Genomic DNA, 72,089 nt, shown 5'->3' with positions numbered 1-72,089 from the left:
AAGTCTTCACCTCATTCTAATTGGTCCTCATCTCTTCTCCTTGGTCTTAGATCATTCATATCTTCATCCACCACCATGATCATGTATTCTAATACACCAAATCATCTTCATCTTGCATTCCTACATCTTAATACACTATCTGTCAACCTTCTGTGACTTTCCACCAAGCCTTACCTTAGTTTGACCTTAGTTTGACCAAGTTTGAAATTTTATTGACCATGTTTTACTCATTTCACCCATGTTATGATCTCTTTCCATGGTTTTGGTCATTCTGAGTCCAGTCAGGCTGATTTTGGCCCCTGGAAGCTTCTAGGGTGTAGTCTGCACTTTCAGAGCACAGTTGGGCTTCTCAAGTGCACCTAGGGCACACTTGGTACTATCATAGCATACTTGGCATTACCAAGTGCACCCTAGGTGCACTTGGGTGCATTTTGGGTGCACTTGGGGTAGTTAGATGCTCAAAACTGCTCTTAGAGCCCCTATTTTGCACTCTGGAGCCCATAACTTTTTTGTTTCAACTTCGATTTGCAATCCATTAGTTGCATTGGATTTGTATCTTTGTTGTGAAAAAATTGAAATATCATTTTCATTATTTGGTCACTATCTTGAGTGGTAATCTATGAAACTACTGTCGGGCCCTCGACTGACCCTCGTTCTACAATTTGGACCACATAACTTTTGCATTTGACCTCTGATTTGTAATCTATCAGTTTCTATGGCTTTTTCTTGTTGTTGTTGATGAAATTGACCTATCATATATCCATGTTGGTAAATTTATTAAGGGGGTACCAATATATACCACCATTACTAGGGCATGCTTTTATGAGTTTTTCATTCAAATTCTTTGACACCACACTCTAAATCACATTGCATCAAAGAGGGGCAAAATGTACATGCTCAAAAATGGTTCACATCTACAGTTTCGTCACCTTCATGTACTAACTCATCCCATTTTCTCATTCCACTAATTTTGATCTCTTGGCCAACTTGATTATATCTCAACAATGTCTGTCATCATTCGTATACTCTTTCACATCAATTGCAGAGCATTTCAGAACCATTTCAACATCATCAAAAATCATATCAAATCAACTCAAAATTATGTCGAATCAACTTGAAATCATATCACATCAACCCAGAATCACCCCAAATCTACCCAAAATCAACCATAACCAACCTAAAACATGTCAGATACCTTAAATCAATCATCATTTGTCCAATCCTAGGCATTTTTGCAGCTTTTAGTGCTTTGGAAACCTATCAATCTGACCTTAGTACTGTCATGGCTCTTAGTGCTAGGTAAAACCATCATTCTTGTTATTTGATCATTGACATTGTCAAGTCTGTTAGTGGTAGATCATAACATCATCAAACCATTTTAGTAACATTGATAGCATATGTCGATGTTATTATGATCAGCCATATCAATCAATCTCGATCTTGTAGTATTTATGATATCAATTAAATGTTACATGTCCTCAATTCATGTGATGTATCTTTGGCATGTTATCAATTTTAATCAATCAATCAATTTGAGCATATATTTGGTCTACCCATCATCATTGTAGTCAATCTACATATTCGTTACATTTTCAACAAAGGATACTATCACACTTATTTAATCAAATTAGCCAATCATCTACTAATTTTCTCCATAGAATCAAATAACCCATAATTTAATCCTATGCCATTCCAACCATTTTTCATCTTACATTACTAATTATTCTTCTTAACTAATATCCTCAATTAATTAATTAAATTAATTAATTGATTCATCATTTACAAACCATGGAAATTCACAATTTTCTAAGTCCTATTTTCCATCACTAATTCCACCTTTACTAATTTCTATTTGTACGGAATAATGAATTTTTAATTCGAATATTTCACACAATCTTGACATCATCATGCCAGATGGGAATGACACATCATGGATTCTCCATTTACACTAGGCTAAGATATGTCATAATCCATATATTCTTATTCCCTTACACATGTCTATATTTTCCTTCTATTGTCATAGATTCTTGGTTTTAAGTGGGTTTGAGGTGTAATATGACACATCATAGATCCTCTTCCATTTTAGTCATGTTTGACTTCCAAGTGTCATACAATCCTACATTTGGCATCTTGTGTCATATGCATCATGGATTCTCAAGGAATCTCTTGCCAAGATGCATATCCAAGGTGACAAGTCCAATGCTCTCATCTTGTGTGTTGATTATAAATTGAGCATTCTTCCTCTCATTTTTGGTTCTTCAAGTCCCTTGGTATTTGGTCTCTCAAGCTTAAAATTAGTTCTTCTAGTATTCTCATATCATCATCATTATCATAGAATTTTGCTTCCTAATTGTGTGCACTATAGGAAATTGGAGCTATTGGAAATCTGATTGAAATGATCATTGATGAAGAAGGTTTATTGTCAAAGAGAGAGATTGTTGTTAAAAGAATATTTTCAATCATTGTTTTGTCATTAATGTCAAACTTGCTATTTGTAGGAATTACAATTGCTTACAAGATCCAAGCACTATCACTTAGTTGATTGATGAAGAGGATTTGATCAACAAGATGTAATAAGAGCACCTAAGAGAAAGGTTGAGTTATGATATTGTAATGAAGTACAAGGATAAGCTAAGACAATGGTTAAATGATGTATTGGTAACATACTTGAAGATATAGAGATTGGACACACTAAGAAACACTAGAAGTATAAGTTAGAACAAGGTTGACTGCAAAGCTTAAACTAAGTTCATCAGTGGGTGCCGAGCAAGCTAGTTGAAACCTAGAAAATTCTTAGTTGGAGCTGAGAAAATGGAAAATCTAGTGTGTGTTGAGTAAACTTTAGGTGTCGAGTAAAGTTCAAATGTCGAGTGATATAGAAGGTACAGAGCATCAAAAAATCTTAGTCAGTGTCGAGTGAACTTTAGGTACCGAGCATCAATAAAAATGTAGTTGATGCCGAGCAACACAATATGTGTTGAGCATTAGAGTTTCAATAGTGCCGAGCTGCTGCATTATTTTAAAAGTTGAAGATTTTCCAAATCTGAGCTGAAAAAGTTGTTACCTTGAATTTTGTGAACTAGTTGGAGGATAAGGATGATGAGCTGGTGGCACAAAATTTTATGTAAACCATTTTTGAGCAAATTCTAGAGGATTCTTCATGATGTTTCTAGAAGAAACATAATATGGGTTAGATTCAATGAATCCTACATAATCCATATGAATTGAAATTATAGGAGCGGAGAATCGAATAGGAAAAGGAATTCCAAACTTCTATTTAAGAAGTCACAGACCAAGAAGCAAGAGCTATTGGTGTGCCAAATTGTGAAGTGGTTAGAAGGGTGTCAAGGAGAAGACATCTAGGAGAAGGAAAAATAGAGCGTAAAGACTCTGCTTTGACAAGTGGTCAGAAAGAGATGATTGCATTAATACAGTGAGCATGGAGACTCAAGGAGACTAAGCTTAAAAGGAGGGAAAGCAGTTAGAGTTACAGAGACTAAAAGCCAAGCAATGGTATGTGTTGAGAAGTGATATGAGATCTGCAAGTTGAGTTGTATTTTGTAATCAGGTCAAAACCCCTTATTGTTACTCTCTAGCAATTGTATCAGTTAGGGTAGAAGGAAAATCCTATGGACTTAGGTTGGTCTAATAGCTATTTTAAAATCCTTTAACAGGGTGGCATTCCAAGTGAATGTTCTAAAGTCCTCTAACCAGGCCCACTTCTAATAGGGTGGTTAAATCCTTTAACTAGGTCACATTTACTAGTGTGTTGTAAGCCTTTAATAGGGTAGGCCTTTCACAAGGAATCACTTCAGAAGAGTGAGAATTAAGTAGCATGTTACTGGTGGTTTTTCCCAAATTGGGTTTCCATATAAATCACTATGTTATGTGTTGATCTTTTCATGTGTTATGCTTGCATGTTGATTTACAATAACTTGTTGAATAGGATAGTTAAAGCTTGGATGAATGAATGGTTGAATGGGCTCACTATACTTCGGTAAAAAGTTTGAATAGGAAATTTGGACCTTGAATAACTGATTCAATTACCCTCTTAGTTATTCTAAAGAATTTCTAATAATTGGTATTAGAGACATCTATTGATTTAGTTTCAAGGTACTAGAAGCAGGAAGATCAAGATGTCCAAGAGAGAAGTTCCCAAGCTCAACAAAGACAACTTTGTTGCATGGCAGAGTCTGATGAAACTACACCTTGGATCAATAAGTGATTATGAAAAAACCTTAATTGGAATAGAACATGTAGACCTAGCTAGACCTCTTATTGTAGATGATTTTAACAAAAGGAAGGAGCACAATCAGGCAATGCTGGAGATTGCCTCTGCACTCAGTTATGCTGAATTTGATGATATCAAAGAATGTGATACTACATTCAAGATTTGGAAAGCCCTAATAGATATCTATGGAGGAGATCAAAATGTTTAGAGATCAAAGAGAGAAAGCTTTAGAGAAAAGTTTGATGACATGAAAATGGAGGAAGGTGAAAATGCTGCTCAATATGCTACTAGAATGAAAGAGGTGGTAAGTGCAATAAGAAGTTTGAGTGGTCAATTGGAAGAAGAGATTGTTAATAGAAAATACTTAAGGTCCCTACTTCCCATCTATGCTATTAGAGTTCCAGCCATCCAAGAGCTAAGGTGTGTACAAGGAAACACGCTAACCTTTGAAGGAATTGTAAGAAGACTAACTGCATTTGAACTGTCAAACTTTGACAAATATAGACCTGAGAACCTTGAATCTACTTTTAAGGCCAAGCTGACATTGAAGGACACTGAGGAGATGACATCAAACAAGAAGAGAAGAAAAGGAAAACATGCATCCAATGATAGCAACACATATGAAGAAGATGTGGAACAGTTAGAAGCACTACCGGCTAGGAGATTCCATAGAGGCAAAGGTAAATTCAAAGGTAAGCTGCCTATTATTTGTTTTAATTGCAATGAAGTAGGTCATATTGCTACAAGATGTACACAAAAGAAGAGTTACAAAGAAGGAAATAAGTACAAGAACAAAAGAGAAGGTGATAGCAGATATTAGAAGGACAAAGGCAAAAGATGCTACATTGTTGAAGAAAATTCTTATGAGAATGATGATGAAGTAGTCTATGTGGCCATGAAGGACGAATTAGATAAAGATGTAGATGAAGCAACATTGGTAACCTATGTGAACAAGAATGGCAAGTGGATCATAGATAGTGGATGCTCACATCACATGATAGGAGACAAAAGTAAGTTCATTACCCTTACTCAGTATGATGGAAATAGTGTTAGATTTGGTAATGATGCTCCATGTCAAATCAAAGGAAAAGGCTCTATTAAAATTATAGAGAAAATTTCATGTGATAATGCATACTATGTTAAAGGACTGAACTATAATCTATTGAGTGTATCACAGTTAGACAATGTAGGTTGCAAAGTAGAATTTGAAAATAAATCTGCCAAGATCTATGACACTGATGAAAATCTGATAGGTAAAGGTGAACAAACAAGAACTAATGTTTTTTACCTAGATATGGAAGATGCAACTTGTCTTCTTGTTAGACTTGATGATGTTTGGTTGTGGCATAAAATATTGTGTCATGTTAACTTTGACAATCTGATTAGTATCAGCAAAAAGAAGAAAGTCAGGGGATTGCCAAAACTAAGGAAGCCTAAAAACAAAATGTGCAAACAATGTCAACTAGGGAAGATGACTAAACCTAGTTTCAAAAGCAAAACATACGCTTCCAAAGAAGTACTAGAGTTAGTCCATATAGACTTATGTGGTCCAATAGAAGTGCAAAGTTACCTAGGAGACAAATACATAATGCTATTTGTAGATGACTATTCAAGGATGATGACTGCTATGTTTTTTAAGAAAAAATATGATACATTTCAAATGTTTAAGTAGTACTTGGCCAGAGTTGAGAAGGAAACAAGAAAGATTCTAAAATTCCTAAGATTAGACAGAGGAGGTTAGTTTACATCAAAAGACTTTGAAATATTTTGCAATGACAAAGGTATCAAAAGGTAAAGATCAGCACCAAGAACTCCACCACAGAATGGCATTGCTAAAAGAAGAAATAGATCAATAATAGACTATACAAGAACCTTGATGATGGAGAAAAATGTTGCTTTAAAATACTAGAGAGAAGTTGTAAGTACTATTTTTTACACCCTAAATAGGGTCCAAGTCAAGAAAGGTACAAATGCAACACCTTTTGAACTATGGTATGGTCACTCACCTAATGTATAACATTTCAAAGTATTTTGTTGTAAATGTTATATTCTTAAAGATACTAGAAATGGCAAGTTTCATACAAAAAGTGATGAAGGCATATTCTTTGGATACTCCACTAGAAGCAAAACATATAAGTGTTTGAATACTGACACTAATAAGATTGTGGAGAGTGCAAATATAAATTTTAATGAGTATGTAGAGATCCAAGTTGATGATTCTAAGCAATTAGAAGATTATAGATCCTTTGTATACTTCTATGAAGAATGACTATTGAAGACAATGCTACCAATCAAGTTGTGAATCAACAACAAATTTCAGTATCAGCTGAGTCACAGCCAGTGAATGCCAAGCTACTACACTTTGACTCTAAAAATTGTATACATGAAAGATATGATGAAGTACTAGATGGAGAAGAGCAAAATGACTCTGAAGCTGAAGGATCAAACATGGAAAGAAGAGCAGAACCAAGATTAGCCAAGTATGTGAGAAGACATCAACCTACAGATCAAATCATTGGTGACAAGGATGCAAGACCAATGACAAGGAATGGACTAAGGAATGAATCATGTTTACTGAGTAAGGTTGAGCCAAAAATAATGAAGGATGCACTAAAGGCTATGAAAGAGGAGATATATTAGATTCTTAGACTAGCTGATAATAATGTAATTGGTACCAAATGGGTGTTTAGGAACAAACTTGATGAGAATGGTGAGATAAATAGAAATAAAGCCAAATTAGTTTGCAAAGGCTATGCACAAGAAGAAGGACTGGATTATGGGGAAACATTTGCCCCTGTTGCAAGAATGGAAGGAGTAAGAACATTACTTGCATATGCTACTTACAAAGGTTTCAAAGTCTACCAGATGGATGTGAAGTCTACTTTTTTGAATGGTATATTGGAAGAGGAAGTCTAAATAGAACAACTAGAGGCATTTTTTGATGACAACAAAAAGGATATGGTTTACAAACTACATAAGGCACTTTATGGTTTAAAGCAAGCACCTAGAGCATGGTATGAGAGACTGCACAAATATCTTGTGAAGATAGGATTTGAGAGAACAGATGATAACAATAGCTTGTATATCACGACTAAAAAAAGTAAAGACATTTTGATATCTAAAATCTTTTTTGATGATATAATATTTGGAGGAAAAGATGTTCTATGCAAAGATTTTTCTAATCAAATGAAGCATGAGTTTGAAATGTCAATATTTGGAGAAATTAATTTCTTTGTTGGATGGCAAGTACATCAATTGAAGCATGGCATATTTGTGACCCAATCAAAATACATCAAGGAGATACTCAAGACATTTGGATTGGAATACTCAAAACTAGTTAGAACACCAATGGTGATAGGACACAAGTTATCAAAGAATGATGAGTCAACTAAAGTGAATCAGACGTTGTATAGATCAATGATTAGAAAGTTACAATGTGTTGTAGATAGTAGACCAGATATTACATTAGCTATTGGAATAGTGACAAGATTTTTTGCAAATCCAAGAGAAAATCACTTGATGACAGTAAAGAGAATACTAAGGTATCTAAAAGGAACTGATGACTTTAGTTTGTACTACAACAGAAGTGAAAAGTTTGAACTAAGAGCCTCCATTGATGTAGATTGGGGAGGTAACATTGATGATAGAAAAAGCACCAGTGGAGGAGCACTTTTCTTGGAAAAAAGATTGATTACATGGACCAACAAAAAGCAAAGTTGTAACTCACAGTCCACATCAAAAGCTAAATATGTTGCAACTACTATCAATTGCACCAATATTGTATGATTCAAAAATTTGTTGCAAGGTATGAAAGAAGAGGTAAATGAGCCTGTGATACTCTATTGGGATAATACAAATGCTATCAACATATCAAAGAATCCTATAGTGCATGCTAAAACCAAGCATATTGCAATTAAGTATCACTACATAAGAGAATTGGTGGAAGACAAACAAGTGCAAATGGAATATGTTAGCTCAAAGGAATAGATTTCTGACATCTTCACAAAAGCACTACCTAAAGATGCTTTTGAGTATCTTAGAGGTAAGTTAGGGGTGATACCCCTAGCCAAAGCTACTTAACATAAAGCAAGATTTCCCTACATCAGAAGAATTGATTATTGAAATTTTACACACTAATGCAGAGGATACCTACTTTAGGATTATTCCTGAAGTAATTAAAGTGATGAAGTTCCAAATTAGTCACAAGCAAGGTGATAAAGGGAGAAATTAAATGAACCTGCAAATGCTACACTTTCATGATAAAATGCTAAAGTGTTAATATGTCTTTGGCATTGTTGTCAAAGAGGGAGAAGTAATAAGAAACTGATCAACAGACTTATCAACAACATTTGATCAATAGTATGAGGGAGAAGTTGACAAAAGTTGATTAGAACAGAGAATAGTAGAAGATGAGCAATGCATACAGAGGGAAAGAAGAAAAGAAAAAGGATATAGCAGCTAAGAGGGAGATGTGAAAACTGATGGTAACACAATTACTTTTTCGAATTTGACTTATTGTTCTAACCTAGTTAGCATGTTGATAAAAAGGATAAATAGTTTAGTCTGATGGTTGATCAGTTTGGTTTGCCATCAATGCCGAAGAGGGAGATTGTTGGAAATCTAATTGAAATGATCATTAATGAAGAAGGTTTACTATCAAAGAGGGAGATTTTTGTTAAAAGAATGTTTTCAATCACTATTTTTTCATTGATGTCAAACATACTATTTGTAGGAATGAAAATTTCTTACAAGATCCAAGTACTATCACTTAGTTGATTGATGAAGAGGATTTGATCAACAAGATGTAACAAGAGCACCTAAGAGAAAGGTTGAGTTATGATATTGTAATGAAGTGCAAGGATAAGCTAAGACAATGGTTAAATAATGTATTGGTAACATACTTGAAGATATAGAGGTTGGCCACACTAAGAAACACTAGAAGTATAAGTTAGAACAAGGTTGATTGCAAAGCTTAAACTAAGTTCATCAGTGGGTGCCAAGCAAGCTAGTTGAAGCTAAGAAAATTCTTAGTTCGAGCCGAGAAAATGGAAAATCTAGTGTGTCTTGAGTAAACTTTAGGTGCCAAGTGAAGTTCAAGTTTCGAGTGATATAGAAATTGCCGAGCATCAGAAAATCTTAGTTGGTGCCAAGTGAACTTCAGGTGCCAAGCATTGGTAAAAATGTAGTTGATACCGAGTAACATAATATGTGTCGAGCATCATAATTTCAATAGTGTTGAGCTGCTGCATTATTTTAAAAGTCAAAGATTTTCCAAATCTGAGCCAACAAAGTTGTTACCTTGAATTTCATGAATCAGTTGGAGGATAAGGATGATGAGCTGGTGGCACAGAATTTTATGTAAACCATTTTTTAGAAAATTCCAAAGGATTCTTAATGATGTTTCTAGAAGAAACATAATATGGGTTAGATTCAATGAATCCTACATAATCCATATGAATTGAAGTTATAGGAGGGAAGAATCAAGTGGGAAAAGGAATTCCAAACTTCTATTTAAGAAGTCACAGACCAAGAAGCACGAGCTGTTGGTGTGCCAAATTGCGAAGTGGTTAGAAGGGTGTCAAGGAGAAGACATCTAGGAGAAGGAAAAACAAAGCATAGAGACTCTACTTCTACAAGTGGTTAGAAAGAGATGATTGCACTAATACAGTGAAAATGGAGACTCAAGGAGACCAAGCTTGAAAGGAGGGTAAGTAGTTAGAGTTGTAGAGTTTGAAAGCCAGGCAATGGTATGAACTGAGAAGTGATCTAAGATCTACAAGTTGAGTTGTATTTTGTAATCAGGTCAAAACCCCTTATTGTTACTCTCTAGCAATTGTATCAGTTAGGGTAGAAGGAAAATCCTATGGACTTAGTTTGGTCTAACAACTATTTGTAAATCATTTAATAGGGTGGCATTCCAAGTGAATGTTCTAAAGTCCTCTAACTAGGCTCACTTCTAACAGTGTGGTTAAATCCTTTAACCATGTCACATTTAACAGTGTGTTGTAAGCCTTTAAAAGGGTAGGCCTTTCACAAGGCATCACTTTAGAAGAGTGAGAATTGAGTAGCATGTTACTAGTGGTTTTTCCCAAATTGGGTTTCCACATAAATCACTATGTTATGTGATGATCTTTTCATGTGTTATGCTTGCATGTTGGTTTACAATAACTTGTTGAATAGGATAGTTAAAGCTTGGATGAATGAATGGTTGAATGGGCTCACTACACTTAGGTAAAAATTTTGAATAGGACATTTGGACCTTGAATAACTGATTCACCCCCCCACCCTCTCAGTTATTCTAAAGCATTTCTAATAGGAGCTACATCATTTGGAGAAGAAAGAAGGACATCAGAGCTACAAATGAAAGATGGGGTTTTAAACCTTGTGTTTCTTTCTTTGTTTATTTGGCTTTCATGGTATACTAGAGGGTATGAATGTATATTTATTGAGTTTGTGATTTTCTCATAGTATGTTAGATATTAGCCTATTTTTTGGTCCTACAAGATGATGAAGGATATTGTTGAAATATGCTCGAATGATAATCAAGTTGGCCAAAAGATCAAAATTAGTGAAGTGAGAAAATGGGATGTACTACTATGAAAATATGATTAAACAATAGACATGAACCATTTTTTAGCGTCTACATTTTTCTTGTCTTTGATACAATGTGATTTAGAGCATTGTGTCAAAGAATACTAATGAAAAAGCCATAAAAGCATGCCTGAGTAGGGGTGGTATATATGGTTACCCCCTCAATAAATTTAAAAATTAATGAAAATGATAGGTAAATTGTTTGACAAGGATGATACAAATCCATAGCAACTGATGGATCAAAAATTATAGCTCAAACACAAAAGTTATGGGGTGCAGAGTGCAAAACGAGGGTAATTTGGGGCCCTAGGGGCTGTTCCAAGCATCCAATTGCCCCAAGTGTGCCCAAAATGCACTCAAATGCATATAGGATACACTTGGAATGACCAAGGGCACCCTAGGACATCCAAGTGCACCCTAGGGTTACCAAGTGTGCCCTGGGTGTTGTTAGGAAGCCTAATTGCACCCCATGATGCTCCAAGGGTAGAAATCAATTTGGTTGGACTCAGAATGGCCTAAAACTTTGTGTGCATGCCCAAAACCATAGAAAGAGGTAAAAAATTGGTCGAATTAGTAAAAAATGGTAAAATTTTTCCAAATTTGGTCAAACCTAGGTCAAACTTGGTAGAAAGTTGACAGGTAGTTAGGCAGAGGGTAAAAAATAATGCAAATGAGCTCAAAATGACCCAAAATTTGGTGTGTATGTTCAAAACCATAGAAATAGGTTTAAAAAAAGGTCAATCTAGTAAAAAATTATCAAATTTGGTCAAAATTTGTCAAATCTAGGTCATATTTGGTCAACCCTAAGTCAAATTAAGGCCAGACTTGGTAGAAAGCCATAGAAGGTTAATAGACAATGTATGACTATCCAAGAATGTAGGAATGTAGGATGAAGACGTTTTTGGTGTATGAGAGTACATAACCATGGTAGTGGTGAATGAGATAGATGTTATAAGATAGAGGTGATGAGATGTTGAGGACTAGATAATATGAGGTGATGACTTTTTGCTTTCATAAAGTGTACTATATATCAAAGGAGCTTTATTTTGATATGGGCGATGGGATGCAATGCATCATGGCCATTGAGGGCTAGAGCAAAAATGTAAGCCTTTTGTGTAAACAAGCATGGTGTAGATAGAAAATGACCTAGTCCTTCCTAAGATATATACATGCCCCAAACTCTCAAAGGTACATTTAACAAACAAAAAAAAAGGAAACCATGAACCATCCTGACCACTCCCATAGATTAGTTTATATCATCAAGTGGCATAAAACCATAATCAAAGAATAAAAAATAAAAATAAAATCACTCACTAAACAACATGAGCCAACAATTATTGTCATCCATTATTACTTTATTTTTAGTGTCTTTGGGTCTTTAGAGAGTGTTTGATAGATTGATTATGTGGTAGGTTTGATGGTTGTTCAGCTGGCAGGATCATAGTGACAAGTAGAATTGATTGTTGATTCACATTTCTCAGATAGTAGGTCAAGGTGTGATTTTCATTGAAGCATAGTGCTTTGAGTTTCAGTCTACAAAAGTGCAAGTGTTTAAGAAAAATAGGTGATTATCAACAATAATTATTTATAAGGTTTATTGCAAAATTTCAGTGGGTTATATGATTTTTAAGTTTTTTGAGGATATATGATGTTTTTGTGTTACTCATTTTTTAGGACATTTTATGATTTTTATCAAACTTTTTAGGACATTTTGTGATTTTTAGTGATTTGTTTAGGATATTTTATGATTTTTATGGATTTGTTCAGTATATTTTATGATTTTTTGGTCTTTTTAAAGGATATTTTATGATTTTTAGGTCTTTTTTCAAGATCATATTTGAATTTTTAGGATTTTTTCATAATCGTATTTGAATTTTTAGGGGTTTTTCAGGGTCATAAAGGATTCATAACTATTAGCTCCAATCTGATATGCAGTAAGTCCAATGGATAATGTGTGCTTAGGGACTTTCCCTCAATTCAATTTCAAACTCGTGCACTATATAGGTAATATTGCTCAATCATTAAAGTCATTTCTAATAAACTTCATGTAGTTAATTTCTAATAATGTGGATAAAATAGAAGCTTTAATCTTAGCTATTTCATCTTCTCTTGCATCATATATCAAATATTTATCATCAAGGGGGATTATATGGTCAGTTATCATGCACTTTTTTATACAATAAATTATTCTTAGAAGCTTTAATATTATTTGGATGAGGTTCCTTTTCATGTCCATAAATTATCTCAATACAATTTTAAACTTTGTTATCATGAAACTAATAATATTGCTAGTTTTATAGAAAATAATACCAATGACAATGATCTCCCTTTGGAAGATGTTGAGGTGGACTCATTACATTATTTTCTGTCACTCTTCCATTTTCTCCATAATGACCAACTAGCATGTTCATCTTTATATTCCTAACTTAAATGACTACAAAATGCACCTTGATATAGTCTTGTGGACTCTTGACAACTTCAAATGATTGGAAATCTTTTCCATTTTCCATATTGACACAAGATTAGTCTCCTGAAGGTTATTAGGCCTTTTCATAAGATAAACTAATCACACTCTTGAAAAATGGATTGGCAAAGGAAAGTAATTGCATGTTGAAGAATTATTATACTTTTGGATTCATCAAAGACGAATGGGAAAGTAATTGCACTAAATAATTAAAGAATGGGAAATTCTTATATGTTTGGTAAGTTGGTTGTTGTTCTATATTTTTATTTTTTTAAATGATTTCAATTCACAAGTAAATTTAAGATATATTATTTGATTTTAAATAGTGAATATTATAGTATATTGAATTTAAAGAATTTGAGATATATTATTTGATATAGAGACAGATAGAAGTATATATGAAGAGATGTAGATAAAAGGTTTAGCATTTAGTCCATAACTTAGTTAGTCTAAGGGTTAAGAATTTAGGATATAAAGGTTTAGGATAAGGGTTAGACTTGACATAATTAAAATTTAAAACTTAATGTCAAGGTTTAATATTTTGTAAATTAGGTGCATGTAATCATGTAAAATGGATGTAATCATGAACTCAAGTCACACTAAATAAACCCTAGATGATGTTAGAAAGCTATAAAGTGTAATGAGATTATGATCTTGTAATACATGGATTAGCTCTCAAATGCCCATAATTCACTCAGAAGCACTTGCAAATCACCTAGAATTATTTGCATAACCTTATTACAAAAAATGTAGATATCTCAAAAGCTTGAGTTGATGGCACATTTATAGAAATATCTGGGAGTTCAATGGTTTTGATTCATTCTCCATGAGTGGTGGAGGTTGAATCCTTGATTGATCAATACATGATTAAGCTTTATTGGTGGGAATTAATTTCATTTTCTATTAGTGATGATATGGATAATTGATCATTTTAATTAATTCATTTAATTAATAGTTCTAGCCATAGGATTTAAAAACTTGATTTGATTAATTATGTTAGGATTAATTAATGAATCAATGCCCCTTTTTTAAAATTGATTTTTTATATTAAATTATTGATGTTTTATCATGGGCCTCTGGAGTAGGAAGCCAAAGGAGAGCCCACATAAGAAGATGTCATTAGGGGACTCTAGAGAATATTGAGAGTAGCACAGTACCAGGTGATAGTCTAGACATTGGTGGTCATTTGAGCTAGCATGGTAATTGATCATGATAGGCAGATTGCAAAGCTAACTTCTCAACTGAGGATTACACAGGGTGAGGCCACTTATCATAACTCTAGAGAGGCTTACTATTATGATGAATACTCAACAACTATTCTAGCAGAAAGACAAGTTATTCACTTCTCTATATATTCTTAGGCATCCAAGGGTGTATAGTCCCTCCTACTCGCACTGATGTTCCACCTCCACCTCTTGATGGTGAGGGAGGGTTATTTAATTAGATGCCTGATTCCTTCTTCTCTTCTAATTTTTTTATGATGTATCATTGTCTTTGTATCATTTTGAGACCTTGATATTGATAATGCTTCGATATCACTCATTTTTATATATATTGATTATATCACCCCCATACATTGATAGTATATGCGATGATTACAAATATTATTTGATCTCATTAAATGTGTCATGATCAATTTTTCTAGTTTATACATGAGATGCTCCTATATGGTGTTTTTATTTTCTTATAATATCATGTTATATATAAATTTACCTAAGTACCCTTCTTGATTATCTATGATGGATGTAGTAAATGACATGTCTCTATATGATTCTTTTGATATGATATGCATGGATAATATAATGAAATTTTTAAATTCTTCCTATGCAATAAATGATGTAATTAGATATGTAAATGTTTTTAGATTCATATGACATGTAGCTGTAGATATGATGCTCCTCTAGGATAATAGTTTATCATTTAAGGTTATGATTATGGTTTGACATTTATAATTAGTACTTGGTTCTTAGGATAGTTATTCAATTATTTATATATTAGGGTGTAGGTTTTAGCAAATTAAGATTATGGTTAGGATGACAATAAGGGTTATGATTAGAGTTTTGGTTAAAATTGGGATTATAGTTAATCCTAAATTACGCCCAACCAATGGATCCAAAGAAATAATCTAAAATTTTACTAAGCAAGCAATAACATGTATAATAATTTACATAAAAAACATAAGAGATTACATTCCTTAACGAGCACATTTACATTTCATTTTTAAATAATTATAAGCACTAGAAGTAAAATAAATAACACATCCACATGAAAGAATAACTACTTGAGTTCAATCCATTTAAATAATATACATTTGTTCTAAATACCACTTGGCAAATTAATTCGGAATGCACAATCATCCACTGTACATGTCATAGGGTATGAAAGGCTAAAAGAATATACATTTATAAAATAGTTTACATCATCCATTTTCGATCCATGAAACAAAGTACAATACAATAAGTAAAATCATTAAATACTAAGTTTTGTGTTTGGATCCCTTGGCAGAGTGTAACGTAATTAAATACTTAGTTATATGTTTAGGGTTTTATTGTACATAACTATATGGTTAGGTCGCAGTTATAGTTAGTTTAAATACTTTCTTTGTTATATGGTTTACAAACTAATATAGATAATTAATCACTGGTTATTTGAAATCAGTATTTATTTTTAATTACATGTTTAAACAACGAATTTACATCTAATCTAATCATTCAACATTGTAATAAATACATAAATTAAATACATTTCAAAACATCTAAAATAATAATTTTTAAATGAACATCTACGAAACTATTATTTAAATTAACAAATAAGATAATACTCATTAAAAATATAAATATAAAATTTTATGTATATTAAAACTGAAAAAAATAATAATAAATTGATGTACATATAAAATTTAAAACTGAAAATAATTAAGTAAAATAGTACAAAACAAATTAAAATACCTAGTATATCCAAAAATAGCAGCAGGGGGCAATCGGTAGAGGTAAAAAATGGGCTCTTGTATTGCTCTCAAATTAGGCTTCCATTTTCTAGATGTGAAAATGACCCCCAAAATGCATGAAAATGGGTATTTGTAAGTTTTAAAAATCGGGTACCCGATATTTTAAGAAATCAAGTACTCAATTTGTAAAGGTATTGGGCACCCGATTTTAAAGCGCTTTGGGCACCCGATTTTCTTTTCAATAATCGAGTACCTGATATTTGAATCACGACTGGGGTGCCCGAATCGTGATTTTAGAAATAGGTACCCAATTTTTTGAAAAATCGGTTACCCGTTTCTAAGAAGTACAATTCTACGGATTTGACTTCCGCAAAATTGCGACCCAACTTCTTGCGGGTACCCAAAATATAAATAAGAAAGTGGATAGACTCATTGAATGTGTTCAATCTCATCGTAACCCTAAAATATACAGTGGTGTTTAAGCAGCAAAAGATCTGAATTACCTATTTAAGGAGGTACAAGGGCCCAACTTTCTAATGCTAAAAGAGGTTGTTCAAGGTTGGAGCAATTGTTGATGTTGTTGATTGGTGAATCTAAGCATAAGGCTGAGGAGAGTTAAGAAGAGGTGAAGATTGATTGCTTGAAGGGTTGTCAAGAAAATCAGAGACTGAGATGACAATGGAGGCTAGATAGTGAATCAACTTATAAGTCAAGTTGAGATCTGTATATGCAAAGTGATTTGTACTTAACAGATCAAAACCTATTGTTACTTTCTAACCATTGTAAATAGTATTTGAAATCCTTTAATCAAGATTGACCTAGCAGTCATATGTAAATCCTTTAATCAAGGTGGTATTTTAATGGAATGTTCTAAAGTCCTCTAACTAGGTCACTTTTAATAGGGTGATTAAATATTTTAACAAGGTCACATTTAATAGTGTGTTTTATAACCTTTAATAGGGTTGGTTCCTAATAGAGCTCGCTTTTAAAGAGTGAAAGATTGGTGACATGTTATTGGTGGTTTTCCCCAAATTGGGTTTTCACGTTAAATTCTAGTGTCAAACTTGTGTGGATGTTATTTATGGTGTTTTACTGATTAATGTTTACATTCTACAAGTCTGTCATATTTAGGACAGTGGACTACTAGTTTATGTTTACTAAAAGTTGACTATATAGACCGAGCAATGAAATGTTAAAATCTAAAGTCATTTAAGTGTTTGTTTGTCCAATTCGTACATCTAGACCTTGGATAATTGATTCACTACCCCCGTTTCAATTATTCTAAACATTATAACAATTGGTATCAAAGCATTGGTGCTTGTAAAGAAAAGTTTGAAGGTACTCAAAGCTAAAGATCAAGATGTACAAGAAGGAGGTGCCAAAGTTGAACAAATAGAATTTCTCTACATGACAAATATTGATGAGGCTACATCTAGCAGGAATTGGAGAAGGTGCAATATATTTTGTGGACAATGCATATGTGGAGATAACAATAGTTCCTCTAACCACTCAACAACTAAAAGAGAAGAAATAACACAATCATGCAATGTTGGACATTGCTTTAGTCCCAAGCTATGTTGAGTTTGATGACATAAAAGATTGCAAGAATGTAAAGGAAATGTGGGATAAATTGAAAACCATATATGGAGGAGATGATAATACCATGAGAGATAAATCAAAAAGCTTGATGAAATGAGGATGACATAAGGTGAGAATATAGCTCAATACTATGCAAGAATCAAAGAGTTTGTCAATGCTACTTGAGGTGCCAATGGAAAGATTGAGGATGATACATTAATAAGCAAGGCATTGAGAACTCTACTTCTTATTTATACTATTAGGGTTTTTGCAATACAAGAATTGAGATTTACTCCGGGTAATACCCTAACTCTAGAAGGTGTGATTGGTAGGCTTACTAATTTTGAGATGTCCAATTTTGACAATTACACTTATGTTACTGTTGAATCTACTTTTAAATCACAACTAGTTCTTCGTAATAAAGGAAAAGGTAAACATGTGAAAAAGTGATAGTGACAATTTTGATGATGAACTTGATGAACTTGAGGCACTGATGACTAGAAGACTTGGAAAAGGCAAAGGCAAATATATAGGTAAACTTCCTATAATATGTTTTTCATGTAACAAAGTTGTTCATATTGCTGCAAGATGTCCTGACAGAGAAGACAAGGATGAGAGAAAGGAAAGCAAGTACAAAGGGAGAAGAGATAATCGAGACAACAAGAGAAATAAGGACTACAAAGATGAAGGTAATAAATCTTATTATATTACCGAAGAAGAATTTGATACAGAATATGAAAGTAATGATGAAGAAGTTGTTTATGTTGCTATGAAAGAAGGTTCTGACAAAGATGAGAAAACAACATTAATCTCTTATGTGAATAAAAGTGATAGGTGGATAATCATTATTAGTTATTCTAATCACATGACTGATGATAGAAGTAAATTTGAGAATATTGGACCATAAAAGTGCAGCTGCGTTAAATCTGGCAATGATGTACCATGTCTTATGAAAGGTAAAGGATCAATACAACTAACTAATAAGATCAAATGTGATAATGTGTACTGGGTTGAAGGACTTAAATATAATCTATTAAGTGTTTCACAATTGAACAAATCAGGTTACAGAGTTGAATTCCATCACGGAAAGGCCAAGATATTTGATGTTGATGGAAAATTGATTGGAAGTGGTGATCAAACAAGAGGTAATTTGTTCTATCTAGACTTATCAGATGAGACATGTTTGTTTGCACAATATGAAGATATTTGGTTATGGCACGAAAGGTTATGTCATGTAAATTTTGATAACTTGGTTAGCATTAGTAAGATGAAAGGAGTGAGAGGTTTGCCAAAACTGAAGAAACATGATAATGTTATGTTTAAACAATGTCAATTAGGAAAAATGACAAAGTCAAGTTTCAAGAGCAAGGCATATTCATCTAATGATATTTTGGAATTCGTTCATACTGACTTATGTGGGCCTATTGGTGTTCAAAGCTATTATGGAGACAAATATTTTATTCTATTTGTTGATGACTATTCTAGAATGATGATTATGATGTTTCTTAAAGAAAAATATGATGCTTTTTAGTTATTGAAGTGGTATTTGGCCAGAGTTGAAAAGGAGACAAGAAATAGTTTGAAGTGCTTGAGATATGATAGAGGTGGTGAATTCATTTCCAATGAGTTCAATGTATTCCACAATGACAAAGGAATCAAGAAGCAGATGTCAACATCTATGACCCCTCCTCAAAATGGAATAGTTGAAAGGAGATACAGATTAGTCATGGATTGTGCTAGAACACTGATGATGGAGAATAATCTATCACAATAATATTGGACAGAAGCTGCAAGAATAACTATTTATACCTTGAGCAGAGTACAAGTCAAGAAAGGTATAAATGTTACACCTTTTGAATTATGGTATGGGTATGGTCCTAGTGTAAAATATTTCAAAGTTTTTGGAAGCAAAATGTTACATGCTAAAAGATAATAGAAATGGAAAACTTGATGTTGAAAGTGATGAAGGCATATTCCTAGCCTTTCCACTAAAAGCAAAGCTTATAAGTGTTTGAACTCTAACACTAACAAAGTTGTGGAAAGTGCAAATGTGAAAATTGATGAGTTTCAGAGAAGAATGAAGTTGAAGGCAAGACAAAACCTGAAGACTATAGTTTATTCATAGATGTGAATGATAGTGCTCTTAGTACCCCACCTGAATTGATGAATAAAGCTACAAATCTATAACAAACTGGGAATGTTGAGTTGCAACAACCAGTTGTTGAGCAATAGATTGTGGGTGTCGAGCAACAATTGAGCGATGTTGAGTCGCAAATGGAGGAAGTCAAACATCGAGAAGACAATGTTGAGCATGTAGAAGATGAACCAAAACTTGAACCAAACAGAGATAATGAGCTTGAAATCATTTTTCAAGATGAATTTGTTGAAGAAAAAATAAGAAAAGAGCATGTACTAGCAAAATACATGAGAAGACATCATGCACCTAAGAATTTTTTTGGAGATAAAGAATGTGGTGTTATGACAAGTAAAATACTCAGAAGTGACACATGCTTACTTTGTGAGTTTGAGCCCATATATGTGAAAGATGCCTTAGAGAATGAGGATTGGATACAAGCAATAAATGAAGAAATTGAATAGATTGAAAAGAAAAAAACATGGACACTGGTACTTAGACTAAAAGATAAAAATATTATTGGAACAAAGTGGGTATTGAAGAATGAGCTGAAATAAAATGGTGAAGTTACAAGGAACAAGGCTAGACTATTATGCAAAGGTTATGTACAAGAAGAAGGAATTGACTATGGGGGGACATTTTCCCCTATTGCAAGACTTGAAGGAGTTAGAACACTACTTGCATATTCTGCTTATAAAGAATTTAAGGTATATCAAATGTATGTCAAATTTGCATTTCTGAATGGGATACTAAAAGAAGTATACATAAAGCAACCTAAAGGTTATTGTTGACCCTAGCAAGAAAAATATGGTGCAAAAGCTGCACAAGGCTTTATATGGTTTGAAACAAGCCCCTAGAGCATGGTATGAAAGATTACATAACTATTTGGTGAAGATTGGATTTGCAAGAACTAATGATAATAGTAATATGTACTTGAAGATTGGCAAAAATAACAAGGTATCACTATCTAAATTTTTTGTTGATGATATCATATTTGGAGGCAAGGAAGCACTATGCAAATCTTTTGTTGATGAATGAAGAAGGAGTTTGAAAGGTCAATGTTTGGTGAGATCAAATTCTTTGTTGGATTACAAGTATATTAAATGAAGTAAGGTATCTTCATTACTCAATTCAAATATATCAAGAAGATACTGAATTTTTTTGGAATGGGAGATTCAAGACCAGTTAATACAACTATGGTCATAGGCCACAAGTGATCTAAGTATGATGATTCTATTGATTAGAACCAAACATTATACAAATCAATGATTGGGAAACTCAAATATGTTGTTCATAACAGACTTGATATTGCATTAGCAGCGGGGGATAGTTAAAATATTTTCAGCAAGTCCTAAGGAGAATCACATGATGGCAATGGAAATGATACTAAGGTATTTGAAAGGAATAGAAGACTATGGATTGTATTAGAAGAAGAATGACAGGTTTGACCTAAAGGTATTTACTAATTCTAATTGGGCAGGAAATGTTGATGACAGAAAAAGTACAAGCGGAGGTGCATTCTTTCTAGGAAAGAGACTAATTTATTAGACAAGCAAGAAGTAGAATTGTATTTCCCAATCAATAGCTGAAGTTGAAAATGTGGCGACATTAGTAAATTGTTCAAATATCATATGGATTAAGCAATTATTGAAAGGTATGAAGGAAGACATCATAGATTCAATGTTTATCTATTGTGATAACACTAGTGCTATTAACACATCAAAGAATCGTGTAATGCACACAAAAACAAAACATATTTCTATCAAGTGTCATTACTTGAGAGAGCTAGCTCAAGACAAAGAAGTGAGATTGGAGTATGTGAACACTAAAGAGCAAATAGACGATATATTCACTAAAGCTTTACCTAAAGATGTTTATGAATATCTTAGAGGTAGAGTAGAGGTGATTCCCCTAGACAAAGCTACTTAAGCAAAGATGGTGCTTTGTATCAAATGTACTAATCAAATTATCTTACACATTGATGCAAACAGTCCTACTTTAGGAGTTTTCGAAGGTAGTGGTAAAGAAAGAAGGACAAAATGTTGTATTCGTCATATAAAGATGATAAAAGATGAATTCAGAACTGGCATTTAGGTATCTATATGAAAATATGCATGAGTTGAATTTCTTTGGTATTGTTGTCAAAGAGGGAGAGATTATCTAGAGGGAGATAATGAAAGTTAGTTACCCATGCAAGAGGGATATATTGTTGTCAAAAGAGGGAGATATTACTTAAAGGATAAATTGGTGTTGTTAGCAATACATAATAATATGATTGATTTTATGATCTAATATGATAGAGGGAGCTTATGTGTTGCATCTCAGAGTTGTGTGGATGACAATCAAAACGAAACTAAAAAAAGAGATTGATGGACACATAGATGTCAATTAGAATGAAACTAAGGATATAAATGAAGATATGATATTGTATAAAGAGGGAGTTGCTCGAGATAGAACTTGTTTTGGATTGCATGGTAACTAGAGGTTTTTTCATCCATGCCAAAGAGGGAGATTATTGGAAACTACAATTGAAGCAACTATTATGTTGTCACTGATGTCAAACCTTATCAGTGAGACATTTTACTATTTTATCTAAGTGTCATATCTATTTGATTGATGAAGTTGATTTGAGAAGTTGTTCATAACAAAAGTATCTAGAGGATCGGTTATGAAGAGAAAATTACAAATAGAGACTTGATTAGTTGGACTTTGTCAAGATAAAGTGATTGTTTAAATCATGTTGCAAGTGGAGAAGACAGTTACATTGAAGCCTCAAAGAAGAGATCAAAGACAAACCATAAGCATAGGCTTGACTAAGCAACAAAGTAGAAGATTAAGGAATTTGAAGTAAATGCCAAGTGATACTAGTGTCAACCGAGCCACAGTAAGTGCCGAGTAGAATTAGTGTTGACTGAGTGACACTATATTTGCTGAGTAAAAAATTTAGTAGCGACTAAGTAACCCAGTAACGACTGAGTGTCAAATCATAGTGTTGTCTAAGGAGCAACATTTTGACAGTTAATGAGAAATCGTAATTTCCAGCCAACTAAGCTAATTTCTTAGAATATGGAAAGCGTGTTGAAGATAAGGATTGATGAGTTGGATAATTTAATGCCAATAAAGGGTTAGGTAAATGACCTAAGAAATGGATTCAAAGAGAAGTTTCTAGAAAAGAAGAAGATAAACAAGAAGGCAGACATATTAATTGAATGCGATGAATTTGATCATAAACCTAAAATCTTCGGTGGTGTTTAAGTATAAAAATATTTGAATTACCTATTTAAGGAGGTACAAGGTCCAAATTTCTAATGTTGAAAGAGGTTGTTGAAGGTTGGAGCAATTGTTGATGTTGTTGACTGGAAAATCTAAGCAGAAGGCTGAGAAGAGTTAAGAAGGGGTGAAGAGTGATTGCTTGAAGGGTTGCCAAGCGAATCAGAGACTGAGATGACAATGGAGGCCAAACAATGAATCAACTTATGAGCTAAACTGAGATATGTATATGCAAAGTGAGTTGTACTTGACATATCAAAACTTGTTGTTACTTTCTAACTATCGTACATAGTATTTGAAATCCTTTAATCAAGGTTGACCTAACAGTCATATGTAAATCCTTTAATCAAGGTGGCATTCTAATGGAATGTTCTAAAGTCCTCTAACAAGGCCACTTTTAACAACATGATTAAATCCTTTAACAAGGTCACATTTAACATTGTGTTTTGTAACCTTTAACAGGGTTGGCTCCTAAAAGAGCTCACTTTAGAAGAGTGAAAGATTGGTGACATGTTACTAGTAGTTTTTCCCAAATTGGGTTTCCACATTAAATCTCAGTGTCAAACTTATGTGGATGCTATTTATAGTGTTTTACTAATTAATGTTTACATTTTGCAAGTTTGTTATACTTAGGATAGTGGACTACTAGTTTATGTTTACTAAAAGTTGACTATAGAGACTGAGCGATGAAATGTTAAGATCTAAAGTTGTTCAAGTGTTTGTTTGTTCAATTGGTACATCTCGACCTTGGATAATTGATTCAACCCCCCCTCAGTTATTCTAAACATTCTAACATATTACAAGGTTAGGCATCTTTGAAAGGTTGAACATATTTGGTATTTGGTACTTTGGAAGGTATTGATGAAATTGTCTCTAGGTCTCCATTTTGAATCTCCCCTTGCTCCAACCCACCAATACCAATAGGAGAAGAAGGACACTCTAGTGTTGTGTTAAAGTCCTCGCCTTCTAAAGCACCTTTTGGGTTTGAGCCTTCCTGGATAAGGGGAGGGAAGAGCACTTGCTCTTCACGCTCTGCCTCACCAGATTTCCCCACCTACATAGCAATGTTCTCAATATTTTTCTTTTCTACCCACTTTTTTGTGATTCTCCTCTTTTGGTTTTTGAATTTTATCCTTGTTCCAAGGACATTTTTCCCCCAATGGCCTATTTTCTTATAGATAAAGTAGATAAAAGACATTGATTCATATTCAATCCTTCGAATTGTCTTACCCAATTTAGAAACAATCTCCACTAAAGTGGGGAGACCAGTATACTACCACACACACACACACAAAGAAGAGCATAAATAAATCTCATCTTAGTAGTCATCATAGTATCTATAGAGAGGAGCTAACCAAAAGAACTTGCAATACCCTTGAGCACATCTTTGTTCTAGAATTCTAGAGGTAGTCCTAGGAGTTGAATCCATATTGGGCACCCCATAAATATGGAATCATTCATCTCCAAGTTGGGGGTCCCCCTCTTCAGCACCAAGGTTGATTTTCCAATAGCCCAAGGTCCTCCACACATGATTTTCTCCACGTCCTCCTTTTCAAGAAAGCAAAAGAGAAGTAGCCCTTTGACATTGCAACTACTTCGACACTCCCTTTGATCTTTCTTTGTTTCTTAGCGTAGCTCCTAATCGCGTCAATGTTTGGTCCAAGTCCATAATTTTTCCAACCAAAGAGAGAGCCATATAACCAATAGAGTGGTCCACATTTTATCAGGGATCAAAATGTCATATCTTCCATTTTACAGGTCTAAAAAATTCTTTATCGGGTAAAATAAGATTTCCCAATAAGTTTCATCCTAAATAGTGTTGTCCAAGGACAATGATCAACACCATCTTTGATACTCCCAATGGGCTTAATACTATGTGAAAGCCCACAAGATCGGCCAGAGGGCACTTGATTCTCCACACTCTGGCCAGATTCACTATATGATTCTACATGCACAAGAGTCCCTTGATCCACATTTTGACCATCATTTCCCTATGATATCTCGAGACCTAAAGGGGCTAGATCCTCAATCAAACCTGGGACCCCAACATTCACAACACTCTAATATTTTTTCCTTAGCATCTAAATCTCCACACTACTATTTCCTTGACGGGGAACCCCCACTAGTGTAGGGACCAACAAATCTGCCATTGCCTAGATTCTCGCGCTCTACTACTACACCGCTCATTTGAAAATAGTTGTATTTTGTATTATACATGTGTTATATGACATCATAAATACACACTTGACAAAAAAATATTAAACTAGGTATAAAATATGATAATGTATATACTTTTAGCGCACTATCCCTCTCTATCTCTTTATATTGTTCTCTATCTATATATTTTCATCTCCCAAGTCTCTATATATTAAGACTTTTCTCCCTCTTTCCCTCTTCTTTAAATCTCGCTCTTCCTATATCTCTCTCTTCCTTTGTTCCCTCCTCTCCCTATCTCTCTCTTTCTCTCCCTCCACCATTTCTCTCCTTGCTTATATCTCCTTTCTCTATCTCCTCTCATCTATCCCTCCTTCACACCGTCCCCTCTCCCTCTCTGCAAATTGCAAACAAATCATGAACATGCTAGTTATGGAGTCTAATTTAATTTTTTTTTAGAGTCATGTTTCAATCTCTTAAGTTGATATATAGTTGATTCAAAGATATCACTTCCCCATTAATGCTTTTATTGCACCAAAAATATCACTGCTAAATGATCTTCCAATTTACCTCTTCTATTATACAAATGAATCAAATAATATGCTAAAATTTTCTCTAATTAACCTTCTACAACACTTGGGTGTAAACATTGCACACCAACCACAATTGTATGTAAAATTGCATGATAATTTGCCATTAGCCTAAAGTATTATCCAAACACAAATGGAAATTAATCCTCAAGAGTGTCTAAAGACCAATACAAAGATAAAGAAATGGGTGCTAGCGAAATTCAGAACTACCATGTGGACTAATATGATAGGTAGGAAAAAAGCCTATTACATTAAGGAATTTAATCACACATGGGAACATGGAGACAAAGAATATCTAGGATCGACAATTAAGGTAAGGCCAAAATTTTGATTGCTTAGTTAAGGACCAACTTTCATCATTTACGATGTGAAATTAGTAGATGGAAGGTGCCTAAAGAAGGGTGAGGGGTAAGAATTTGTACCTTTTGCAGCAAGGGAGTGGTCGAAACAGATTGACACTTTGTCAAGGAGTATGTTGCTTACGAAGATATTCACAACAAGTACAAGGACAACTTACATGTGAGCAACATGAATGAACTTTTTGATGAGGCAATGTTACACAAGACAACTAACTTTCTAATACAAATTCACAACAAAAGGATCAACTCGTAGAATGTTTAGCAAGCTGGATTTTTGGTCCCTTACAGTGACGATCTCGTAGACATCATCTAAACCTTTCATTCATTCATTCATCTAAACCTTTCATTCATTCATTCATCTATTTAATGGTGAATGGTGAAGTTCATTCCTTCCTAAGAAATATGATAGCATCCACATGGCATTTTCCTTGAATTCCACGAGGGTTCGTTTGGCAACGAGAATACAAGTGGAATAGGCATATGCATATTCTTAAAATTTTGAATTCTCTGTTTGGATGCACCAAATTGGAATTGGAATAGGAATAAAATTGCAATACGTATTCCAATTTTGGCCCAAAAATGAGGATTTGTTAATCCACCAAAATAGATGGAATAGGAATACGTATTCCTATTCCAATTTTTTTTAATTTTAGAAAACATAAATTTTTAAGTCCGTGTATTCCGCATCAAATTCTGGGTGAACCAAACAAGAACAGGAATACGTAACCCCATTTTCTATTCAAGAATAAATATTCCAGAATAGATATTCCTATTCCCGTTTTTTTATTCCCGCAGCCAAATGGGCCCTTGAGGAGGGCCAATGAACCATGTTTTCTAGTCTACAGACACGCGTCCTTTGTCAAACTCAGAAGCGCACATAGTGGAGCTATATAACTTGTGGGTCCGGTCAAGTCGTTTGTTGTAGGGTTTAGAATGGTATTCGTTGTATCATAATGGTTCTAGTTTATTGATTCATTTCAAAATCCGATTCGTTGAAGAACCTAAACATTCGTTGTCTCGGAGAAGAAGATTTGTTTCTGAGGTGCGCCCTTCAGATCTGGGTGTTCCTAATTTGTTGAATTCATGTGTATTTATTTCAGTTGGGTGATCTGAGTAACTTTAGTGGTATTGATTACAGACAGTCATGACAAAAGTTTATGTGGGCGGTTTGGATTCCCGTACTACTGAAGAGGAGCTGGAAGATGAGTTTCGTGCCTTCGGAGTTCTTCGAAGGTGGGCAGTAGTTTTCTTTCTGACCTCGTTTTTGTTCAATCAATTGTTTTTTATTTTATTGGCTTGGTTTAGTTTGTGGGGTTCCGGTTTCCAGAATTCCTGTAATGATAGGGAGGTTGAAGAACTGAAACATTGAAAATGTTTTACTGTAATGATGAATTTGACCAGGCGCATTTGGATTTGGCCAAGGTGAAGGGGCAATAATTGAGTTTGTTTGTTCGTACAATAGCTGTCTTTTATTTTTGAGTTTGTTTGTTTGTACAATAGCTGTCGTTTATTTTAGCATATGAATCCTCACACCCTTTTAGTTGTTGGGATAGTTTAGATTTACATATCTGTGTTTTTTTGGATTTGCATTTTGAGCTTTGCTACCTGCATAAGTGTGCTGCTTTTTTGAAGTGAGCGAATGAGGCTTGTTTTCTGGTTCCGAGCATTTACTGTTTTCTACGATTACATCCACAAGTCTATCAATTTCTGCTTCAGTTCTGCATATTTATGGTTGTAACTCAACCCAAGTGCATTTCCAAGTCATATGCGCCAGTTTTTTGATTTGCTCGCTCAAAGTTGTGTAAACAAGCAGACTTAGTTTTCAAAATGTTGCCACTCTTTAATATTTCCTATGCACAGTGTTATGTCTGGTGAGAGTGCACCCGCTTCCTTAAAAATAGAGCGGGTGCCGCTGAGATTATTTAGGAATATTTATAGGGAAACAGTCCCATGAATATTATATTGAATCCTATTTAAAAAAAATTAGCTCCTAAAATAAATGAATCTAGTTGTCTCATAAATTTTAAAAATAAAGAGATTATTTTATTTTTATGGGAAGTTGAAGAGCTTGTTGACAATTGGCAAAAGCCTTCCCTAAGCTAGTGGGGCTATTTCCAACCCCACCCCATTTTCACCCCCTTAAATTGAGAAGGCTAAAAAGTCGGGGCTCCTATTTTATTGGAAAAGATTCCAAATAAACCTTTAGCCACCCTTAAAAAGTTGTCATGGGGTCACCAGCTCCACAAAAATAGAGCCCAAGCCCCTCCCATGGGATCCTTGCCTTAGGTGGCTATTGTTTCTTACTTGTTCACGTTTGAGAAATATTAAAATATTGAGTTTGAAAGTGATCTATTTCACACTTCTTACATTATTACCAATAGGATGGTTTTGGTTGAGGCTATAAATCTTATAACCCTTCATTGCTGTTAAGATATGTGTGATCAACGGTTTATCTATGAGCATTGATTCCTCGTGATCCAAAAAAATTGTTGAAATGATAAATATAACTATTGAAGGTATATTTTGTTGTGAGGTTCTCACACCATCGCCCCAAAAATTTTGGGGACCCCCCTTTTCTTTAATCGGCTTTGCAAATTTTTGAGTTGTCAAAAAAAATTTGATTTGATTTTTGAAAACTTTGAGTCTTGGACACCTTCAGGCCAGAAGGGAGGGGCCTAGGTTTTACTTTCACCCGGTTTCAACTTGATTGTCCAGAATGACCAATTTCATCCTTAGGCTAAACAAATTTCAGAGAGCAACACTTGGCAGGATGAAATTTTAAATTTTGTACTTAGACGATTTTTTTTGAAAATTGGGATGTAATTGTGTAAATTTGGATAATTTTTCAAAAAATGAAATTTTGTTGGATTTAAGTTTTTTTGGGAAATCTTGAATTTTTTGCGTTGAGAAAATTAATTTTGTAATGATGAAATCAAATTGCAAAATCGATTTTAGACTCTAGAGAAATGATTTTATTTGTGTTAAAAAATTAAAATGGCTTAGCAAAATCGATTTGAATTGAATTGCAAAAGTTGGCATTAAATGGATTAAATTTGCCCTGGAATTTTTAAGTCTTTAATGAAATTAGTAATTTAATATTGAAAAAATGGCTTTTGGCTAGCCAAAATCTGATTTTAAAGATATCAATTACTAAATCATCATTAAATGGAAACGGTTAGCATCTCCAAGGCATTATTTACTTTCTTTTTGCAATTTTGGTCTAATTGGCAATTTAAAAAAGTAAATTTCATCTTGGCAAAGTTAATTTCGGGCTAAGCATTCAATTGGGGGCCAGTTTTGTGTTTTAATTAATTAATTTTTTTGGCCGGCCAGTTATGGAGAGCAAGAGAGTTGGGAATAAGAGGAAACTCTTTCCCCTTTTTTCCTCAATTCTCATTCTTCTTCTTCATGGCGTTGGTGATTTTTGGCAAAGGGTAGTCTTCTGTTGTCTTTGGCAATTTTATCTTGGAGCAACTCTTACATTCCTTGGCGTTTTTTGTCCTTAAGGCAGATTTCTTTGTTGTTAGGGCAGAACTCTCCATGTTTGGCGATTTTTTAGAAGGCAGATCTGCACTTTCTCTTGGCGATTTTTCTTGCTTAAGGCAGATTTCTCTACTTGGCGATTTTGCAAGCATCTAGGGTTTTGGCACCTCATTATGGACTGTTATGGGCAGTATTTACTTCATTTTCAGATCTGATCCTTGGCATCATTTCTAATATTCAAAGGCAGCAAGATCCATCATATTTGGGCGCCTTCATTTTGGGCGATTTTTCTTGGAGGAGGAAACACATGATAAAGGCCTGATTTTGGGCAAATGGTGGACAACTTCAAGAGATTAAAATTCTGATTTTTTCGGCTAGGGCATTAAGATTTGCAAGGGATTTGAAATTCTCAAGTTTGATCCTAAATTCCAAAAGAAGACCTGGCCATTGGTAAAGGTAACTTCAAATCATTTAGAGTTGAAAGGGCTCCTTAAGCGGATTTCTCTCTTTTGTTCTTGTCTAAATTTGTTTCTCTTGGTTCTTCTTGCATTCATCATCCACCACTTTATCATCCCATCATAGGTTGAAGATTGGAGATTAATAAGGGTAGAATCCATGATAGGACATTTGAAGAAGCAAAAATAAGCTAGACCACCCTAGGTTGAAGTTGGGAGATATAAGTGTAGTCCATCCTAAGGTAATAGTGAGGTAGAAATAAGTGTTAGTCCCACCATAGGTTGAAGATTGAAGATTGATAAGTGTAGTGATAGGACTTGGCGAGGCAGAAATAAGTGTAGAATCTATTGATAGAAAGAAGATTGGAAATCGATAAGGGTAGTCCATCACTTAGAACGAAGGGGCAGAAATAAGTGTTTAGGATGGTAGATGTTAGTGCAAGCAAGAACCCTAAGGGAACAAATACTAAGAAAGACAAAGAGGATATGATGCCCAAAACAACTTTCTTCTCGAAAATGAGGCGAATAACCGATACCAACATCGGTATAGTAAATATGATACTGGTAAAGGACAGACTAGAGGAAGGACAATCCCCCTTGGCAAAGGAGATATACAGGAGTGGAATTGTACACGCAATAGCCTTTCCTCCTACCATGCCTTGTCCAGAGTTGTTTATGGACTGCACATCCAGGTTTGATTTGATCAGTAAATCCATCATCTTTGATGAAGGGAAGAGGGTGTTGGCCAACATTGGCGGATAAACGATCGAAGAAGCATTTAACATTTCCTAGTACAAGAGCATGACAGTGGTGATGATGGATCAGGTAGCCAAATCATTTCAGGATAATCAAGAAGCTTATTTCACACATCTAAAACAGGATTGGCTACATGAGGGAAAGAAAGGAGTCACCAGATCATCGAGGCTTACAGTGGCAGACCTCAAATCAGAATATGGAGATCTCATTGTGCTTCTCAATCGGATCATGGGCCTAGCTCAAGGTATGCTATTCGAAAATTGGATGTACTTCTTTATTGATGAAATTGAAAAAGGAAAAAAAAGATTTGATTGGGCTAGGATCATAAGCGAGAACCTAGAGTTGCAACTTAGAACCGTACAAAACCAAAAGCAATTCTACATGGGATCCTATCTGTTTTACCTAATTGCTAGATTGTATAAGAGTCCGAGACTTAAGGCCTTAGGAGAAGTTGGCAGTGGGCCAGGGCAATATTTGGTGCATGAATGCTATCCTCAACTTCATTTGCACAACAACAAGGATCACAAAATGTTTTGTGATGCCTTCGCCATGAAGACAGCAAGGGTATTACACGGGACACCTGCTAAGAGACTTTCACTGGAAGCAAAAGCAAAGATAAAGAAGTATGGGAGTTGGTTTATCCAGTTTACCCAATTCACCTACATTATAGTAGCAGGGAGTACAATTTGTCCCAAGAGACTTCTAAGATGCCCATCCGACAAGGTAGTTTTGATGGAATTGGCTAGGTAGCTTGAGCATTATGATAGAATAATGAGACACGAAGGTAAGATAGGAATTACCTTCTCATTCGAAATTGGCAATGATAGTTACCCCAATCGGGTCGCCTTTGCAGTTGCGGAGAAGGAATTGGAATGGTATCATCTGGGATGGTATAGAGCAAGGCAAGGATTTGATCCTAACGGTCTTATCAAGGTATCTCATGGAAATGTGTTTAAACATGTTCTCACTATTGAAGACTTTTGGGCCAATACCAAGGATGACTTTCATGTGAGAAAGCTAACTTTCTCAAGGTCGTTGGTGAACATGATGAGAGATATCAAATGGAGAGGCCTTGATATTCCCGATCAATTGGAAGACGATGGAAATGTATTCAGAGGAGATTATGATACAGTAGAAGGAATGGAGTTGAATCTAGTAGATTGGGATGATCATTAGGATCCTTCCTTGGAGGCAGTTACAAGAGCAGTTGATTTGCATACTGAGTCATGGTACAACAAAAGATTAAGGAAGCTACAAAGTCAACAGATTCCCCTTATGAGAAGATGAAGCCAAAAGAGGGTCCAACAGAATCAGTCAGACAGAAGGGTGAAGGAAGTAGTCGGTAACAGGAAATAGTTAGAAGCAAGAAAAGAGCCTTGGAGGTTGAGAAGAGCAAAGAACATCTGGAACCTCCAGCTAAGAGACAACATACAACACCGTCAAGAGAAAGCATAATTGAGGCTAGAAGCCAAGAGGTCAATTCAAGTGATAAAGGGGCCGCGATAGAGCTAAGCTCTAATTCATAATCAAGTGGTTACAGTGAGGGCACCGAGTACTCCCCTCTCTCAGAAAACCAACGAGGAGATGATATGGCAGTAACTAGTGGAGAAGAAGATGGACCGATTGACATTGAGGCAATAAGTCATGCGCTTGAGGCCGTTGGTGATGCTTTGTTAGTCAAACCGAATCCAAATTTGGGGAGATGCACCGCACCACTATGGTTAAGGCAAATGCTTATGCCAAGAGGTGAGGTAGTAACTGCCTGAACAGTGGAAGACATCCAAGGACTAATAGAAAAGGGTGATAGCGAGAACCAAAAAAAATGGTGAAGACGGTGGCAAAGGTAATTAGGAGCGACAATGATGGTCACCGAAAGGTTCAGATTGCTATACCAACAGTCAATAAGGCAGTGGATGAGATTGTGGCCCAGGAATATGAGATAGTGGAACACAACTTGTGAAGAAACACAGATGATATGGAATGTGAAGAGATCCAGGAGGATATAGCTTGAATCGGAGAAAGGTTGAGGGAGGCAAATGAAAGGATCGTAAAGTTGGAGGTCGAAAAAAGATGTTGGAGAGATTGCTAGCCTGTCCAACAGTTGCACCAAGCAGCCCTTCCTCAAAACAGTGGGAGAAATCTAGAAGAAATATTAGCTCAGCTACGTGAAGTCAGGGATTAGATCCATGACAAAATCCAAGATGGACAAAATTTCTTGCCTTCCTTTATCTTGACATTCTGATCATTAGTGACGGTTAGAAACAAATTTAGAGTATTTGAAGAGGAGTGGAAGGATTTCCTTTCGGTCAAGGATTTAGCTATTCCTAGGCTACAGGCGTTCATTGGACTACCAGAAGCATATTTGGAAAGGGCCAAGTTGGTTGATGAAAGAGGATTGAGTATGGTTGAGTCTTGGTTTGTTGCCTTGACTACCAGATTGAGAACACTCGAGGAGATACAAAATGCAATTGCACAACACAACCCAAACATCGAGGCTTCCATTTCAACCATGATGAGCGACGTTGGGGTGGCACTTGATTTTGAAGACATCAGAGAAGAGGACATCAATGAGACAAGGCTTGGATCAAGATTGGATGAGTTAGGAAAGCTTGCTATCAAGAAGAAGCATTTGGGCACCCTTTCCTCCCTCAATGCTTTTATTGGATTTGCAAAAGAGTATGAGAAGGACCATGAGAAGACATTACAGGCAACAAGCGGCATGGTGAAATCGGCTGAGCTCAAGATAAAGCATACACTTTGCCCTCCCATGGAAGAAGTCAACAAAAGGCTAGCTAGGTTCATCGCTTTAGCTAAAAGAATGAAAGAAAAAGGGAGATTTATATTAGAAGATCATTTGATGTAAGCCCAAGTGGCAATTTGGGCACCCTTTCCTCCCTCAATGCTTTTATTGGATTTGCAAAAGAGTATGAGAAGGACCATGAGAAGACATTACAGGCAACAAGCGGCATGGTGAAATCGGCTGAGCTCAAGATAAAGCATACACTTTGCCCTCCCATGGAAGAAGTCAACAAAAGGCTAGCTAGGTTCATCGCTTTAGCTAAAAGAATGAAAGAAAAAGGGAGATTTATATTAGAAGATCATTTGATGTAAGCCCAAGTTGCAATTTCTCTTTCTTCTAGGATAGGACAAGTGTCTATGGCCACCATTTTGGTGCCTTCTCATTGGTTGCCACTTTTCCACTTTTTTCATTGGTCCATGAGCGAGGTGGCATCTTCTCAATGGCCGATGGGGTGGCAACCCTAATTAGGGTTTCTAGGATTCAATCTGGATTGTCGGTTTTGCCTCTTTACCTCTACCGTCGGTTGTACATTTTGGCCTCTATATAAGGCCATTTGCTCTCATTTGTAATGGTCGGAGAAAATTGTTGCGAAGATAATGCCAAAATTCGCTATTTCTTTCTCATTGTTGTGACTTGCATGGTGATTAAGAGCCTTTGGTATTATTGCATGGTTTCTACTTCCAAATAGTGAAGAGTAAAATTTTCTTTTCAAGTTGTTAAAATTGGTTGCATTTCAAGTTGTTAAGCAAGAGTAAAGTAGATGGATAGTTGTATGGTAGCATTAGTAGATGTTTGATAGGGATCAATACTAGGCCACTAGCATCCTAGCGGCTTGTTGGGAAGCCTTGTGTGGTAAACTAGTTTATTTTTCCTTTGAATCATTGCATCTATGGAGGTGGAGCCACTGGTTAACTTTCATTAGATTCGATCCCAGTCCATTTGCTAATCTTCCATTCATAGGAGTAGGAGGAGAGTAGCAAGTAGTTAGGAGTTAGAATTTTGAAGAGGAAAGTTAGAAAGGCGTAAGTCATAAGAACCATTCACCCTCCATCACCATCACTTTCTCCACCAACATCATCTAGCATTCACACCGAATCACCATCTCCATCATCCCACTAAAGTCCAAGTCATCCTCAACAATTAGCGTAAGGCCGCTTACGTGATTACCAACAAATCACATCGATATATTGAGTTAGTATCCACAGGTGTAAGGAACATTGGAGTTATTCTCATGTCCCATGAGTATTAACTTTTCAAAAGAGGAATTGTGTGTTTGATACTCCATATCAGATATTCAATTACTAATATGTTATGTGGTATAAAAACTGACATCAACAAATTTGAAGGGTCTTTTCTTGCTTATAATCTTCCAATCATACATTATGATTCATATACAGATTTGGGTAATGTAGTTCTCATCTTATAAACGATGAATGTGAAGTTGCGATCTTTTCAATCTTCTTGTGCCTCACATGCAATTAATTTTGTTTCAGTGCACATGACCTTTCACTCAATATGTTATGCATCACTACATATCTTGGCGGACCATGAGTATTGTTAAATGAATGTTTCCAATGATTCCTAAAAACAACTTAGAATTGACTACTTTAGTTAGGAATAATGTGTCCACTCTAACATTTTAGTATCCAATTACTTGTCTGATAATTAACAATATTTGTTTTGGAAGAAGGGGTTAAAATTTATTCAACATACAGCACAGGATACATCAAAGAGCAGACCATGACATGTTGTTATCCTCTCTAATTAACTTATCCAAAATCTCTGAATAATCTGGATGTAGAACTCCTCAGTCCCTGACACGCCTGCCATCAATATTTTTAAAGTCCATTTAGTCAAACAATCTACCACTTTGTTCCGTTCCTTGGGGTATGACAAATAGAGACATAATCCAAGAAGCTACAAAGATTCAAAGTTTGAGTAGTCACTAAAGCGATTTGGTAATTAATTCCGTCTAGCCTTCGCTCATTCAACAATCCACAAGAGCCTGAGATTCAGACTCCCAAATAATTCTTCTCCAACCAAGGGAGCATCCTCTCTCAACAGCATGTAAAATAGACAAAGCCTCCATCAGAATGGTATAGTGTTTCCCTTTGTAAATAGAGATAAGGGACACCACATCACTTTCACTACCTCTCCCAATGACTTCTATCCCTGCATGTCCAATATTTCTGCCGGAAGAATCATTTGTGTTAACTTTCGAGACTCCTAGGAGGAGGAAGCGATCTCCCTTACCTTTGTCTTTTGTTTGGCATGCTGAGGTCTTTTGCCAGCCTTGAAGACCCCACTAGTTTCTCTTGGATGCAGCTTTTACTGACATCATGATCACGAGGATCAATCACCATTGAAAGTTCACACTTTGCCCTTTGCAGAAATAGGCTCTCAAAGTCTGTCAATAATTTTCCTCCAAACCTGAGTCTGCCAATTTGTTATCCTAAAATTTTATGCTATTCCTTTCTAGCCAAATCAGAAGTATGAGAATAGGACCAATTACCCAAGCAACCTGTAGAAAATAGGTTTTACATGGTGTTCTTACCAGACTTTCCCAAAATTCCACTAAAGAGATGTCAATACAAGTGTGCTGCCAGGCCTCCCACCACCAATGCCAAATTGCTCTAGAATATGGGGGTTGAAAGAAAAGATGAGAAGTGCACTTTTCATCATGAATCCAAAGGACACAAATAGAAGGACCATGGAAGCCCCTCCTACAGAGTTTGTAGCAGGTGAGACATTTATATTAAACCAATAAACATAAGAAAAAAATGCATTTTGGCCAAGATAATTTATTCTAAACCTACTTCCACCAAGTTATACCTGTCCGACCATGGAGTTTTCTATTTAACTCCAGATAGCTTGAAGCCAGAAAGAAATTTCCTTTAGGATCAGGACACCAGGCAGGATTATCCCTCCCTTTAAGAGAACTGCAAAGCCTACTTTCTAGCATCTTAGCTATTTCTTCATGATCTTCCACATTACCCTCACCTGGTCAGTCTTGGGGATCCTTCCAGCAATCTACCTCCAACTGACCCATAATCTTAATAGTCCTATAATTTCAACCTTTTTCTAGCCAGCTTCAGACAAAATAGTACAAAGAGGCTGAAGTTGAGGAAACTCATACACCATAGGGGCATGGCCATCCCAGGAATTTAGCCAGAAAAGAGCATCAGAGGCCTTATGAAAAATCTGAAACAGACCTTCTGATGCAGAGCAATCAGGGCTTCAAGGTCTTCTATGTCAAAACTTGTCAAATGCTCCCAATGTTGTGTTGTTTCTTATTGCTTCTCAAGGCACCTATTGGCCCAAAGTGACAAATTTGCAATCCCAATTCACCCAATGGCTTCCAAGGTCTCTGAGGACCTCTCCTCACTCAATGCAATCAGAACAAGCAACTTTCAAAGTTCCATTTGCCCAACTCACAGGCAACCTCAAACTGCTGTCCCACTAGGCCTAATTGCCTATTAGGTTTCCAGTGTCTGATTTTAATACTTTTCTTCAAAACTTTCCAAATCACCCTCAAAACAAAGTGCACGTTCTAGTACCCATTTGGGAGTACTTCAACATATCCAAGATCCAATATAGGTTGTTTTGGTCCAACCTTGCTAAATTGATGACTCTCACTGTTTTTAGGGGCAAACTAGCCCACTTTTATGAAGGAGAACCCCAAGACAATCTTTACACCTGACTTTGTAACTCTCTACAGAATGATATGTTGACTCCAATTAAAGGTTTATGCAATCAATTTGACCCTATGAGTTGGCCTATTATGAAAGCCCAAAATTGCTCTTCAAAACCTTCACAAAACTAGAGCCTGGCATAGGCATGGGGAGGCTGTGTGGTACGGAGGTGACATCATTTTGTACGAACTGTGGTATTTGGAAGCAATAAAATAACTGATTTCTGCAAATTTTCCTGTGAGTCACATGATAATTTGATTGTTTATGTGCTTTGTGAAATTCTAATAATTGGGAAACATCAATAAACATTAGTGGAAGCCTTGTGTATGAATTGAGAATTCATTGTATGCTGATTTCTCATTGTATTTGCTGAAAGACTGGGGATTTTGAATTATTTTTAGCAGTCCTGATTCTTCCAAGAGTTTAATGACCTCAATTTGATATGTATCATAGAAATCTAACCAACTAATGTGCAGATAAAGTGGAAACTTGGGTGATCACCAAGGATGATTGGTTGAAGGAACACTAAATTGATGGCTAACATATTGCAGTAGGAGGTCTGATTGAAGGAGGGTGTGTCTTATTGAAGGAGGGTGTTTTTATAATTGGAACAGTTATATTATGTCATTTTAATGGTGAATCAACTTTTGTTTGCTTGAAATTGGGTTTGGAAGGCTGACATTGACCAAGCCCTAGTTTCGTGCAAAAACCTTCAAAGTCGATGTTGTAGATTTTAGAATTTTGTCTATCTTCCGCTAACTTTCAGAGGATCAGGAGTAAGAGAAAACTAAGAAACGGACATCAGAATGTGCTGTATCTCATCTTGATTAGATTGTAAATACGCCAATGTCAAGCATAAAGATCTGCTGCTGTGACTTAGAACATCCGAAGAATCCTGCTGCAAGGAGTTATGAATTGCCTTCACTGAGGAAAGGCGCTTGGGACATGAGTTACAAATTACAACAGGGAAAGGGACATGCCTCTGGATTTTGCATCAGATACCTGTTCCTGAAAAATACAAGTTCTTGCTCGAGTCTTCATTAAATTTGAGCAAGTAATAAAGATTTCTACACTAGAAATATGGTTCTTTATCTACACATGTTAGATATACTTGTGAGCAAGGAAATACGCTTCCAAAATGAACTGATTTAAGTTTTAACAGTAAACCGAACTAAAAACCACGTATCAGTTAGAGCTGGCATAAGAAAAATAACAGTAATGACAACATGAGCTGCAAGTATTCCACTAACTTTCAGAGGACCATGAGTAAGAGAAAACTATGAAACAGATATCAGAATGTGCTGTATCTCATCTTGATTAGTTTGTAAATATGCCAATGTTTAGCATAAAGATGTGCTGCTGTGACTTATTAAAACATCCGAAGAATCCTGACGCAAGGAGTTGTGAATTGCCTTCACCGAGGAATGCCACTTGGGACATGAGTTACAAATTACAACAGGGAAAGGGACATGCCTCTGGATTTTGCATCAGATACCTGTCCCTGAAAAATAAAAGCTCTGGCCCGAGTCTTCATTAAATTTGAGCAAGTAATAAAGATCACTACACTAGAAATATGGTTCTTTATCTACACATCTTAGATATACTTGTGTGCAAGGAAATATGCTTCCAAAATCAACTTATTTAACACTAAACTGAACTAAAAACCACATGTCAAAGCAATGAACAAGAGTAGGCAAAAGGAGAGATCAAAACAATATAATTGCTATCAAGATCTGTGTATGATGATCTAGTCGATGCAACAATTTGCCCTATGATGTTAGCTTTGTTGTGTGCTCAAGATTTTCGACAGCATAACAGTGCTCAAATTTGCTCAAAGATGTTTTTGACAAATTGTAGTTGCATAAAAAGGACGAGGATGGATTTTGGCTAAGTTTTGAGAGAAGAGGTCGAGGGCTAGGATGAAAGGGGAGAGGAGCAAGGGCGGAGATTCATTCGGTCCTCACCTCTCATGAGAGGTTAACAAGTGGTCAGCTTAGGAGGAGAGGAGAGGACAAGGTGCTTAAAAGTGAGGGGTTTTTGTAGTGTGGAGATATGCTCCAAGATGCTTGGGAGAAGGTAATAAAGGAATTTTAAATTCCTTGGAGAGTACAAAGGGGATGGGGATCCATGTTGGGTACCCACTCAAAAGTAGATACCCTTTAAGGCTTGGTGGACAAGTGAGGAAGATTTGGTCTTGCATTTAAGACACAAGTTGATTGTATCTCTAATATAAGGGATTAGGAATGTGCAAATGATTAGAGGGCGGTGAGTAGGCTAATGAAGAAGACTAGGAGTGTAAGTGGGAATGTTAGGAGGATGCAAGTGGATGAGGGCGAGACATATTTTTGCATATCAATCAAATTAAATTTGAAAATTGAGGAAATGATGGAAGCAAAGTTCAACAAATAAATACGGTCATTTATTTTAACTAAAGTTGATAGAAAGGAGATAATGAACTTAGGTAAATCAAGTAGGACGTGTGTTGTTTTAGGAATTCAGGTGGAATTGGGAAATGCAAATACTCGAATTCCCAAAGATGCAATTTGTTTCCAAAAAACAAAAATGGAATTCGAATTTCCAAATTCTTTTTTTTTTGCCCAAAATGAGCATACGAATCTTCCACTTGAAAAGGTGGAATTCGAAAACCAATTCTAATTCCACTTTTTATAAATTAAAATTTAGAAAGATTTTGGGTCTAATACCTGCTTTTACTTTAAAGTGATGTGTAGGTTGGTTGTGTTAGTCACTATTATGTTTCCATTTTGTGCTCATAGAGATCCCACAACTTCCATTTTGTGCTTGTAGAGATCCCAACGATTATAAAAATGTTAGGCATGAATGAGAAATCTTTCCTAGGGAGAACGACAAATCAAAATATCTACACTCTCTCCCTCGAATGATTTCAATCATCTTTTCCTCCAATTCAACTGTAAGTTACATTACATTCATTTTACGCACACAAATAATCTGAGACAAGGGAAAAATGATTTCAGAGTATTTTCTATTTCATTTTGGTTGATTAGCTTTTATTATTTTTGGAATGGTATCATTTGGCTTTGGATTAAGGAGCCAAAGGATTCCATTAACTACTATATATGCCATGGTTTTTAAAGGCCGATTGGCTAATCTTTTGTAGAAAGTTTAAAACATTCTATTTGTATTTTTTTTTGAGACATTTTCCTTTCATTGGAGAACATACACATAGTTGTTATGTTGTAGTTTCCTTTGGCTCATCGTCAAGGACTAAGGGCTCTGTTAGATTCTCCCAATCTTGTAGTCGACCTGGTATCCTCATGCTATCCTTGAAATGCAAGATTTTTTTATGCTTTCCTTGAAAGTTCTCCCCATGTTACTATTATGAAGTAATTGGAAAATATTTTCTTGTTATTAACAGAGACTAAGAGGTCATTAAATACAAATGAATGTTACGATGTTTCCATAGGAAATGATCATAAAGAATATAAACATTCTATTCTAGCTTTCAATTATCTACAACTAACTTAAATATTAGAAACATTCTAATATTTACAATAGTTTACAAATAGATTACTATTAACTAATAATAGACTATTATCTATTATTGTAATATCCTCCCTTAATGGTTAATCTATCCACAACACCAAGTTGTCCTCAGAATTTGACAAACTTATCAGGACCAAGAGGCTTGATGAGAATGCCTGCAGTATTTTCTATGGTAGGAACATACTGCAAGTCTATTGTCCTGCCTTCAACCAACTTTTGTATGTAGTGACAATGAACATCCACATGCTTGATTAATTCATAGAAGATTGGATTTTGTGCTAGCTTGATAATGCCTTTGTTATCAACAAACAGAGTAGTCGGTCCTATTGGTGACATTTGCATATCCCCAAGCATCTGACAAAGCTAGACAACTTCACATCTTGCCTTAACAGTCCCTCTGTAGAGGAGAGAGAAACTGCCTGCTGCTTCTTACTGGTCCATGTGATTGCACGTGATCCCAAACTGAACACTCCAGAAGTTGACTTTTTATCGTCCATAGAGCCTGCCTAATTTGAACCTGTGAACCCATTGAGTCTAGGATTAGAACTCTAGAGTAAAGAAGTCCATACTTTGAAGTGCCCTTCACATAATGAAGCACATGCTTTGCTGCCATCCAATGATCAGCCTTAGGAGCTGTCATAAAGCATGAGATGTAGCTAACTGCGAAGCTGATGTTAGGCCTAGTAGCAGAGCAGTAGATGAGGCTACCTACTAGTTGCTTGTATGTAGTATCATCAACGAGAGGAGAATCAGACTTGGCCGATAACTTGAGACCTTTCTCCATGGGTGTAGATGTAGGCTTGCAATCTTGCATACGAAATTTGTCTAACAGAGCCTTGGCATATTTGGACTGAGAGATGAATATACTAGAAGACTGTTGCCAAACGTCAACACCTAGGCAATAATGCATGAACCCAAGGTTAGTCATATCAAAAGACTGGCATAAATTCTTTTTGATTGTAGATGCAGACTTGCAATCTTGCATACGAAATTTGTCTAATAGAGCCTTGGCATATTTGAACCGAGAGATGAATATACTAGAAGACTGTTGCGAAACGTCAACACCTAGGCAATAATGCATGAGTCCAAAGTCAATCATATCAAAGGACTGGCATAAATTCTTATTGATTCCCTGAATCAAAGATGCCAAACTGCAAGTGATGATCAAATTATCCACATAAATGACCAGAAGGATGATGTTACTGTCAGTAGTTTTAATGTACAAATTTGAGTTTGAAGAACTCCTCTAGAAGCCTTGATCATTGAGGTACTTATCAATCTTTATGTATTGTGCCTGGGGGCCTGCTTCAAGCCATAGAGAGCTTTCACTAATTTGAGAACCTGATAGTTTTTACCAGCAACCTTGAAACGAGGAGGCTGCATCATGTAGACCTCTTCATGGAGATCACCATTCAGGAAAGCACTCTTGACGTCCATCTGATAGACCTTCCAACTAAACTGGTGCTGCCATGGCTAGGACTAATCTAATGGTGCTCATTTTTGCAGTAGGAGCAAATGTCTCCTTATAATCAATGCCCTGACGTTGAGAAAAACCCTTTGCAACTAAACAAGCTTTGTACTTATCCAAAGTACCATTAGATTTGTATTTGATTTTGTAAACCCATTTGCAGCCAATGGGTTTCTTCCCAGGTGGAAGATCAAAAAAGATCTAGGTTTTATTCTTCAGCAAGCTCTGGTGTTCAGATTTCATGGCATGTTCCCACTTTGGAATTCCTTTAGCCTCAGAGTATGTTTGACGTTCAAACACATTGTGAATGTTGGCCATTAGAGCAAAGTTAACAGAGTCTATAGGTTTGCTCTTTTTCCGTGTAGTTCCCCTCCCAGTGAGCTCATCATCTCGAAGATCAACAAGTGTCTTAGCCCACCACTTAGGCTGGAGAGGAGAATGACCAACATTAGTATCAAGATATGCTTGGTGACCAGGTTCCTCATCAGAAGAGTCTAGATCAAACTCAGGGGAAGCATCTACAAATCTGGGTGATCCTACAAGAGAAGTTGGAGGTGTCTGTACAGGGATCACTGGTATAACTGGAGCTGTAGGAGCTCTTGCATCAAGTGGACCTAATAGAAGCCTAGCTCCCAAATCATGAGCCTTCATAGGCTAGTCTGCTAGATTAAGAATAGGAGAAATAGGCATGAAATGTCCTCGTTGCTCATCAAAGACTACATGACGACTGTAGATGAGACAAGATGTCTCAGTGTTGATCAAGTGGTAGGCTTTGTGAAGACTACTGTATTTGGCAATCATGAATTTTTGACTTTTGGCATCCAACTTGGTGCGTGATGCATCAGGGATCTAAACAAAAGCTAGGGAGTCAAAAACCTTTAGGTGACTGATTCTTGGCTTGCGACCTGACCAGGCCTCTTCCAGAGTTTTACCTTTGACTGCCATTGTGGGTGATCGGTTCAATAGATAAACCACAATATTAATTGCTTCTGCCCATAACTTCTTCAAAACATCTCTGTATTCGAGCATGGATTGGGCCATCTCGGTGATTGTTTTGTTCCATGTTCAACTTCACTGTTCTGTTGTGGTGTGTGGGGTGTGGTTACCTGGTGTTTGATGCCATGAGTATCCAAGAAGCTAGAGAATGCATTAGATCAAAATCCTCCCCCCGCGCCCCCGCCCCATTGTCTGACCTAAGAGTAATAATAGATTTCCCAAACTCTTTTTCAATTAAGGGTTTAAATTTTTGAAATACTAGAAATGCATTTGATTTCTGTTTAAGAAAATAACCCACATTTTTCTACTGAAATCATCAACAAACAACAAAAAATACTTGGACCCAAGAACAAGAGTGGCCAGAGGGCTGCGGATATCAGCATGAACAAGCTGAAGTACTTGAGAAGTGCACCATGAATCGCCACTTGTGAAAGGTGTGCAATGTTGCTACCACTTTGTTGTTCCCTTATTTAGGATGTGAGTGCATGGAATTCAGTCCCTTAATTTTAATAGAAAAAGAAGGAATTGAAGTGCTAATTGAATGGCAAGTTTCTTCCAAAATAGTCTTGATCAGAACCATTTATTACTTACCAAGGTTGGGAATCAATCCCTTGGCTTACTTGTTTTTTCTAAACTACAAATCATCCAATATCAGCACTAATTTAAATTTTGTGAGAAATAATAAAGAAGAGCTTCAGTTGAAATTGTATTTTTGTATCTGCTTCCCTCAGTTTCTTAAATTTTTAAGTATTGTTTTTTCCAAATTGTTGCTGATTGTGAATTAAGATGGTTGCAACATTTATATTTGTTGGATACTTATTAGGAATTTGGTTTGGAGAAATGGCCAATGTTGTATATTAACTCAAAACAAGCACTTTTGATTGATAGTCTGTTCTAGGAAAAGGTTAGATTCAAGGGATGTTCGAATTTGTCTTGGTCATTTGTGAAAGGAATAAACGAAATAAGACATGACCTTATTTGGGCTAGTGGAAAATGGGTTCAATAACAATCTTAAATATTACATTACTAGGTCTTATTAGCTTCCTTGATTTTATTCTTGATAGTGTGCTAAGATGACATATATTAATCATATATGATTCCATTTGATTTTTAAAGATTTATGTTTCAATTCCAAGTTGTGTTCTCAAGCTAAGTGATATATACTCTGCTAGTTTATTCTATCTGTTTGGTTCTGTGGCTTCTCATTTGGATAGAGATTTTTGTTGATTGCTTGATTACGTTTACTTCACCCTGGTATAAAGACAAATATTAACTACTTTATGCGTTGTTTTGTTTGTAAGGGAATTTCTGACTCTTCATCTTCTGATTTTGTAGTGTATGGGTTGCAAGAAAACCTCCTGGCTATGCTTTCATCGAGTTTGATGATCAAAGAGATGCAGAGGATGCCATCCGTGCATTGGATGGTAATGATATTTCTTATAGTTATTTTGAAAGCATCATTAGATTCCACGCACATGTTGATTTTAACTATTGTAGCTATTTAATGATATACAATTCGAGGACACAATTATTTTTCTTCAAAACAATTTGTTCAATGTGTTCTTTTATATTTGATTATATAATTAATTTCAGTTCACAATGACACTAGTTAGGTAATAATCACATAAGAAATAAGCTACATCCAAGAACTTTACAACACAACTTTGTATTTCTTGTAGTTTTAAGGAGATCAAATCAAGTCAATATTTTTTTCAAGGAATTGTTATTTACTTTAGTTATTGATCAATGATAGGTTGTAACCTTTATATGGTTGGGGAATTATTAGAGTGGCACCACTGCTGATTATCTTGAAATCCTAGTGGAGAAAGATTACACCTAGGAATTGTAGGTGAAATCTCTTGTTAGTTATTATCATGTTTTTTTAGAGAACATTGTTGTATTCTCTTTGGGAATTGAATAGAATCTGTAAGGTAACAGCAAGTGAAATGTATGAACTACTGTTGCAAGATGCATACTTGGTTTTGACTTCGCAAGTTGATTTTTCATCTGGGCTCACGTCTGAAAGACCATTGGGCTTTCTCAACTCTGGGGGTTTGTTGGTGATTTTCTTCTCTGATTTAAGTTGATATCTGGGGTTGCACGTGGCTATTTTAGAGTTATGTGCTATCGGTTTTGGGCTGTAGTATAAAACAGTTACTTCAGGTTAACGTTGGCATTTCTTTGGTTGTTTCACAGTTTATAATTCATTATCTTCATTTTCAGTATTTTTTGTTTCTGAGGAAATTATTAAATGAGTTTTTAATTTTTTTACTGCACTCCAGACTTAAAGAACCCTGCAACTACATTATAGAACATATTTACCTATTTTCTAGAAAGATGCTAATATTATCTAAGTCATTTTTTATTATGACAGGCAAAAAGGGATGGCGTGTGGAACTCTCTCGCTCTCGTGGCTCTGGTGGTGGGGGGTCTCGTGGTGGTGGTGGCCGTGGTCGTGGTGGAGGGGATCTTAAGTGCTATGAATGTGGTGAATCTGGGCATTTCGCTCGAGAATGTCGTTCAGGAACAGGCTCTGGACGTTCATCAAGGGGACGGCGTGGCAGTCCCCCACAACATCGGCGCAGTAGTCCAGTATATGGACGGAGGTATGTCTAAGTTGACAATGCTGTGGAACATATTTTGAGTGGTCTTAGATTTTCTGGTCTGAAACTATACTCTTCTTGCCTTCTTTACACTAACTGTAAATTTGGCTGGGATGTTTGGATATTGGGTTCATGGGTGGTTTTGCACCCTGAGTTGGATCGACCACAATTCTCAACTTTATTTGGATGAACAATTGGTGGATGGCTTGTGCATTGTCAATAGTTATGTGAATGAATGTTGCTGTTCTTCCATAGAAATGGGTTATCCGATGCTTTTGGTCTGGAAGACTTCCTATAAGTGAACCTACAAGATCAGATAATGTTTATTCATGTTAAAATGAAAAGCAATGGGAAAGATTGCTGTGATCTCCCATTCCTTTGATGAACGTCCAAGGAATGGATGCGGATTAGACAGGTAAGAAGATAAGAGTTGGTGAAGCAGAAGATGTTGGAGGCCAGCCAGGAATCAAAATAGTTATTTGAAAGATAACCCAGTTTTTCATTACTTGATTGTTGTTTATTATGTTATAAACTTGACCTTTTGAAAATTTATTATTTGCTTATATATGGAACTTACTACAGCCCTCCTCGCCGGAGTAGGTCTCCTTACCGATCAAGTGTATCACCTAAGCGAGTAAACAGATACAGCAGATCACCGCCACCTCGCCGTGAACGTGATGTCTCTCCTTATGCTAATGGGTAGGTGTTTTAAATTTACTTATTCAATTTAATTTATTTAATCAAATTTTATTATATTATTTCATTTCTTGTTGGATGTCTTGCTGCAGAAATTATAATGTTCGAGTGTTCGTATGCTTTTAGATAGAAGTTTGTTGCCTTGTTACAAACTTTGGAAGTTTCTTTGTTTGATGATTGCAGGAGTGCAGTTGGAAGAGAGCGCCACCGCAGTCGTAGCTGAAGTCTTTCATTATGATAGTAAGCCCCCATAAATTGTCTGGGTGATGTATCATAACTGGGTGATGTATAACTTTGTTTCTGATTTCCATTTATCCCTGGGAGAGCAACATGATTACGCACTTGGTATTTTTTTCAGTTATGGATGTTGTTTTTGCTCATTCATAGACCTCACTGATTGGTTGCTTTGGGAGAAAAAGGTGGAACATTTCCTCCAACCTATTTCTTACAGCCCCCACACAGTTTTTTTTGTTTACTTTTTAGGATGATTTTGCTTTTCTTTTCAAAAAGAAAGCCTCAGAATCTTTTTCTAACATAAATGTTAACAATAATCACCTGTGTTTTCTGGTAATCTGATAAAACCTCATTTCTACTTTCAGTTTTGTTTAAGTGTGATGCAGAGTCCTGCTCATGGATAGCACTGGGCTTCTATTTTCTCAGGATAGTTTTTGTTTGTGTTTTCTTCTGGATATCACTTTTCTTACCCTTCTTATAGATAGTTGAATGAACTATTCAGTGCATCTTTTCATGTGAACTCAACTTCTATGATAAGATATTCAAATCTTTGTGAGTCCTTTAGAATCTTTGTCATGTTTTCTGGTAATCTGATAAAACCTCATTTCTACTTTCAGTTTTGTTTAATTGCGATGCAGAGTCCTGCTTAAGAATAGCACTGGGCTTCTATTTTCTCTGGATAGTTTTTGTTTGTGTTGTCTTCTGGATTTCACTTTTCTTTCCCTTCTTATGGATAGTTGAATGAACTATTCAGTACATCTTTTCATGTGAACTCTAACTTCTCTGAGAAGATATTCAAAGCTTTGTAAGTCCTTTAGAATCTTTCATGAAAATTCCTTCCCTGCATTAAGACATCTTAAAAGCCATTTGGATCCCACTGCCAAGGACCCACATGAGAATCATACTTTGCCCAATGTATTCTGGCTGTTGCAAATTATATTGTCATTTAAACTTGACTAATTTTTCTACATATATTGAAAGATGATGCTTATTATTCTGCTCATCTTATTTGTTTGGGTTACCACTCTTTTTGTACAGAGTGGATTTGTCTTAAGAATCATTATTTTTGAAATATTATTTAATGGTATCCCATCCTTTGCAAATATCACCATTTTTCTCATGTTTTTCCCCAATCCAGGTTAAAACTCAGGTTTCCATTTTCTGAAGCCTTGAGCTCACTTATATATGTTAGTCATTATTGAATCCCAGGCACCTCAAAATGTTTGCATTTTGAAGGCTTTCATTCCATGGATGCCTGATGTTCATTGAGACATTTACTAATACATAAATGCATGAGTATTGAATATCAAATTGCTAGTAGTGGGGAATACATGCACTCACAAGACATGCTTCTTGAAAGGGTTCATCCTGGCTTCCATACTTACTGATATCTTTTTGATCAATAGGTTTGTTCTTCCACGAGCGTTGACTTCTTGTTGTAGATATCCATTATTATACAAAGTTCAAGGTGATAGCTTCCTATGAGATTTTAGTTTTCCTTTTTTTGTAAACGAAGCTTTTGTTCAATCATGTGTGTTGAACTAGTTTAGCAATGATCCACTGTTTTTTGATATTGATAAAAAATGGGATAGAAAGGGCCCAAACCCTTGATCAACAAAATAGCCAAAGGCAAATAGAAGAAATACCATCATGAGCTATGGGACAAACCAAACCACTCAACAAGACTAAGATTAGTGACACGCAACTGTAGCCAATCTGCCTTGTACAATCACACCTAAAAAACCATGTAGCTTGGGACCCTAGGCCACTTAAACAATACCAGACCTGAGTTGAGGCCACTTAAACAATACTAGACCTGAGTCTATTTGGCCTCACATGTCTCTGTTGAGCATGAGTTTGGGAGATTGATTTATGAAGATACTTGTTCCTTCTAATAGCAGTCCAAGAGCTATTATCCCCTGTTATCAGAACAGGGAGAAACTGGGGGAGTTCCGTACATAAATTGCCTGTCTTAGTGTGAAGGAGCAGAGTGTTGATGCAAAGTAGACAAATGATTAGCTGCCACCAATTGAGTAGTCTGAAGTCATTTAGAAGCCACAGGCATAACATGCTCAGTGATATCAAGAAGCTTGAAGATATCAGTGTCCACCAGAATGCAACCATGAGTCGAGTGGCCCGTGTAGGAAGTGGTTGAGTTGACCTTCGGAGAATGTCCAATAGAGCTGCCTATGGCTTCATAGCACAATACTCTTAAAACTTGAGAGGGAGATTCAGAAGTCTAACCCTCTAAAGTGTGAGATTTAGAGGTACAGAAAGTGGGTTAAAGGAGGCAGACCAGTTTGGTGGAGAGACTGCTGGTCCCATAATCATATCTTACTGTCAAGCATGAAAACCCTATTTTTTAAAGATTCAAATGATATGATGAAGAAACCCCTTGGGGGCAGGGAAAAATTTGATCTTGCCCTCTGTCATGCCCCTGCAAATAAATATAATGGGTCCCAGTTTTTCTAGTACAGATTAAGTCGCATATTCCTTCAGTACTAATCTTGAGAGTGCTAGAGGAAACCCCTTGGGGGCAGGGGAAGAATTTGATCTTGTCCTCTGTCATGCCCCTGCAAATAAATATAATGGGTCCCAGTTTTTCTAGTACAGATTAAGTCGCATATTCCTTCAATACTAATCTTGAGAGTGCTAGAGGAAACTAATGTTTAGTATTCCTTAAGTACTAATCTTGAGAGTGCTAGAGGAAACTAATGTTTAGTACTCTTGGCCGGCTTTCTTGGCACCTAAGTCTTAGGTCAAATAATTTAAATGACTATTTAAGGACGACCTTCATCATAGAGGACATGTTTTCCATCTTTGGCTGACTTCACATATGAAGGGTAATGCAAATAATTTCAAAAAAACATTTAGTCAATTGGCCAACCTACCTACATATATATCCCACTTAGGTGAAAGAAAAATCTGAATTATTTAATTTCTCTTTGACAATGGCTGACCCTTCAATGAATGGCTGCCTCCTTTGGGTGAAAGGACATGAGAATCAAAAGGGGAACATACTGAAAAACTACTCATAAGTGCAGAAGCAGATTTAAGCAGAAGAGGAAGGATATTGCAGATTTGCGAAACAGAAGATAGGATAGATCACCAAAGGGAAGATCAGATTTATGGAGAAGATGCAAGAGATGGCAGCAAGTGCTATAGCAGCAATTCTTATATGAGGCAGCATTGTTGTGGAAATTAGGAGGTGAACTAATGGTCAGTTTAAATAAAATAAAGATTTAAGGGCAGCGATCCAAATTAGTGTGATAGGGAAAGTGATCATTATTGGAGTATTAGTGAAGAATTGTGTTTAATTTCTCAAGTTGGGCCTAAGAATGCTAATAAAGATTACTAGATAAAAGCTATGAAAGAGGAACTAGAGTATAATGAAAAGAACAAGACTTGGGAATTGGTTCCTAGACTTAAAGATAAGAATATTATTAGAACTAAATGTGTATTTAGAAACAAGATGAAGTTGTGAGAAACAAAACAAGACTGATTTGTAAATGATATTCTCAGTATAGAGGAATTACTTTTGAGGAATTTTTTGCACCTATTGTAAATTAGAGGCAATAGGAATGCTTTTGGCATATGCAATTGACAAGTACTTTAAAGTTTATCAAATGGATGTTAAGTCAACTGTTCTGAATGGAAATCTTGAAGAAGTATACATTGAACAACTTGATGGCTTTCCCTTGATAGATGAAAAATATAAAAGATGGCATTGTATGGATTGAAAGAAGCCCCCAGAGCTTGGTATGCAAGATTAAATAAACATTTGACAAATTTGGGATTTGTGAAAGGTACCGATGATAGTAATTTGTACCTAAGAAAGAATAAAGATGGTTTATTGATTATTGTAGTATTTGTGGATGGCATTAATTTTGGAGGTAAAGGAATAAAGATGAAATTTTCGTATGACAAGCTAAATATCTTAGAGATTTGTTGAAGAGATTTGGATTGGAGAACTGTAACCCTATTGGGACACCTATAGTAACTGAATGTAAGTTATCTAGCAAAGATGAATCGCCTAGTGTAGGACAAGCCATGTACAGATCTAAGATTGGTGGATTGCAATATTAACACATACTAGACTTGATATAGCAAATGCAGTTGGAATTGTGGCAAGATATGTAGCTGTAAAATTGATTTTTAAATATTTGAAAGGAATACTTGATTATGATTTTTGGTATGACATATCACATGATTTCACATTGTGTGCATACATTGATGTTGATTGGGCAAGAAGTGTGGATGATAGAAAGAGCACCAGCGGTGGAGCATTCTTCTTGGGTGGAAGATTGATTTTTTGGCTAAGCAAAGAAGAGGATTGCATTTCATAGAGCACAACATAAGCAAAGTATGTAGCAGAAACAAATAATTCTAATCAGATTATTTAGTTGAAGCAAATGTTGAAAGATATTGGAATTGAGTTTACGGAGCCTATTTTCATACATTGTGATAACACAAGTACAATGAGTATGTCAAACAATCCAATTTTACATTCAAAGACAAATCATATAGCTATTAAGTATCATTTTTTTGAGTGAGAGTTGTAGAGAAAGAGATCATATTGGAATATGTTAACAAAAGGAGCAGATAGGAGACATATTTACAAATTTTTTGGCTAAGGATACATTTGAGTACTTGAGAGATATGCTCGGGGTTATGCCCCAACCTACTTTAGAGTAGTTGATGTAGAGATTGCATCAGTCCAGTATGTAGCAGAGCACTATTTCTTTATCTGGACTGGATGCTTGATGCTTCTCCTATGGGTGGGAGGTTGGGGTATCTTTGTTTTGAGCTGAGTACTAAGGACTCTTGGTAGTGGTATCTAAAGAGTGTCTTTGGACACTCGAACTTGAACATATTGTTTTGGAACATTATGATACCTTTGTCATTAATGTTAATGTGGGAGAGAGTTGTACATGAAAAACATTCTTTATGAAGGAAGCATACGCATTGATTGATTTCAATTAGGGAAGAAGATTTGGGAGAAGTATTGATGTTTATGTATGAGGGAGATTAACACCACCTTTATATTGGTTATTTGATGTATTGTATGGTTGTGATTTAAACATGAAATATTATTTACAACCTGTTTGAGAGAGTGAAGTATGCTTACATTCATGGGCAAATATGTTTGGTATTCATGGTACTTAGATATTTTTCATCTATGTTGCCATCAATGCCAAAGAGGGAGATTGTTAACATGAGTGTTGATGATATTCCTATGGGGTAGTATGTTAACATTACTAGAGACATGATTTAGTTCTTATGTGTTGCATTCATGACAATTGTCATGAATGTCAACATATATCTTCTTTTGTAAAGATTATCATAGTTGCAGAGGAAGATTTGTTTAGCACGGTCAACGGTCAATGAGTTGGGTAATGCATGATTAGGAGTATATTTGGTAATGTATATAGATGCTACAGTTATGAGCGTAGAAATAAATATGGAAATATGACAGAGTTATGTGTTGGTTTCTACATGTAGCTTTCAGAGAGAGTTTTTGGAAAATGGATATTGATAAATTTATTATATCTTTTAGTAGAGATAAAATTTGGTTAAGAGAGCTTAGAGGATGGTCAACGACATGTTCAAGATGCCATGTTTCAGATGGCAATGTTCATTCTATGAGGTTCAACAAAGATTGTTCAGCGTATGACTCCATGGAGGTCGACTATTGCTAAATCCTTATGGGAAAAGTTTTAATGTTATGTAATGTGTGTTGTAATATCTTAACGATGTCCTATATTATCATTTTAAACTAAGAAAGCCTCAAGGTCGGCTTTATACTTGTTTTAGGACTAGTATAAAGGAAAGATCATTTCCTTGTGGTAAATTAACATCTGCGGTCATATACATTGTGATGTTTGGTTATGCGAACTTGGATGCGAATTTGTATTTGATCAGAGTAGAGATTGATGCGAAGATGTATTGTGAGCTTCAAAGGAACTATACTGACACATGAGTTGTTGTTTGGTCAATTCAGATCTTGGATATGCTTATTCAAAATATTGTCTAGTGAAGACTGTTTTGAGGCTATTTGGAAAGTGACTTCAATTGTCTTCCTTTCAACTCCCAATAGGGCTGGAATCTTCTAACAAGGATTCAAAGTCTCATAATAGGGGCTCTATGTATTGATTGTATTTTATTGGCTCCTAACAAGGTCTATCCTTTCTCAAGGAACTTCTATATTAGTACATTATCTTGTGGGCATCATTCCCACTAAGGTTCTCCATTTGATCAATTGTTTCCCTAGATAACATATTGGTGTTATTGTGCACGGTTATCTTTCTATGGTTGTTGCATCTATTGTTTACATGTTTTAGATTTAATAAAGATATTAGGAAATGTTTTATTTTCATAGCTAATTCACCGTCCCCCCTTGCCCAAGTTAACTTGGTGAACTTTACTTTCTAACAATTTGTTCATAGTTTCTTCTCTCATCTTTCTATCTTCTTCTACTACCCTTATCTACTTTTTTCTAACCTTGTAGATATCATCTAGTATGCTACCTTCCCATTCTTTCCAAGTGTTCAAATGGTGATGATTTCATTTAAACCCTTAATTATCATAAATTGGATCTGTAATTAATGCAACTAGGAGGACAACCAAAAAGTTGTTCTAAATAGTAGAGTTCTTCAAATCTTTGTGGGCCTTGCACACTTGCATATAAAATTCCATAGCCTTAGACTTGCATTCTTCGTCATCATTCCATGATGCATCTAACTTCACAAAATGTAATTACACCATTCAGGGGTCTTGCAAATTTCTAGTGCAATACCCCTTGTTTGTGCTAATGAAGTAATTGTTCATGTAGATCTAAGGGTTTAGCACTTGGTACTGTTCCCATCTTGTTTTGTAATGATTCTTTTGATTTTTCTATCCACACCTTAGTGTTCACAGGACTTCCTTCACAAATGTTTTATCAACACTCTCTACTTGTTTCTTATTCACATTTTGATATCTTCTTACATCGTTCATGTTTCCTCTTGTGTTGGTGGTGCAGGAGCACCTTAGGGAAGGGCAATCCCTAATAGGAATTTTGGCTTGTAAATGGTCTAACCAACCATTGACCAAATAAGTACTAATCATAAATTCCCAAGATGTTTTTTGAGAGTGTATAAATAGGTTGAGTTCAAGTGTTGTTCATGATGTAGTTGTTAAGACCTAGTTATTGCTCTAAGGTCCTTATAGTGTCAACTATGGTCAAAGTTGCAAAATACCTCAAAATTGAGGGAGAGGTGTTAAAATGTGGTCCATAGGTGTTTTTGGATGAAATTGGATGGATTTGAATTAAATTGGACATGTTTGAAGTGTTAAAAGGTCACCTTTGCAAATATTGCAAAAGTTGTTCATGACATTTTACAAAGTTGTCATGACAACATTTCCACAATTTTAGGAAGAAACACTAAATAGGTCTAGAATTCGACCTAAGGGTCTGAGTAGTTGGGAAAAAGGTATATAAGGACAAGCCACTCCATTTTGAGGGTTGGTGATTGTCTTGTACTAACTGTTCATGAGGTAGGAGCGAAGTGTTGACAGGAAAGACATTATTTTGGCACGAGATCTATTGTTTTGGATTGATACTCTTGAGTTTTTTTCATGGATTATCTGCTTAACAACATGTAACTAATTTGTGCATACTTGTTTGAGGAATTTGGATACATTGTGATAGGTTTTGGAAATTATCTAGTTTTGCTTTTCTTGCTGGTCTGTACACAGTAGTCTAAACAAGAATGGCTATAACTTGAATTTCCATGGTTAAAACCTAATGGCCTTTGAGATTTAAGTAGTAGCATTTGTAAATTATGTAAATATTTATTTTGGAGATTGTGTGAATAAGTTTAGTATTTTTGCAAGCGAGCCCTAGGCAAAGCTTGGAGTTGTTTGGCTAGGAATTGGAATGCTTGCAGGAGAGTTTTAGTGGGTTTTCTCAATTTTTTTGTGCCAATCCTATTTAGAAAATGATAAAGGTTGAGTCAAGTGTCCAAAAACCAAAGGAGAAGATCTAAGAAGATGATCCAAGCATCAAACAAATCGAGTTGCTATCATTTCCCGAGAAACCCTCAAAATAAGCTTTTCTAGAAAAGTATAATACAAACACTTTGGAGGGCTAATACCTAAAAAATCCTTGAGTCTAGGTTGCTATGAAACAAAGTCTAGAAGACACCAGAGGGGCTTGTTAAGGCATTTTGGGAGTTATAGCAGGTTCCTTGTTTGTGGGAGGCCTAATTGGGGTTCATAGGGCTACAAGGCTAAACTATGCAAGTTTTTGATTTTTATGTTCAAAACCTTGAAAGAAGATGCAGGATGGTTGGGAAATGTCTTTGAACCACACGAGGTTGTCTAAACATCTATTTACCTTGTTTGGAACCATAAATGAGTTTGATGGCTTGTGTATGCAAGAAGTTTCTTTAGTGGAAGTTTGGAGGATAGAGATAGTATTTTGAATTGATAGGTGAGTTTCTAGGTTGGAGAGGACTAGGAAGAGAACCTCTAGGATAGGGTATTGAGAAAGGACCCTAGGAAGGCTAGGAGAAATCCTTGAAAAGAGCAGGGAAGCTCTAGGTGTGAGAAACTTCCCATCAAAGTGGTATTAGAGCCATTGAAAGGCTTGGAAAGTGAGTAGTGGATGTTAGTAGAAAGAGAATCCATAGGGGAAAACACTATGGTGACCAATGCAGAGTTGGCTAAGGTGGTGGAAGAACAAAGGCAGACAATAGATGAGAAAACCAGGCTTTTGGATGAATCTATAGAAGAAATGAAAGAGAAATTGAAGGGAGTTGCAGAGACAACTTTGATGAAAGAAGATGGTGAAACCAACACTAGCAAGGGCAAGAAAAAGGTGGACATAGAGGATGAAGTACCTGAACTTGATCCTTTATTACATGAACAAGAACTATCCTCAAGGCACTAAAAATACTAGGAGGGAAAAGTCTTGAGGGCATCCCAATGTTTCATGGGAAGATGGATGTAAAATTGGTCCTAGAATGGATTGAAGGCATGGAGAATCACTTTGAATGTGATAAGAGTGTCAGAGGCTCAGAAAGTCAAAGTGGCTAAATCAAGATTAAGAGGGCAAGCACTGACTTAGTGAAAGTTTGTGCAGGATTAAAGGGAAAGCCAAGGGCAGAAACCAATAGCTAACTGGAAAGCTATGGTAGCCAAAGTGAAGGAAACATATATGCCAGAGGACTATGATATCTAGTTACATAAGAAAAGACAAAACTTGATACAAAGAGACCTAAATGTGTCTACCTATACAAAGGAGTTTCAAAAGTTAAGCCTTAGGTCAAGAGTATAAGAAACTGAGAGCATTAAGGTTGCTAGGTATCTGAATGGCCTTAGATGGAACACACGGGGGGAGTTCAGTCTCTTTTCCCTTAAAACACTACATAGTTGTTATTAGATGGCTCTTAAGGTGGAAGAAACACTGAAGAAGAAACAAGAATCTAGCAACAACGACAGAGGAAGAGGTAGAGACTTCAGACGTGGCTCTAGAGGTGGCTCTAGTGGCAGAGGTAATGAACAAAAAGGCCATGGAGAGTCTAAGTGGATTGAACAAACAAGTGAGGCAAGTCAGAGAGGTGGCTATAATAGGGGCCGAGGTTCAAATAGTGGTGGAAGAGGAAGATTTGGAAGTAGCAGTAGAGGCTCACACTTTAGCAATATGAAATGTTATCAACGTGGAAAGATAGGACACCCTGCTTATAGATGTTTAGATAAGTCATTAACATGCTATGGTAAAGGAGATTGCATATGTACAAGAAGGGGACACTAAAAAACAAACTAAGGTGGATCTTGAATTAGAAAAGGGTGAGAATCTAATGGTTAGAAGGGTTCTAGTCAATAAAGGAAGAAGATAAGCAAATGAGGGCTCTTTTTATAACTACATGCAAGATGCTTGGGAAAGTGTGCAAGGTTATCATAAACTTAGGGTCTACTAAAAATGTGATATTAGAGGAGGTAGTACAAAAGCTAGGACTGACAAAGATTCCTTATGTGTGTCCTTATAGGGTGACTTGGCTAAACAAGGGTCAAAATATCTTGGTGAATGAATAAGTGTGACTGGATATTTCTATAGAGAAGTATTGGGTAAAGATCCTTTTGTTAGCATGAATGCTGATGATACTACATTGGGGGAGTATCTTAAACATTGAAGAATATTGATATGTTGCATTCATGATTGAGTTTGTCATTGATGTCAACATAGTAGTGATTCTGTTAAGATTGGAAGAATAGCAGTTAGTAATCTTAGTATGCTCAAGAGTTGAGGAAGTTTCAGATGATGTGTAGTGGAGGATGTGTTCTTGAGGTTGTCCTGATGATGTGGTTTAAAGGACTAAGTCTAATTCGATGTTGTACATAAGTTTCACCTGTTTTACTAGAAGCCATGCAGAAACAGAGCGTTGGAAAACAAAGTTCTGATGATCTATCATTATCTTTAATATGAGATGTAATGAAGGTGATGCACTGATAACAATGATAGAAGACAATCATGTGATGATGCTAGAGTGTGCACAAGACATGGTTTCACACGTGTAAAGTTTGGTATAGACTCTGAGTCGACAATGTTCTTGTAATTGTGAATTAATTAATTATCTTGTTTTAATTAATTGGGAAAACCTCAAGGCCGACTCAAGGAATTATTATGAAGATATGGTATAAAGGAAAGATGTGTTCCTTTTTTGTAAATGAACTTGAATTAAGAGGATCAAGTGGAATGTGAAGTATTAGTGCGCAGTGCAAGGAGCATAATGGTTGCTAAATGCGTGGAAGCGATCCAAGGGATCATTAGATGCGTAGTATGAGATCTAGTCACAAGATCTGAAGAAGTAGAAGTTCGGTTGACATGACAAAGACAAAGGAAGGAAGTACATTTCAGTTCTATTATTTTGCAAGGAATAATACATAGCTCATTTGGATAGTGGGTTCTTTGATCTTAACCTTGAAGCTGTTTGGGTAGTGGGTTCAGTTGTCTTCCATAACTCCTAATAGGGTTGGAATTTCTTAACATGGATTAAAAGTCTCCTAATAGAGACTCATATGTAATAAATGTTGTAATAGACTCCTAACAGGGTCTATCCTCTAACAAGGAATATTTATATTAGTACATCATCTTGTGGGTACCATCCCCGCCTGGGTTTTCCCTTTGATCAAGGGTTTCCCTAGTTAACATATCTGGTGTTAATTGTGTATGAGTATTTTATTGTGATTTCAATTTATATCACTCACTTGGTTAAGTTTGTTTAAGAGTATTGTTTGTGATGATAGTTGGCTAACTGATTCACCCCCCCCTCTCAGTTATATCGGTGGACTATATTTTCTAACAATTGGTATAAGAGCATCAGGTCTTTGAAGATAAGGCTTAACAATTTTGGGAGATCAATGGGGAATATGTTCATGAAAGATAGTCTGAGATTCGATGGGGCCAACTATGATAGTTGGAAGGAAAAGATGAAGACTCATTTGTTGTGCATGAGTCTGGGTTATTGGCTTTTGACGAAAGCTTAGAAGGCAATTGTTGAAGAATGAAAGCTAGAGGAATGCAGTGAGGGAGAAAGAGATCTGTTCATGTGTAACATGAGAGCCAGAGAAGTTCTACTGTCAGCTCTTCCAGAAAATGAATACAATTAGGTAAAGATATTTCAAACTTCTAATGAAATTTGGAAAGTATTAGAAGTTACTTTTGAAGGTGATGACCATGCAAAAAGAATGAAATTACAAAGTTGGATTTGCGCATTTCAAGATGCTAAGATGATGCAAGATGAATCCATTAGAAATTATGTAGGAAGAATATTAGAAATTGTCGTAGGTATTTGATCTCTTGATGGAACTAAACATGATGATGCTGTTATATGGAAGATCTTGAAAATTTTATCACCACCATTTAAGCAAAACACTTAGATGATTCAACTAGTAATGCCCTACACCAAAAATTTCACAAAGGAAACTTTGCTTGGAAGATTATAATCTATAGAAGAAGAAGTGAGACAGTCTAGAGAATTGACTAGAGTTGAGACAACTTTTAGTGCTATGCACATTCAACCTAATCTGTCAAGAAGTACAAGTGCAAGAGGAGATTTTGCAAGTAATAGTAGCTTTGAAGAAGATAAGAAGATTGAAGAAGGAATAACCCTTTCGGTAAGAAGAGCGAAAAATGGTAAGAAAACCTTTAAGTGTTGGACTTGTGATGAATATGGTCATTATGCATTTAAATGTCCTAAAAGAGAGAAAGTTTAGAGGAAAATTTAAGCCTAGAAGAGATAAGGATATAAATTGTTTATATACTAATGAGGATGAAGAATCTGATGAGAAGGACTAGAGTGAAAGTGATAGTGAGTTAGGATTTGTGACTATTAAGGAAGCTAATCTTGATAGAGAAATTAGAGAAGAGAGAGCTCTAGTTACCCAAGTTGAGAAGAAATTAGATTGGATAATTGATAGTGGATGTTCACATCACATGGGTGGTGATATGAGCAAATTTGTTAAGTGTAGAAATCATGATGGAGGTATTGTTAGAGTTGCTAACAATGCAACCTGTCATATTACAGGGATTGGATCTATTACTCTTGATGGTAAAATTGACACTGATGATGTTTACTTTGTTGATGGTTTGAAACATAATTTGTTAAGTGTTGGACAGTTGGTAGACAAGGGATATCTATTGTAGTTCACAGAGAAAACTTGCATTATCAAAGACAAGGATGGAAAGCTGATTGGAACTAGAACCAGCTCCAAAGGTAATGTATTTCAGTTGAATCCTATTGAAATAACATGTTTGGTTGCAAAGGTTGATAATAGTTGGTTTGGTCATATAAACTTTGATAATATTGTGAAAGTTAGCAGTACATTTGCACTGAGAGATCTCCCTAAGATTATTAAGCCTACTAATGTTGTCTGCAAGGAATGTATTTGGCTAAGTAGAGGAAAGTGTCTTTTCCTAGCAAGAAATTCTTTATTACAAAGAAATTGGAGATTGTTCACATAGATCTGAGTGGTCCTACAAGAAGTAGAGGATTCTATGGTGAAAGGTAATTTATGATTTTTCTTGATGATTTGACTAGGATGATGTGGGTAGCATTTCTTAAAGAGATGTATGAAACTTTTGAGAAATTTAAGATATTCAAGAATAGAGTTGAAAATGAATTTGGTGTTAAGTGTTTAAGATCAGATAGAGGAGGAGAGTTCACTTCTAGAGAGTTCAAAATGTTCTGTGAAGAGAATGGAATCAAAAGACAATTATCTTCACTTAGAACACTTGACAGAATGAAATTGCTGAAAAAAGGAACAAGTAGCAGAAGCAACAATAGTGATGTTATTTGAGAATAATGTCTCAAAGACATTTTGGAGAGAAGTAGTTAACACTGCAGTATATACTCTGAACAGAGCACATATTAGAAAAGGTATGAGCAAGACCCCCTATGAGTTATGGTTTGGTCACTCACCATTAGTCAAGTATTTTAGAATATTTGGAAGTAAGTGTTACATAAAGAGAGATGATGATATAGCTAAGTTTGATCCTAAAAGCGATGAAGGTATGTTTCTTGGTTACTCATTGAAAAACAAAGTATATAAATGTTTCAATTATAGAACTAAGACAATAGTTGAGTGCACAAATGTAAGGATTGATGAAAAATTTGGTACTAAAGAGAAGATGGTAGATTATAATTCTGATGAAGAAGAGGATAATTTTGGATTTTTTAGATAGAATGCTGATGTTATTTTTGAGACTAACAATGATTTTCATAATGAAGTATCTGTTGAGCATAAAGAAGAACAAAGATCTGAACCTAGGGAAGAGATCAGAGTTGAGACGTCAACTCCTACTTCTAGCAGAAACATGACAAAGAATCACCCTCCACAGAAAATAATTGGGAGCAAGGATAAAGGTGTGATGACAAGGAATAGAGTAAATGAGGAATTGTGTCTAATTTCTCAAGTGGAATCTAAGAGCACATATGAGGCATGTAAGAATGATTATTGGATGCAAGCTATGAAAGAACTAGATTAGATTGTGAAGAATGAAACATGAGGAATTAGTTTCTAGACCTAAAGACAAGAATGTGATAGGAACCAAATGGGTATTCAAAAATAAGATGAATGAGCAAGGAGAAGTTGTGAGAAACAAGGCCAGACTTGTTTGAAAAGGTTACTCATAGTAAGAAGGCATAGATTATGAAGAAACCTATGCACCCATGGCAAGAATGGAAGCAGTAAGGATGTTCTTGGTTTATTCAACAAGCTAGAATTTCAAGGTTTATCAAATGGATGTCAAGTCAACTTTTCTTAATGGAGAACTTGAAGAAGTCTACATTGAGCAAGCTGATGGATTCCCTCTGACAGAAGATAAAGATTTTTGTACGTAGACTAAAGAAAGCATTGTATGGTCTGAAGCAAGCATCCAGAACCTAGTATGCAAGGTTGGACAAGTATTTATCAAAACTTGGATTTATCAAAGGTACAATAGATGGTAATTTGTAATTGAGGAAAATTGATGATGGTCTATTTATCATTGTAATATTTGTGGATGATATAATATTTGGAGGAAATGTGAAGAAAGTGACAAGTTTTCTGAAGAAATGAAAAATGAATTTGAAATGAGCATGATAGGAGAAATGAAGTTTTTCACAGGATTGCAAATTGCGCAAAACAAAGATAGGATATTTAGCTCATAGACTAAATATTTGAAAGATTTGTTGAAAAGATTTGGTTTGGAAAGTTGCAAACCTATTGGTACACCCATGATAATTGGTCACAAATTATCCAGTAAAGATGAGACACCTACAGTTGAGCAGAAGAACTATAGATATATAATTGGAGGATTGCAATATTTGACTCACACCATACCAAATATAGCTAATGCAGTTGGGATTGTAGCAAGATTTCAAGTTGATCCAAAAGAGTATCATTATGCAACAGTAAAAATGATTTTCAAATTTTTGAAAGGTACTTCTAATTATGGAATATGGTATGATAGATCAAGTGATTTCACCTTGTCTGCATATACTGATGCATATTGGGCAGGCAATATAGATGATAGAATGAGCACCCGTAGTGGAGCATTCTTTCTTGGAGGAAGATTGGTTTCTTGGTTGAGAAAGAAACAAGATTGTATATCTCAGGGTACAACTAAGGTAAAGTATGTTGTAGTAGCAAATAATTGTAACCAAGTTATGTGGATGAAACAAATGTTGAAGGACACTGGAATTGAGTTTACTAAATCTGTTATCATTTACTGTGATAAAAAAAGTATGGTAAGTATGTCTAAGAATCTAGTATTGCATTCTAAGACAAAGCACATATTCATAAAGTATCATGTTTTGAGAGAAATTGCCAGCAGAGAAAGAAATAAGGTTGGAGTATGTAAGCACTAAAAATTAGATTGCATATATCTTTAAAAAACCTTTTTCTAAAGATACTTTGAGTACCTAAGAGGTGTGCTAGGGGTTATGCCCTACCTACTTCAAAGTAGTTGATGCAAGGAGTGCATCAGTCCAATAGTACAGAGCACTATGGTTAGATTGAACTGAATGTTGATGCTTCCTGTATGGGGGAGTATTTTATATGTACAAAGTCATGAAGGACTCTAGGTATTTGGTATTGAACAGTGTCTTTGGACACTCATGCTGATTGATGATTTGAGAAGTTAATAAGCAATTGGTAACAATTGGTATTGTGATTGACACCTTTGACATTGATGTCAATGGGGGAGAGAATGTACACGAAAAATATATTGAGTGAATGTACATAAGAAGAGAAGCACCTATTGAGATGGCAATGTGGGAGAGTTATCTCTTTAGGGAGATTTATAAAGATTCATGTAAGTGCGCAGAAGGATGTGTAAGTGCGCAGATGCAACCAAAAAGTATTGTAAGTTGTTTACTGCGAACAATTGCTACTGATCCTAAAAGAAGAAGAAGAACAATACAACATTCTAGAAGATCTCAGATTAATGAAGAGAATTTGAGAAGAAGACAAAAATAGAGTACAATTTGGTATTCTTGGAACTTAGATGTTCTTCATCTATGTTGCTATCAATGCCAAAGGGGGAGATTGTTAGCATGAATATTGATGATACTACATTGGAAGAGTATCCTAAGCATTGAATATTGATATGTTGCATTCATGACTAAGTTTGTCATTGATATCAACATAGTAGTAATTTTGTTAAGACTGGAAGAATAACAGTCAATAATCTTAGTATGTAGAGGAGTCAAGGAAGTTTCAGATGATGCATAATGGAGGATGTGCTCCTAAGGTTGTCCCGATGATGCAATTTTTACATCTATTCTACTAGAAGCAGTGTAGAAACAGAGTATTGGAAAACAAAGTTATGATGATCTATCATTATCTTTCATCTGAGATGTAATGATGGTGATGCATAATTAACAGTGATAGAGGATGATCATGTGATGATGCCAGAGTGTTTGCAAGACATGGTTTCACATGTGTAAAGTTTGGTATAGATTGTGAGCCGATAATGTTGTTGTAATTGTGAATTAATTAATTTTCTTATTTTAATTAATTGAGAAAGCCTCAAGATCAACTTGAGGAATTATATGAAGATATGGTATAAATGAAAGATGTGTACCGTATTTGTAAATGAGCTTGAATTAAGAGGATCAAGTGGAATGTGAAGTATTAGTTCGTAGTGCAAGGAGGAGAAAAATGCTTGCTGAATGCATGTAAGCAATCCAAGGGATCATTGGATGCGTAGTATGAGATCTAGTCACAAGATCTGAAGAAGTACGGTTGACATGATAGAGACAGAGGAAGGAAGTACATTTTAGTTCTATTAATCTGCAAGGAATAATACAAAGATCATTTGGACATTGGGTTCTTTGATCTTAACCTTGAAGCTGTTTGGGCAATGGGTCCAGTTGTCTTCCACAACTCTTGACAGGGTTCGAATCTCCAGCAGGGATTCAAAGTCTCCTAACAGGGACTCATATGTATTGAATGTTGTAACAAACTCCTAACAAGGTCTATCCTCTAACAAGGAATATTTATATTAGTACATCATCTTGTGGGTACCATCCCCACTAGGGTTTTCCCTCTAATCAGGGGTTTTTCTAGTTAACATATCTAGTGTTAATTGTGTATGAGTATTTTGTCGTAGTTTTAGTTTATATTACTCACTTGGTTAAGCTTTTTTAAGAGTATTGTTTGTGATGATAGTTTGATAACTAATTCAACCCCCCTCCAGTTATATCAATGGACTATATATTCTAACACCTTTGTGATATGCTTCCAATGGATGCCTACCATATGTTATTAGGAAGGCCTTAGCCATATGAAAGAGATGCAATTCACCATGGTAGGGAGAACAAATACTCTTTTAAGAAGGATGGAATCACCTATAGAATATAGTCCTTGATAGAGAAAGATAAAGTGGAAAAGATAAATGCTAATGCATTGTTAATAAGTGGGAAGGAATTTCTTGAAGACTCGAAAGAAGAGGATGGAGTTGGTTATGCAATTACAGTGAAGCCAAAGGAGGAGGAGACACCAAAACAAGCACCCATACCTACAAAAGTACAACATATGTTAGATCAGTTCAAAGACATTAAATTGTGATGGAGCACCACCTAGATCACCCCCAAAAGGAGCAATAAGTCATTAGATTGACTTCATATCAGGTGCATCTTTTCCAAACAAAGCTTCATACAAGATGACACCTTAGCAAAACAAGGAGATTGCAAGGAAAGTCCAGGAGTTGCTTGACCAAGGGTTGACTAGAAAAAACATAAGTCCACGTGTTGTTCCAATTGTCATAGCCCCTAAAAAGGGAGGTAAGTGGAAAATGTGTACAAATTCTAGGGAAATAAATAGGATTAAATTAAGATATAGATTCCCTATCCCTAGGATAGAAGATTTAATGGATTGTCTTGGTGGAGCTAGATATTTTTCAAAAATTGATCTTAAGATTAGCTATTATCAAATAAGGATGAAGGAGGGGATGAGTCAAAATCTATTTTTAAAACCAATGAAGGACTCAATGAGTGGTTGGTAATTCCATTTGGTCTTACCAATGCACCAAGTACCTTTATGAGGGTAATGAATGAAGTCCTGAAAGACTACATAGGTGTGTTTGTAGTAGTACATGTTACCCATTTTTTGCCTCCCAAAAAATTGAATTTGAAAACCTAGCCCGCCCAACGGCTAGTTCCCAGATTTAATATTATTTAAATGCCATGGAAATATTAAAAAATAAAATGATGAAACCTTATGTTTTGTTCCATCGGCCTGCAACTTTCTGCGCCGTCAGATCTTACCCAGATCCATGGTAGGCACTTTCTCACATTTTCCAAATGCACGATCTTTAAACATTGCGGGGAAGCCCCTTAACGACGCGTGGCAGGTGGGTCCATGTCTTCTTCGGGACCGCAGGGTGGACAAGGTGGCAAGGTGAGATGGCAATTCTATTGGCGCCCGCTTCCTTGTATTTTGTATTCTGACAGACTTTCGGACAATGAGGGCAAACGCCCTTGCGACGCGTGGCATGGTGTGATGTCACGGGTCCACCCTTCTCAAAGAGGTAATTGACAGCTTGTCTTCCGTGGCAGTTGTCAGGTGAGTCAGAGTGCAACGAAGGTGTTTCATTGGCTCGTCTAGCTGACTTGGCTTGCAGTTCTGCATGTGTTCTGAGTACTGTAGGTGCAAATCTGATCAACGATTGGTGCATGCTTGCAAAATGAAGATACGAGGTAGTTAAATAATGCGGGCACGCGCCTTGTTGCCGCATGTCCCTGTGGTGCCAATCAGATGTTGAAGTGTTTCATGGGCCCCAAAATCTCGAAGGATAGGTGCAAAATGGAGATCTTTCACGATCGTTGATCTCACAAAGATCAACGACCAGGGCTTTCCCGCTTTGTCAAGATGCGAGGGTTTTAATTATTGCGGGCATGCCTCCTAGTGACACCTGTCCCAAACGACGTCACGAGCCCGCCCTTCTCGCAAGGAGATGCGCAAAGAATCCTCATCGTCTGATGCGAACAGATCTACGACCGAGGCTTCCTCGCATTATCAAGATGTGAAGATTTTAAATATTGCGAGAAAGCGCTCTGTTTTTGTGTGTCCCTGTGGGGCTTGTCTCTTCGTGAGTTGTCAGGTGGTGCCAATTGTGTGCTAGGGTGATGCCAGATGGGGTCGGTTCAAGTTGAGTCAGCTGCCAAGTGTTTCGTGGGTGCAAAATTTTGAAGGGAAAGCACAATATTATGAAGAGTCCTTCCTGATCGTTGATCTTGTGCAGATCAATGATCAGGGCTTCCTTGCAATATGGAAGTGCAAAGAAGTTAAACATTGCGGGAAAGTTCCTGAACGACACGTGTCCTAGTGGACCCAGTGGAGGCAGTAATAGTTAGAGGCGTTGGTAGTTAATGCGACTGTCATGTTAGAGTTTGAGGAGTTGGTGCGATTAATAAAGAAGACATGGTCAAACTCAGGAAGACCTTGTAGGGTGGCGAAATGAAAAGAGACTATTGGCCCACGTGGCTCATCCTGGTAATATAGTTTGGTTGACCTACTGATCATGCTGATTCACGGGCTAGAAATAGGGGAAATCAAGTTTTCCCGCACGGTCTGATCCCTGCGATGAATTCCAACCACCCTCGAATGAATGCTACCCCTAGGAGAACACTCCACCACCTCTGATCCTATCCATCTACTTGGTCAGATGATTTAATGGCACCGTTTCTATCTTCTTAGGACCCTGTTCCAACAAGATCAGATATCATTGCATCTGGATCTGTGCTCAGATCAGATTTCCTTCAGATCTCCATGATTATCCTCTGTAGGACTTAATGGCAGTAGTTGTGGAGTAATTTTAGTTAGATGACATCTTAGTTATGCCTGCACTATAAAGGTAGATTTTGTAAATTTTGTAAAGGTCGACCCTTCTCTAACTTCTTTGATATTGCTGTGCAATTTCATGTGTAAATTCCCTTTGCCTTTGAACTATATGGCATTTTTCCTTATCTCCTTCAGCCATTGATGTAAAGTGCAAGAACAATTTGCCTCTCATTGGTGTTTTGTGGATATCTGCAATCTGCATAATTGTATCTCTTTTGGCCTATGAATGATATATAAGTGAATCTTCTCTTTCCTTGTGTCATTCATCTGAGTTTTCTGATTTGCATGTGGTTGTTAGATTAAAAGAAGTCTGAATCTGTATATCTTTTGGTGTCATGATGGTTCAATAGTGCATGTACGGGCAGAGATTGGTTTGAACACTCTATTTTGGTGCATCACCCCCTTAGACTAGAATAGGTAGATTTGCTTTTCATGCTCTCCTTCTCCCTTTTCCTCTCCAAGAATAGTTAGGTGCGCTCTGATAGTAAGAGGAACTCGTCCTTCTCCAAAAATTTAACCTCACAGTTCAAGTCCCACAGCTTGGAGGTTGTTTCCATGTTTCACAAGGTTGTCCTTAGGTAAGACTTTGGATAAGGGTGCAAACCTCTGTGAAAATAGTGCACTTGGATGACATCCTCATTTTTAGTAAAACAAAGGAAAAGCATATGAAACATTTGGAAGTTGTGTTGAAGAGACTCCAAGAGGAGAAGTTGACAACAAATCTTGAAAAGAGTGAGTTCATGAAGGAAGAACTTGTTTGCTTGGGCTTTGTAGTTTCTCAAGGAAATTTGAAAATGGACAAAAGCAAGGTAAAGACTATCTTGAATTGGCCTACTCCTAAGTCTCCTACTAAGGTGAGGAGTTTTCACGGATTGGCCCAATTTTACAGAAAATTTGTGAGGAGGTTTAGTAAGATTTGTGCTCCTATGAATGATACCATAAAAGGAGGCATAAATACCAAGTTTGTATGGACTAAGGCAACATATGAAAGTTTTGAAAGACTGAAGAAGGAAGTGTCAATTCAACCAAATATTGGTCTTTCCAAGCTTTGAAAAGTTGTTTTTTGTAGAATGTGATGCCAATAACATTGTAGTCGGAGCAGTGTTGAGCCAAGACAGAAGGCCTGTGACATTTTTTAGTGAGAGACCAAATGAGGAATAGTCAAGGTACTCAGCCTATGACTTGGAACTATATGCATTAGTTCAAGCTCTCAAGAAATGGAGATACTATCTCCTGCCCAAGGAATTTGTTGTCTATACTGACAATTAGGCACCTAGTTTCATAAATACACAAGAGAAACTCAACCGTAGACACATTAAGTGGATGAAACTCTTGCAATCCTATACCTTTACAACTAAGCACAAGAAGGAATTCAACAACAAGGTGGCTGATGCCTTAAGTCAAGTTGTAGAGCATAAAGTTTGAGGAGTTTAGAGATCTTTATAAGGAGGATACTGATTTTGTAGAGGCATATAAGGTATATAACAATTTTGGAAACCATTTCCATAGCTAGTTTTCTAAATTTACTTTACAGAATGGTTTGTTGTTCACAGGGCAAAAATTATGTGTACTGAGAGGGCCTATGAGGGACGATCTCATTCAGGAAACATATAATGGGATCATGAGTGGTCATTTTGGCCTCAATAAGACCCTAGACCTAGTAGAAAGCTTGTACTATTGTCCCAAGATGCAAAGGGATGTAAAGAGATATGTAGAATCGGGTGGTATATGCCAAAAAAATAAGGGCACTTCATCTAATGTAGGACTCTATCAGCTATTACCCATTCCAAATAGGCCTTGGAAGTGTATTAGTACGGATTTCATAGTTGCCCTACCTAGAACAAAGACAAGGTTTAATAATGTATTTGTTATGGTTGATAGATTTAGTAAGATGAGTCATTATATACCTTGCAAAACAAAACATGGTGGTAGTCATATAGCCCACCTTTTCTTCAAGGAGATAGTTAGAATACATGGTTTGCCAATGAGTATTGTTATAGACAGAGATGTCAAGTTCATGGGGCATTTTTGGTAAACACTTTGGAAGAGGTTAGGCACTAATTTGGCTCACAGTTTTTCCTATCACCCCCAAATAGATGGGAAGATAGAAGTGATCAACAGGGTTCTTGGTAACCTACTAAGGTGTTTGACTAAGTAATATGGGCAAGGATGGGAACACATTATTCCCTAGGCATAATTTTCCTATAATGATAGTAAAAAATGAACCACAGGCTGGTGTCCTTTCCAAATAGTCTATGGGTCACATCCAAGGGGCATTATGGAGCTTAGAGAGCTACTAGAACATGATAAGATCAATGTGCATGCAAATGATTTTGCTTAGTCAATAAAGGGAATTCATGATCAAGTGAAGCAGACAGTAATGGAGGCAAATCAAAAGTTGAAGGAGAAGAAAGATGAGGGAAGGAGAGATCTACAATTTTAGATAGGAGACTTGCTAATGGTGTTCTTGAATAAATGTAGGTTACAAAAGGGGATCCCAAGAAAACTCCAATTGAAGAGGATTGGACCATGTAAAATGTTAGAGAAGTATGGTTGAAATGCCTACAAAATTGACTTACCTATTTTCAATGTTAAAGACTTGATACCATATGAGGGTTCAGAGCTTGATGAGAAACAATATCAGATAGAGTTGAATGAGGATATGGCAGAGTTACAAATACCTGAGAAGTTGCAACCTCAAGTTGAGAGGATACTAGACTGTAGAGGGAAGAAGAGTTGTAGGAACAAGGTCTACAAGGACCATTTGATAAAGTGGAAAGACACCCTTGAAGCTGAAGCAACATGGATTGCTGAGAGTGACTTTAAGAAACATGGCATCGAAATCGAGTTCCTCTCAACACAAGTAACTTAGTTTTTTTTTTCTTGTAGGGGGAGTATGGTACTTTTTCTTGCAGGGGGAGTATGGTGCAAGAGCACCTTAGGGAAGGGCAATCCCTAATAGGAATTTTGGCTTGTAAATGTTGTAGCTAACCATTGACCAAATAAAGACTAATCATAAAGTCATAAGGTGTGTTAATTGAGTGTGTAAATAGGTTGAGTTCAAGTGTTGTTCATGATCTGGTTGTTAAGACCGAGTTATTGCCCTAAGGTCCTGATAGGGTCAATTATGGTCAGAGTTGTAAAATACCTCAAAATTGAGGGATAGGCATTAAAATTTGGTCCATAGGTATTTTTGGATCAAATTGGACAAGTTTTAAGTGTTAAAATTTCACCTTTGCAAATATTGCAAAAGTTGCTCATGACAACTTTTCCACAATTTGAGGAAGAAACACTAAATAGGTCTAGAATTTGACCTAAGGGTATGAGAAGTTGGGAATAAGGTATATAAGGACAAACCACTCCATTTTGAGAGTTGGTGAGTGTCTTGTACGAATTGTTCATGAGCAAGGAGCAAAGGGTTGATAGGAAAAACATTTTTTTTGGCATGAGATCTATTGTTTTGGATTGATACTCTATTTTTCTGTTGCATAGATTAGCTTCTTAACAACATGTAACTAATTTGTGCATACTTGTAAGAGGAATTTGGATACATTTTGATAGGTTTTGGAAATTATCTAGTTTTGCTTTAACTGTTTGTCTATGCATAGTAGTCTGAACAAGAATGACTATAACTTGAATTTCCATGGTTAAAACCTAATGGCCTTTGGGATTCAAGTAGTAGCCTTTTTACATTTTGGAGGTTTTGTGAACAAGTTCGGTATTTTTGCAAGCAATCTCTAGGCAAGCTTGGAGTTGTTTGGCTAGGAATTGTAATGCTTGTAGGAGAGTTTTAATAGGTTTGCTCAATTTGTTTGTGCCAATCCAATTAGGGAAATGATAAAGGTTGAGTCAAGTGTCCAAAAACCAAAGGAGAAGATCCAAGCATCAAACAAACTGATTACTATCATTGTCTTAGAAACCCTCAAAATAGGGTTTTCTAGAAAAGTATAGTACACACACTTTGGAGGGCTTAAACCTAGAAATTCCTTGAGTCTAGGTTGATATAAAACAAAGTCTAGAAGACATTAGAGGGGCTTGGTAGGGAATTTTGGGAGTCATAGCAGGTTTCTTGTTTGTAGGAGGCCTAATTGGGGCTCATAGGGCTACAAGGCCAAACTATGTAAGTTTGTGATTTTAAATTTCAAAACCTTGAAAGAAGACGCAGAATGGTTGGGAAACATCCAAGAACCACATGAGGGTGGAATAAACACCCATTTACCTTGTTGGGAACCATAAGTGAGTTTGATGGCTTGTGTATGCAAGAAGTTGCTTTAGTGGAAGTTTGGAGGATAGAGAGAGTATTTTGAATTGATAGGTGAGTTTCTAGGTTGGAGAGGACTAGGAAGAGATCCTCTAGGATAGAGTATTGCGAAAGAACCCTAGGAAGGCTAGGAGAAAGCTTTGAAAATAGAAAAGAAGCTCTAGGTGTGAGAAACTCCCCATCAGTTGGGCGTTCTCATATTTGATGTTCTCGTGAAATCATAAAATCTTGTTTTGTGACCTAAGTTATTACATATGTGACATTTCATAATCTTGTTTCCATATATTGGTCCAACCTAATTAATTCATAGTCTGAAATCTCTTGCAATATGTCCAAAACTATTGCATTTATAACACATAACTCCACTGGTAATGATGTTACTTATTCCCTAAGGTCTACTAGCTACATTGTTAGTTCTTTCATACATTATTACATTTGATTTTTGATTAGGTTTCCTACATTCACTAGATCTATGTCTATAAATAGAGAAATTAAAATAATAACCATAAGAGGGTTTAAAATACTTGTGCAATCTCTCTTCATGTGTCCAATTTTGTTGCATGCAAAGCATTTTCCATTGAATTATCTCTTTGAATCTATTAGAATATGAAAAGATTAATAACCCAAAAAACTAGTGCGAAGAATAAATATCTAAATTACGAATGCAAATGATACAAAATCAAAATAGCAACATAGAGTTAGTCTCCAAGAGAGTAATGTAAATGCTAGAAGCAAAATAACATTAAGAGGATGGAAAAACAAGAGATGCAAATACAAGCTAGGTAGCATACTTATATAGGCTTAAGAAGAGGGAGGAGGTGGCAACATTGACCAATGAGGAGCAACCATCTATCAGACTAAACATAGCAAAATATCTTTTCAAGGTAGCTAATGGATGCGCACATGTAGGAAAGTGACACCTCGCAACCATTCACC

General features: G+C 36.0%; 1 protein-coding gene across 2 annotated transcripts; it reads left to right on the top strand.

The window, feature by feature from the left end:
- Positions 1 to 27,236: 27,236 nt before the first annotated feature.
- Positions 27,237 to 47,387, top strand: LOC149567411 (serine/arginine-rich splicing factor RSZ22A-like). 2 transcript variants are annotated; one of them, XM_089820590.1, is made up of 6 exons: positions 27,237 to 27,360; positions 27,457 to 27,551; positions 44,826 to 44,914; positions 45,865 to 46,096; positions 46,694 to 46,792; positions 46,973 to 47,387. In XM_089820590.1, the coding sequence occupies exons 2-6, from the start codon at positions 27,463 to 27,465 to the stop codon at positions 47,010 to 47,012; spliced, it is 549 nt and encodes a 182-aa protein (XP_089676716.1). In that variant the 5' UTR covers positions 27,237 to 27,360; positions 27,457 to 27,462; the 3' UTR covers positions 47,013 to 47,387. The 2 variants fall into 2 exon arrangements, with proteins under 2 accessions (XP_089676716.1, XP_089676715.1); XM_089820589.1 differs by having other exon boundaries at positions 46,676 to 46,792.
- Positions 47,388 to 72,089: the final 24,702 nt, after the last annotated feature.

The sequence above is a fragment of the Cupressus sempervirens genome, chromosome 3, assembly GCF_028749045.1.
Source record: "Cupressus sempervirens isolate cs-2001-9-10 chromosome 3, ASM2874904v1, whole genome shotgun sequence".
Lineage (NCBI taxonomy): Eukaryota > Viridiplantae > Streptophyta > Pinopsida > Cupressales > Cupressaceae > Cupressus > Cupressus sempervirens.
The sequence above is the reverse complement of the archived record's forward strand: the minus strand, read 5'-3'. Positions and strand labels throughout refer to the sequence as shown.

What these genes read in the sequence shown, in the direction of transcription:
- LOC149567411 (XM_089820589.1), top strand. Translation starts at nt 27,463, where the DNA reads ATGACAAAAGTTTATGTGGGCGGTTTGGATTCCCGTACTACTGAAGAG. An exon ending in TGCCATCCGTGCATTGGATG is followed by an intron (nt 44,915 to 45,864) that starts GTAATGATATTT and finishes TTATTATGACAG; the next exon opens with GCAAAAAGGGATGGCGTGTG. An exon ending in GTCTCTCCTTATGCTAATGG is followed by an intron (nt 46,793 to 46,972) that starts GTAGGTGTTTTA and finishes TGATGATTGCAG; the next exon opens with GAGTGCAGTTGGAAGAGAGC.